The sequence below is a fragment of the Hylobates moloch genome, unplaced genomic scaffold (genome assembly GCF_009828535.3).
Source record: "Hylobates moloch isolate HMO894 unplaced genomic scaffold, HMol_V3 SCAFFOLD_6, whole genome shotgun sequence".
Classification (NCBI taxonomy): domain Eukaryota; kingdom Metazoa; phylum Chordata; class Mammalia; order Primates; family Hylobatidae; genus Hylobates; species Hylobates moloch.
This window is the reverse complement of record NW_026652281.1, coordinates 62,733,396-62,805,484: the sequence shown is the minus strand read 5'-3', so window position 1 is coordinate 62,805,484 and position 72,089 is coordinate 62,733,396. Positions and strand designations below refer to the sequence as shown.

Sequence of the window (72,089 nt, the reverse complement as noted above, 5' to 3'; positions counted from 1 at the left end):
TCTGTTTTCACTCTGTTTCACTCTGTTAAATCTTGCAACTGCACTCTTCTGGTCCATGTTTGTTACGGCTTGAGCTGAGCTTTCGCTTGCCATCCACCACTGCTGTTTACCACTGTCACAGACCCGCCGCTGACTCCCATCCTGCCGCTGAATCCCATCCTGCTGCTGACTCCCATCTCTCTGGATCCAGCAGGGTGTCCGCTGTGCTCCTGATCCAGCAAGACTCCCGTTGCCACTCCCGATCGTGCTAAAGGCTTGCCATTGTTCCTGCAAAGCTAAGTGCCTGGGTTCATCCTAATTGAGCTGAACGCTGGTCACTGGGTTCCACAGTTCTCTTCCATGACCCACGACTTCTAATAGAGCTATAACACTCACCCCATGGCCCAAGATTCCATTCCTTGGAATCTGTGAGGCCAAGAACCCCAGGTCAGAGAAGACGAAGCTTGCCACCATCTTGGAAGCGGCCCACTGCCATTTTGGAAGTGGCCCACCACCATCTTGGGAGCTCTGGGAGCAAGGACCCCCGGTAACACAGGTACCGGCATAGTGACTAGGCTCCTTCTTCCTTCCCCGATGTAAGATTTTTAGGGTGGTACCACTGCAACTGCAGGGGTGGAGGGGTTGTGTGTTGACTCTTGAATTTTATCCATGGAGAAATGTTGGGCTGCCTCTGAGTGGAGTGATCAGGCAGTGGGAGGGTGGTTGTGCTGGAGTCTCAGGTCACACGGCTCTGCCCAGGGAGAAGTGAGGACCAGAACTTGTGTGAAGAACAGTCTGGCCCTTTTCCATTAAGTATTTTGATATGGTTTGGCTGTATCCCCTCCAAATCTCATCTTGAATTGTAACTCACATAATTCCCATGTGTTGAGGGAGGGACTAGGTGGGTGATAATTGAATCATGGGGGTGGTTTCCCTCATGCTGTTCTCATGGTAGTGAATAAGTCTCATGAGATCTGATGGTTTTATGAGGGGTTTCCCTTTTTACTTGATTCTCACTCTCTCTTTGCCTGCTGCCATGTAAGACCTACCTTTCACCTTCTGCCATGATTGTGAGCCCTCATCAACCACATGGAACCATAAGTCCATTAAACCTCTTTTCCTTTATAAATTACCCAGTCTCAGGTATGTCTTCATCAGCAGTGTGAAAATGGCAAGTTGTGAATTTAATGTCAGCAGTGTGAATACAGTAAATTGGTACTGGGAGAGTGGGGCATTGCTGTAAACATAACCAAAAATGTGGAAGTAGTAACAGGCATTTTGGAATATTTTGGAGGGCTCAGAAGAAAGGAAAATGTGGGAAAGTTTGGAACTTCTTAGGGACTTGTTGAATGGCTGTGACCAAAATGATGATAATGATATAGACAATGAAATCCAGGCTGAAGTGGTCTCTGAAGGAGATAAGGAAGTTGTTGGGAACTGGAGTAAAGGTAAATCTTGCTATGTTTTAGCAAAAAGACTGGTGGCATTTTGCCCCTGTCCTAGAGATATGCGGAACTTTGAACTTGAAGGAGATGATTTAGGGTATCTGGTGGAAGAAATTTCTAAGCATCAAAGCATTCAAGAGGTGACCTGGGTGCTATTAAAAGCATTCAGTTTTAAAAGGAAAGCAGGATAAAAATTCAAAAAGTTTGCAGCCTGCAATGAGATAGAAAAGAAAAACCCATTTTCTGAGGAGAAATTGAAGCCTGCTGCAGAAATTTGCATAAGCAACCAGGAACCAAATGTTAATCACCAAGACAATGGGGAAAATGTCTCTAGGGCAGGTCAGAGACCTTTGTGGCAGCCCCTCCCATCCAGGCCCAGAGGCCTAGGAGAAAATGGGCTGGGCCCAGGGCCCCCCTGCTGTGTACAGCCTAGGAACTTGGTGCCCTGAGTCCCAACCACTCAGGTCATGGCTAAAAGAGGCTAAGGTACAGCTTGGGCCATAGCTTCAGAGGGTGCAAGGATGCAAGCCCCAAGCATTGGAATATTCCACATGATGCTGAGCCTGCAGGTGCACAGAAGTCAAGAACTGAGGTTTGGTAACCTCCACCTAAATCTCAGATGATGTATGGAAATGCCTGTATGTCTAGGCAGAGGTGGGCTGCAGGGGCAGGGCCCTCATTGAGAATCTCTTCTAGGGCAGTGAGGAAGGGAAATGTGGGGTTGAAATCCCCACACAGAGTTCCCACTGGGGCATTGCCTAGTGGAACTATGAGAAGAGGGTCACTGTCCTCCAGAACCCAGAATGATAGATTCCACTGACAGCTTGCACCATGCACCTGGAAAAACCACAGACACTCAATACCAGCCTGTGAAAACAGCTGAGAGGGAGGCTGTAACCCTGCAAAGCCACAAAAGCAAAGCTGCCCTAGACCATGGGAACCCACTTCTTGCATCAGCATGACCTGGATAAGAGACATGGAGTCAAATGAGACCAGTTTGGAGTTTTAAGATTTGACTGCCCCACTAAATTTTGGACTTCCATGGGGCCTGTAGCTCCTTTTTTTTTTTTCCAATTCCTCTTATTTGGAATGGCTGTATTTACCCAATACCTGTACCCCAATTGTATCTAGGAAGTAACCTACTTGCTTTCGATTTTACAGGCTCATAGGCAGATGGGACTTGCCTTGTCTCAGATGAGACTTTTGACTGTGGACTTTTGAGTTAATGCTAAAATGAGTTAAGACTTTGGGGGACTGTTGGAAAAGCATGATTGATTTTGAAATGTGAAGACATAAGATTTGGGAAGGGCCAGGGGCAGAATGCCATGCTTTGGCTGTGTCCTCACCCAAATCTCATCTTGAATTTTAGCTCCCATGAGTCTGATGTGTTATGGGAAAGAAGTGGTGGGAGAAAATTTAATCATGGGGGTGGTTCCCCCATATTTTTCTCATGGTAGTGAATAAGTCTCGGGAGGTCTGATGGTTTCACAAGGGGTTTCCCTTTCACTTGCTTCTCATTCTGTCTGTGCCTGCTGCCATGTAAGATGTGGCTTTTGCCTTCTGCCATGATTGTGAGGTCTCCTCAGTCATGTGGAACTGTGAGTCCATTAAACCTCTTTTCCTTTATAAATTACCCAGTCTCGTCTATGTCTTCACCAGCAATGTGAAAATGTTCTAACACATAGTTGCTCCATGCTGGGGATCTGGACCTGCTTCTGGGCCCCACAGACAATCCAGTCTGGAGATAGCAAGGTCAAGGGCTGCAAGACAGCAAAGATAGCAACCTGCCCCTACCACTGCAAGTTCTGTTCCAGGGAGTTGCAGAGCTCACGGGGAGTTTCTAGAGACCCAGGCCTGAAAGACCTGCCCAGTAAGGAGATATGGGATTGGAGGCCCACATAACAAACAGTCTGGCCTCTTAGGGCTGCTGCAGTGTTCTGGGTGTCCACTCTAGTCCCTAGTCACCTCAAATGTTCTAGTACCTGAAGGAATCAACAGTGAAGGCTGTGAAATAGCAAAGATGGCAGCCTACGCCTCCCTCTGGGAGCTCCATCACAAGGAGGTACAGGCCTGTTGCCAGCCCTAATAAACCTGCAGGAAGTGGCTGGAGACCCCAGTAAGAAGATCCCACCCAGTGAGGAGGAACAGGTTTGGAGACCCACATAAAAAAGCAGTTTGGCCATTTTTCCATAGGGTAGCTGTGCTTTGCTGGGGGTCCACTTCCCACTCTCTAAACATTGAAGGCAACACCAGCTAAGGCTGCTAAACAGCAAAGATGGTGGTCCACCCTTCCCTCTGAGAACTCCTTCACAGGGCGGTTTGGAACTGCTGCTGGCCAGAAAACACCAGCAGGGTAGCTGAAAACCCCTGAGGAGTTCCTGCCCAGTGAAGAGGAATGGGATCAGTGACCCATGTAAGAAAGCAGTCTGCTGATTTATTTTTATTTTATTTTATTTTGTTTTATTTATTTATTTATTTATTTAGAGACAGAGTCTCTCTATTGTCCAGGCTGGAGTGCAATGGCATGATCTCGGCTCACTGCAACCTCCACCTCCCAGGTTCAAGTGATTCTCCTGCCTCATCTTCCTGAGTAGCTGGCATTACAGGCACACGCCACCACGTCCAGCTAATTTTGTATTTTTAGTAGAGACAGGGTTTCACCATGTCAGGCTGGTTTCGAATCATGTTGGTCAGACTGGTCTCGAACCATGTTGGTCAGACTGGTCTTGAACTCCTGACTTCGTGATCTGCCCGCCTCAGCCTCCCAAAGTGCTGGGATTACAGGCGTGAGCTACCGCACCCAGCCTTGGCTGCTTCTTTTGTATAGCAGATACGCTGTGCTGGGGGTCCCTTCTTATCCCCTAGTTGCCTCAGATTCTCCAAAGCCCAAAGGCAAGAATGGCTAAGGCTGTGAAACAGCAAAAATCGCAGCCCAACCCTCCCTCTGGGAACTCCATCCCAAGGAGGTTTGAACTGCTCTCAGTGAAAAACACTAGCAGGGGTGACTGTAGACCCTGGTCTGGAGATTCCACACAGTTAAGAGAAATGAGATCTGTGTTCCATTTAAATAAGGATTCTGGCCACTTCTTCACAGAGTTATAAACTGTACAGGGGGACCCCTCCAGTATCTATTTGCCTCGGACTCCCTACAGCCCAAAGGCAAAAACAGCTAAGGCTGTGGAACAGCAAAGATGGTGGTCCACCCCTCCCTCTGAGAGATCTATCTCAGGGAGTTGCAACGCTGCTACTGGTGGCTGTGGGTCTTATCCTGCTTTGGTTTTGGAAGTGGGACCTACAGACCGTTGCTGCTCAGCTTTCTGGATTAAGCCCTTTTCCTGGAGGCATGTATGGGGGTCCAACCTCCCACTTTGCAGGAGTTGCAGTCACTTATACCAGGAAGCTTGGGTAACTAAGGCTCCCTGGGTTCCATGTGTGCTTGAGTGGCTGCTCTGTGGAGACTCCACATAGCTCTGCATGTCAGATTGAAGGCCCTGGCGGAGTGGGTTCATGAGGGGATCTCCTGACCCAAGAGTCGCAAAGATCCTTGGGAGAAGCGTGTTGCTCACTCAGTCATTGCTTTCCTGGGCTCCTCTGGAGCTGTGTCACTCCCAAGTGCGCTGTCATCCTGCCTTGTTTTAGTACTTTCTCTGCAGGTGGAGTTGTTTCCTGGATGAGACTCAGTGCATGCACCTGGATGTTTCAGTTGAAGGTGCTGTATTTACTCACCCCTTCCATTTCTCTCCCTTACAGAGGTGCATGCTAGCAGCTTCTAGTCAGCTATCTAGGCCAAAACCTCAGGATTTTCTTTTACTGTATTTGTTTTCTTGTTCTTTTCTTCTTCTTTTTCTTATTTTTTAAGAGTTGATCTCCATTTTACTTTGCATCTGGTTCTATTTACTTACAAATTAAATGTCTGATTTCATGCTTTGACTGTGACCCTAAAAAGAGACACCTTACTTTTTTTTCAACAATAGATAACTCTTATAGGTTACCACTTAACAGTGGCAGAAATTTAAACAGTTGCCTACAAATATTATATGAAAGTGGAACAAAGCATCATCATAACTATTTTAGTTATGATGGAGGCATACTCTATAAAGAAACAAAAAAAAGAGAATTTTACTGTATTAACAAATGTGTTCAATTTTGCATGAAACTGTTTATCAGCAAAATAATGCGAGTAAAAACAAGCCAGTAGTAATTTCTTTCCAAAGTTTTGGAAACTGTTGGTAGTCATAAATGTTGGTAGGTTTTTTTTTTTTTTTTTTTGGTAGTTTTTTTTAGTTTGTGGTATATAAACTCTTGGTATTTCTATTGTAATTTTTTTCAAGGTAGCTTTTGCTCCCAGATTTGTGCTAACAAGTCTGTGACAATGATGTAGTAACGATGATATACCTCAGAATAGCACTACTTAAATGCCACCTGTAAAAACAGCAGGAAGGCAATATAGTGAGGAACAAAACAGTAGGTAAGATGGTGTTTGTGTAAGTGCTGGCTATGTAGTTGTTAAAGCTAATGAGGAATAAAAGGTAATGCGACTTATCCTTATCTTGTCCAGAGTTTGGAAGCATATTGTAGAGTAAGTCCCAAGAAAAAAGGATGGAAAATTGCCTAGATAGAGTGAAATCAATGGCCAACAGAACAAATGACTTTTATTTCTTGAGTCTACAATAACCAGGTGCCGAGTTAGAAGAAAGGAGTGTGTTGGCCTACAGGTCCTTAGAGATACATGATATCTGATATCATATATGATATAGGAATATTTTATTATTTTTAAATTTTATTTAATGCCTCCTAATGCTGAAAAGAGATCTCCATTAATCTCCAAATTTCTCTTTGAAATTGGGCAGCGAGGAGTGAACCACGATGAGTTTCATCCCCAGGAATTAAAGCGCTAAAGTGAGGATGATATTTCATTTCTTATAATCAGTCAAATAAGGAGGTAGAGTGAGATCAAGTCATGAAAATTTTCATCATTTGTTGATAACATCAGATATTTTTTCCTCCTTCTGCCCCAACAAGATGAATCCTTGTTTAGTCATTGTATTAAGCATAAAGTTACTTAATATTAAAACACAATGGTATAAACGTAAGCCCTGTATGTAAATTTGTAATTACCTATATATCACCTAGTCACTATTAAAGATTAGAAAAAGTTACCTTAAAAGTTAAATATTTTGAAAATTCAGATTTCTGTTGCTAGATCTTTCTTTCTTTTCGTTTTGTAGCTTGATGATTATTAAATTTCATCATGCACTTAAACTGTGGAAATCGTTTGTATACAAAAAAACACGTATGCTATGCATGGCAGATTTAAGGAAATGTCAAAGAAATGTTGCGTGATTTAAAAGTGTTTGATGATAGCCCATATGACACTTTACAGTCTAATTTCATGCAAAACACAGTCTCCGCTATGTGAATATATTGTGTGTGTATATGTATGTATGTGTGTGTGTGTGTGTGTGTGTGTGTATATCAATTGGTTTACTCATGTGGGAACCAGCTAGCAAGCTACAAAATCTGTGTAGCAGGCCATGAGGAAGTCCAGGTTGAAACTTGGGGATGAGCTGACAGTAATATACAGGCAGAATTTCTTTTCTTTCAGGGAAGCTTCATTACTGTTCCTAAATGACTCATCTGATGAAATCAGGTCTTTTCCCAGATTATCTGTTATAATCTCCTTTATCAAGTCAATGTATTATAGATATTAATCATATCTACAAAATATTTTCACAGCTATACCTAAGATTTGTGATTTGTAGAATAAATGAACACTACGGCCTAACCAAATTGATACATAAAAAATGACTAAAGTAACCATTTACTTCAACTACGGAACATATCATATTTTTCCAAGATGCAAATAAATGACATGGATGATTTGTTTTAGGGCACATGTAGTATTAAAACATTTTGTTTTTCTCCAAATTTTGAAATAATAATCATTGATTTTGAGGACCATGTGAGCATGTGTATATTTTTATTCTATATTTTAATTTGTAGCATGGAAAATTTCAAACCTATATGGTTATTCAGAGAATAATACAATGAAGTCCAATGTACTCATAACGGAACTTCAACAATTATTAATAGTTTCAGAATTTAAAATACACACATATATTTCTTTAATCACTAAGATGTACTACTAACTAGATTTGGTTATCAATTTATAAAAGGCATAAGGGGTCTTAGTCTCTCTGAGGGATACTGGACTTACATTTTTCATGTATTGGTTAACCCAAGAGAAAATCCCTGTGAGTAACAAGGTGGCCAGAATAATCTGCAATATTATTTTCTTTTTATTTTAGTTTTTTTCACCTAATGAATGCAGTTGAATTTTATGACACCACCATTTATTGAATAGATGTAAATTTCCTAATGAATAGTATTAAGAAAATACTAGAGAAAGGCAATACTGAGTAGTAAAAATCAAGAATAGCAGGAAAAAAATACATGATAATATTTTAAATGGTGCATTATAAGAGGGTATAAAAATAATTCCTTTAACAATATACAAAAATTATGTTACTGGTCTTTTAGGGATAGGAAACTCAGGTTGGAGAGAATACAAGGTATTTGCTTATTTATCCATTTTAAGTTTTCAAGATACAGCACAATTGATGAACTAGTGAAATGCCACATTGCTTTTACTCAGTGCAGTATTGCTTTAATGTAAAACTCATGCTCAATTGCCATTTTCCCTCTGAAGGTTTAAATGAGCCGATGGATTCTGAAAAATGCACTGAGCAGCTAAAGTCTAATAGAGTTACGGTGTTAATAGCAGTTGAGATCTCTCTATTTTGTACCAGAAATAGGTATGATAGAGTCCATAAGGAGGGGGGAAAGGGCTCTTTAAAATTATTTAGTCACAAAAGTGAATGTCACATGATTATTACCCTTGTCTTAGGGAAACATGCATGATAATGTATTCATTATTGATTATTTCTCTGTAGGACTTCTGCTTTGGCTCATTGCTCATTTTAAATGGCTCAGTAAGTCACAAGTGGTGTCAGTGCTTCCTCACTTAACTTTACATCATTTGTTTACAGCATCTGTTCAACACTACCCTGCATTATGGATGAACTCCTATAGTCTGTAAGGATTTAATGCATAATGCAGGTTTATATTAAATATGTTACACATGTGTCATACCCACAGTGGAATTGTTTGGAGACAATTGTAGATAACAGTGCATTATTTTATTCTGTATCCCAAAGGCTTAGCACAGTGCTTAGAACATAGTATGAATTCTGTGAATGCCTGTTGAATGGTTGTTGTATAGATAAATTAATGAATAATAAAAAAAAAACTCTGCTGATTTTTATGTAAAACTTTGCACAGTGGTATACATTGCATGCACTATTGTCCTCTGCCTGGAATTCTAAATAATTGCTTTTTTTCCCTTATCTAAACCGTCTTCTTCAAGGATTTGCTTTGTCCTCCTGTTCTCTATAACTTTTACTTTATCACTTCATTAAATGTTGTTCTGTCTTTTGTTAATCACTTAGCACTTTACAAAAACTTAGTAGGAGAAAGAAGACATAAACAAGTGATGCATTAAATTTTAATGTATGAACTGAAAAATTAAATCAATATAGTACCAGATAGGCACTGTGTTTTACTTTTAAGGAATATAATATTAATGTTTAGATTCAGGTCCTGTTCATTAAACTAAAATAAATCACTAAGTATTATGAATAGACATCTTTCCCTAAGCACCTTGTGAAGATGAGACACAGCAGTTTCTGGTAATGATGAGAGACATAAAGTTTTTGTGTTTAAAAAAAACCATTTCAAATTTTTCTTTATTTTAAAATATCTCTTATCTGAAATTATGTTTTTCATATAATAAACATATATTTGAAAAATGATAAATATTGAACAGCAGAAAATTAGCTTTTTATCACTCAAGTCAAAGATCTAGCACAGTTTCATATATCAATACTAATTTTGATCAAGAGATTAACATTGGAATATTAGCATTCTGTTCTTTCAAGGACAAAATGAAAGATATAAAGTAGCATACCACTATAATATTGAAATTTCATCTTTTAAAGAAATTGGAGCAATTATTAACTCTCACTCTTCATACAGAGCTGTGGTGCTAAAATCTTGTATTAATTATTCCTAAGAACTTCCTGCTTTTTTGGCAAGTATGAAATATGTTGTTTGAATTAATACAAGAAATTATCAGTGGAAGAGTAAATGATGCAACATTCATTCATTCATTTATCTATTTAATCTATAAATATTTAATGATATGATACTTTCTGGAGAAAAAATTACTCTCATTTCTTATTTCTGAAATAAAGTAAAATATTCAGAATCATAGGTCCCATAGTAATATCTTAGCAGGGGATCATATTCCCACCTGGATGGATTTGTTCATAGGATGTGGGCGTGAGCTGATAATGTAGCCTTTTCTACATACAGTCCATGTAATCTTTAGAAGTAAATAAAGAAAGCTGGGATTAAAAAGTGGCTTCTTAAGATGCAGTTAAGAGTAAGAGAATAAAAGTCTAGAAGACCAACACACTTTTCTCTTGCTTATTCTGATAATGTCTGTCCCTCATAGCATAATCCTCATTGTTATGATTACAGAACCTCTGCCAATTTGCTTTGTTTTCTCAAACTTGGTTTTGGCCAGGATTACAGGAGGTGGAATGCAAATGTGTCCTTTCTAAGGAAAGAAGTGGAAATAGGGAGATTGGAATAAAAATCCCATCCTGCTAAAGATAGAGGAAGCCTTTAAAAATTATTCTCAGAGATCTTCATGATAACTGGCACTTAATTACAATAAATTTATCATGTCCTATTATTAGAAGAATCGACATACTGAAGAAGTTGGAAGTAGGCCACTATAGCCTGTTTTCTTCCTTCACTTATTGATGTAGTTTGGATATGTGCCCTACCCAAATCTCATGTTTTATTTTAATCCCCAGTGTTAGAGATGGGGCCTTATGGAAAGTGACTGCATCAGGAGAGTGGATTTTTCATGAATGGTTTAATACTATCCCCTTGGTGCTGTTATCACAATAGTGAGTGAGCTCTCACAAGATATGGTTGTTTAAAAGTGTGTGGCACCTCCCCACTGACTCTCTTCTGCTCCTCTGTGGCCAAGTGATGTGCCTGCTCCCCCTTCACCTTCTGTCATGATTGCGAGTTTCCTGAGGCCTCCCCAGAAGCTGAGCGGATGCCAGCATCATGCTTCCTGTGCAGCCTGCAGAATTGTGAGTCAGTTAAAACTCTTTTCTTTGTAAATCACCCAGTCTTAGGTATTTCTTTATAGCAATGCAAGAAGAGACAAACACAGTTATAGAAACATTTTCTTTTCTTTTTTTGTAGAAAATAGCTGATCTATACAGAGGAGCAATGAGATCAAGCTATTATTAAAGTTGGTATTTTTTAGACAGTTGGATGATCTGTTTGGGAATAATTGGCTGAATCTGCAGGGTTGCTGTGCTGTTCCCATTTGCATGGTTCTGGGATTCTGATAATAAGGCAGAGATTAGGTCACATATGCAAAGAGTCAGTTTCAACTAACTGGACCCACTGGGCTTGGTATAGAATTAAGCATTCATGACTTTCTGAAAGATCATAGCCCCATCGCAATACACCATTTAAGCAAGGACACTGTTTTCTTTACATAAGCAGAGACAATCAGCAGTGTATTTTTTTATTACTGTGCTTAGCTTCCCAATAAGTGAGATTAATATCAACTTCTGAAACATAAAAGAATATTACCTTACCATTAGGTGATATTGAGAACAAGTAAACAAGCTTTCTTTTTCCCTTTTGGTGAATGTATATGTATTATTTCGTTCTCACACTACCATACAGAAATACCCAAGACTGGGTAATTTATAAAGGAAAGAGGTTTAATTGACTCACAGTTCCCCATGGCTGGGGAGGCCTCAGGAAACTTATAATCATGGCAGAAAGTGAAGGGGAAGCAAGGGCCTTCTTCACATGATGGCAGGAGAGAGAAGAGCAAGCAAGAACAGGGAAAACTGCCTTATGAGACCATCAGATCTCAGGAGAACTCACTTACTATCATGAGAACAGCATAACTGGAGATGAGATTTGGGTAGGCACACAGAGAAAAACCATCTCAGAATATATAAGGAAGTGTGGAGGAAAGGGAAACACTTAAGTCTCTAGTACCAGTGATAAGCTGCTTAGACAAATCCATATAGAAAATTTTGTATTCACTTTCAATAACTAAATGACACAGACCTTGGGGATAAAAGAGAAGCTTGAGAAAGAAGGAGTCCAGATGTTGATTAATAAGGAAGGTGTCAAAAATTTATAACAGATTTCATGTAGAAGTGAGTTTTTACCTTAAGTTTTTAGAGCCAATTACATAATGACTAGCTAGAAATATAAGGAGATGTTAGTTACAGTGAATTTACATCCTATCTCTTAATCAAGGAAATTTAAGCAAAGCAATTAGATAAAATAGGTCAACATTTTCTGCTAAATTGTAGATAAAGTTAAGAATTAAAGGAAAAGAAACAGGTAAAACAACAAGCAATAGAAATAAATCTAGTGTCATATCTAATTAGTGCAAGCAACTAATTGAAAATTGAACCAGTGCTAGAATAAATTAAATTCACAACCCTTATCTGTATGTCAGTAAAACCATATAATGAAAACAGCATTTGGGAAGATTCACAATTAGAACATTTAATGATACATAATATCTAAAATATCTGCAGTTTAAAAAAATACTTCATGATAATCAGCAAGAATTGAAAAAGTGTTTATTTCTAATTATTAAAACCCTCTTAGTTGAGATGATTATGGAAAATAAAGTTAATTCACATGTTAACAGAAATGACTTCTCTAGATAAGACTTCAGATTGACACCAAAACTTAAAAGCTGTATTATAATATTTCATTTCATGGAATAAGTAGAACCATCATTAAATTCTTTCAGCAATTTTATTATTGCTTATAATAGTATTTAAGGTAAAGCCACATTATTATTCCTATTTCATTAGAAACCATGGTGTTTGAAACCTAAAAAAATTAAGATTGTCTGTGAACTGCAAATTCTGGAATGAGTTTAAAATCACTTAAACTGAAAAACACCCAAAAGATCTATCACAGTGCAGTCGGTGAGGAGTGTGTTCTCTTTCTTTTATCCGTTTGAAATAGAAATTGTAAATTAGTAATTTTGAAATAGAAATTGTAGAACCTAACACACATAGAAATTACATGTTTATATAAATGATTATTTAATTCAGGGTCTTTTGAGCAGTCACAAGAATGGCTTCTTTAACAACACATTTTTATTGTTGCTTATTTTATGTATTTTTTTTTTTTTTTTTTTAGAGATAGGGTCTCACTGTCTTGCCCAGACTGGAGTGCAGTGGTTTGATCATTGTTGATTATTCATAGTACAATACAGAGTTGCATGTGCTAAATATTGTTCCAATCTTGCCTTTAGAAACACTAGGTATATATTAAATATAATCAGTCTTTCATATCTGTGGATTCAGCATGTGTGGCTTCAACCAACTGTGAATTGAAAATTTTGGGACAAAAAGTATGATTGTTTCTGTACTGAACATATACAGACTCTTTTTACTTGTTATTATTTCCTAAAAAATAACAATATAACAGCTATTTACATATCATTTACATTGCATTAGGTATTATAAGTAATCTAGAGATAATATAAAATGTAGTGGAGGATGTGCATAGGTTATATGTACGTAGATTATTTTATATAAGGGACTTGAATATCAGTGAATTTTGGTAACTGTGGAGAATTTTGGCACTCTCATGTATCTAGAGGGACTACTGTAATTCATATTTAAAAGTCACGTATGACCACTGTATATTATTATAGCAAATATTTCTTCAGAAATAAGCTATAAACAGGTATTTGCTCTTCTTTGTTGTAGTTATGTTGGAGGACACTTTTGTAATGTGGCATTTGCAATACTCATGGGCATGAAAATGTTTGTTGTGTCTTCCAGTCTGTTCTCAAAGGCAGTAAGAAGACCTTTTCTCTTGTACCAATAGCCAAAGACAAACAAACAAAAAAAGTAAAATAGAGCGGCGGAATCAACAGAAAAAACAAATACAATAGCAAAACAACAAAATTGCTCTCAAATTGGGGGTAATTCACAGAAATACAATAAAACTTTCAAAGTTAAATTTTGTTTAGTGAAAACTTTATCGAATTTTTAGGATGAATGGGACCTATTTGAAAAGACAAGCCCAACTCAATCCATTTATTTTTCAGAAATATGAGTCCAAATTTTATTAACTTTCTTAAGACCTTTTAAATAACAGTTTGATTTTGTATTGTGAAATAACATACTTGAAATATATGATTGTTTCTTGTCCTTGTCCTTAAGAACTAAGAAACCTGCATGTTCTGCACCTGTACCCCAGAACTTAAAGTATAATAAATACATACATACATACATACATACATACATACATACATACATACATACTCGACCTTGCAAAGTGCTAGGATTACAGGCATGAGCCACTGCACTCAGCTGGTGGATTTCCTGAGCAGAGGAGTTCCAGACCAGCCTGGCCAACTGGCAAAATCCCATCTCTACTAAAAATACAAAGATTTAGCAAGGCATGGTGCCAGGTGCTACTTGAGAGGCTAAGGCATAAGAATTGCTTAAATCTGGGAGGTGGAATTTGCAGTGAGCCAAGATCACACCACTGCACTCCATCCAGCCTGGGAGATGGAGTGAGATTTTATCTAAAATAAATAAATAAGTAAATAAAATAAAATAAAAACCCAAAACACTACTGTGTCTATTTGTTCTAACATGTCCAGGGGCAGAGAAACTGATGATGCAAAGGTGCTCATCTCTGTTTCCCCCAACTTGACACTGCAGAAAAGTAAGTGGTGGGCATTGTTCAAACACAAGTAAGTTGACTGAAAAACCTGTAGCTCTCAGAGGCAAAAGATTACAGTTAAAGTATAAAATTACCTATCTGGGGAGGGAATTTTCTTTATAAAATTAAAGCATTCAAAAGTGCCCACATATACTGCACAATTTAGAAAACCACATGCATGCTTACGGGCAAGAGGCACATTCAGAAAAGGACTGAGAGCATCTCTGCCTGGTCTCTAGAGTCAGTGCTAGGAGGAAGTGTACAGTCCCTGAATGAAGTAGAAAATCATTACAGGGGTTTCACAGCAGATCTCAGCAGGCAGAACAGAGAATCAGTAAACTCAAAGACAGCACAACTACAATTAATCAGTCTGAGAAATAAGAAAAGAAATGAAGAAAAATGAACAGATATTAAGGAAAAACGACATTCTCACATATATAGAAGAGAAGTTTCTTACCAACAGACCTAAGAAATGCTAAAGGAATCCCTTACAGTTGAAATAAAAGGACATTAGGTAGAAGTGAAAATCATACAAAGGAATAAGAAAAGGTGAAGGTGACTACATTGGTAAATATAAGAGCAACTATTATTGTTATTTTAATTTGTAACTCCACTTTTTATTTTCTACATGATTTAAAAAGCAAATGAACAAAAATAATTATAAATCTATCCTGTCAAATAGTGTATAAAGAAGTAATTTGTGACATAAGAAAAATAAAGGGGAGAAGCAATTCTATAGGAATAGAAATTTGTATGTCATTGAAGGTAAGTTGGCTTTAGTGAAAACTAGATTGTTATACATTCAGTATGTTAATTATAATTCCTGTGTTAGCCAGTAGGAAAATATCTATCTATTTATTATCTATCTAGCTATCTATCTAGCTATAGATACTTATATACACTTCTACAAATGTATACATATATATATTATCTTCTCATTTCCTTTTTTGTGTATATACTATATACATAACTGTATATAATATATATTTTTGTGTGTATATAAGCACATGTATAATGAAGAATGAATAAACATTATACATATATAATATGTATGGACAATTATATATGCACAAAATGAAAGATGAAGGGACTCAAAAACAATAAACTACAAAAACAACAATATCAACTAAACATGAAAGAAAGATGTAGTGGAAGCACTGAGGAATGAAAAGGTAGAGGGCATTGAAAATAAATAACAAAATGTCTGAAGTAAATCTTTCCTTTTAAGTTATTATTTTAAGTGTAAATAGATCAAACTCTCTAATAAAATTGCTGAGATTATCAAAATGGATTGGGCGCAGTGGCTCACACCTGTAATCCCAGCACTTTGGGAGGCCAAGATGGGTGGATCATGAGGTCAGGAGTTGAAGACCAGCTTGGCCAAGATGGTGAAACCCCATCTCTACTAAAAACCACAAAAATTAGCCAGGCGTGGTGGCAGGTGGCTGTAATCCCAGCTACTTGGGATGCTGAGGCAGGAGAATCGCTGGAACCTGGGCAACAGAGGTTGCAGTGAGCCGAGATCACGCCACTGCACTCCAGCCTGGGTGACAGAATGAGACTCCATCTCAAAAAACAAACAAACAAAGTCATCCAATTTGTATATTCTTTACAGACACTTACTTTTAGATCTAGTGACACAAATAGGCTGAAAGTGAAAGAACGGAAAACCATGTTTCATAATCAAGAAGAGCTGGGGTGGCAAAAATAATAATGTACAACATAGAATTTAAGCCCAAATCCTTTACAAGAAACAAAGGGCCGACTAATTAAAACACCATTATTCATATATACACCAAATCACAGAGCCCCAAAATATATAAAGCAAACAAAATAATAGATGGAGACTTCAATAACTCACTTTTAATAGAGGTTCAACATTTAGACAGAAGGTCAATAAGAAAAGAAAGAACTTGAACAACATTACAAACTACCTAGATCTAACAAACACAAAGAGAATGCTCTACCCGACAATGGCAGAATACACATTCTTCCCAACTGTACATGGAACATTATCTAAGATAGGCTATATGTTAGTCCACAAAATGTGATTTATTAAATTTAAAAATATTGAAATTATACAAAGTATCTTCTCCAAGCACAATTGACTAAAGCTAGAAATTAATATTTGAAAAGAGCAAAACTCACAAATGTGAGTAAATTAAACACAGCACTAAAACAATGGGTTAAAGAAAAAATGTCAAAGGGAATTAGAAAGCACTTCAAGCAAAATAGAAACAAACAAACAGAAAACATACCAAAACTTATTGATAGCAACAGGAGACAGACAAATTCCTAGGCAGACAGGGACAGATCCCCAGTGAAACCCAACCTTAAAGCCAAAGACAGCTTGAAGCCTCAAAACTGATCTGCCAGTTCCCAGTAGAGTCCAGGACCAGAGTGAGAACTTCTTCAATGCCATTTAGCCAATTGAGTGGTGTTCTTTCAGGCCCGCCCCTGGCCCTTTCAGCATGCACTTCCCCATTCTAGGCCTTAAAAACCCCAGACTCAGCCTCACAGATGGCTACTTGCTTCTGGGCTGCTTCTCACACAGAGGACTACCCACTCTCAGGTCCCGTGTGTGCTGAAAGCTTTCCTTCTGTTACTCAATAAAATTCTTCTCCTTCCTAGTTACTCTCTAGTGTCCAACTACCTTATTCCTCTTGGTGGAGGAACAAGAACCCAGAACTTACCAAATGGCAAGTGCCAAAAGAGCAGTAACACACCGCAGTTCACTGAGCTGTGGGCAGCAAGAATGAGGGACAGCTGTAACATTTCTTGGGGGCTCAGACCTCAGAACTTCCCAGGAGACAGCTGTACAGCCCTTTGGAGCTTCGCGGTTACTGGCATCTCTGAGTTTTCCAGTGCCACCACATTCCCCTCGCCCAGATGCCGGTGCCCAAGCTGGTCACAGCATGCCTGATCCAGCCACAGGCTGAGCGAGGGTCCTGCTGCAGGCATGGGAGCCAGGCCAGGGCACAAACTGAGCGCAGCCTACTGGACCAAGCAGTGGAGCGAGCCTAGCAGTCCCGAGTGAGGCCCAGACAGAGGTCATGGTGGCCACAGAGATTTCCAGCTGGCGAAGCAGCACCAAAGAAATCCTGTAATACTGTAACCCTCACTCCTACTCACTGAACAAAGGGGGAGAAAAAAAGATGTTTGAGCACCATTCCCTCCTGCATACCAAACTACAAAAGCCACAAAATTATGAGATGCTTTGAAAGCAGTGTTCGGAAGGAATCGTAAATGCCTGCATTAAAAAAGAAGAAAGATCTCAAATGAATAACCTAACTGTACAACTTAAGGATCTAGTGGGCAAAAGGAACAAAGTAAACCTAAAGGTAGCAGAAGGTAATAAAGTTTAGAGAAAGCTGACAAAATAGAGAACAGAAAAAAAAAAATAGAATCAAGAAAAACAAAAGTTGTTTCCTTGAAAAGATCCACAAAATTTATAAGCCTTTAGCTAAACTGACAAAGAAAATAAAGAAAAAGAATCAAAATCTGAAATAAAGGTGGATATATTACTACTGACCTTACAGGAATAAAAAAGACTGTAAAGGAACACTATGAAATAAAAGTATGCCATAAAATAGATATCCTAGATGAAATAAACAATTTTCTAAGAACACACAAACTATCAAAAGTGACTCAAGAAGAAATACAATATCTGAACAAATCTATAACACGTAAATAGATTAAATCAATTTAAAAAATAGAAAGGAAAGTCCAGGATGGACCAGCAGGCTTAACTGGTGATTTCTAACAAATATCTAAAGAAAAAGTAACCAAAATTTTAAAATAAGTTCCAAAAAGAGGAGGGAACATTTTCTAACTAATTCTTTGAGGCTAGATATCTAAGCTAACAATAGCAAAAGACAATAAAATTACAGATCCATATCTCTTATAAACATAAATTCAAATGTCCTTAACAAAATACTAACAAAATCAAAGAACATATTAAAAAGATTATACAATATGACCAAGTGGGTAATCCCAGGAATGCAAGAGTGTTTCAACCTAATAGAATCAAACTGTGTAATATAGTGCACTAAGAGGACATAAGGGGAAAAATAAATGATCATATCAACTGAAGTGAAAAATTATTTGGCAGAACCTGACATCTTGTAAAAAAAGGCTTAAACAACAAGGAATAGAAGGAGGCTTTCTAAATATGAAGTCCTTTCATTAAAAACCCGCAGCTAACATCTTGCTCACTAGTGAATACTGAAAGCTTTCTTTTTAAGATCAGAAAAAGGACAAAGGGTGCCTACTAGTCAACATTTTACTGAAAGTTCTAGCCAGAGAAATTAGACAATAAAGAGAAATTTAAAAACATCCAAATTGGATAGGAGGATATAAAACCATCTCTCTTTGCAGACGATATGATGCTGTTTGGGATGATTAGTTTTACTCTGTATCAACTTGGCTAGACAATAGTACCTAATTATTTAATCAAACACTAGGTTTTGCTGTAAAGGTATATTTTTAAATAATGGTGTAAAATTTTTATTGCATTTTAATGATCCTCCAAAAGATAATATAAACAAAGTATATGCAATCAAATGTGGTTAATATCTATAACCATTTGATTTAGAGCCTGTGCACCCATATAGTCTGAATAATGAGGATTTAGATGACATCCGTGGAAACCTGAAAAGGTTTTGAGAATTTTGTACCAGCAGAAACACTGCCAACTTGGGCTGACAGGAACCGAAATGGGACAAAATGAAGTTATAATGACTCTGAGGACAGCAACATGGATGCAAAGGCCAGAGGGCAAAACAAGGATTCCAGAAGTCAGAGCTGAAGAATTCTGTGAGGGGCAAGGGCTGATAAAGCCTGTGAGGGGCAAGGGCTGATAAAGCCTGTGAGGGCAAGACAGCAGGGCCGTCATCCAGCAGAACCGAAACAGCAGAGCCACCACCCTGGAAGACTGAGAGAGTAAGGCCACTGTCCTGGGAGGATAAGAGGGCAGAACACTGAGCTACAGGGCATTCCCTTCAAATTTTAGAGGCTAATAGATGTGGCCCTGCTGGGCTGTAAACTTGCTTTAGACTAGTAACACCTTTATTCCTTCCACATTCTCCCCTTCAGAATGGAAATGTCTGTCTTGTGCCTGCTCCACTGTTGTACTTTAGAAGCACATAACTTGTTTTCTAGCTTCACAAGTCTGTCAATAGAGAGGAATTTTGTCCCAGGATGTACCATATTCAGAGTCTCCGCCATACTTGATGTAGATGATTTAAATGATGAAATATGGGGGGTTTCCTAACTTGATATTTAGATATTTGGGTTTTAGAGTTGGCCCTGGAGTGGCTTATACATTTTTGTCATGTTGGGATGGAGTGAATGCATTTTGTATATGGGCTGGATGTGAATTTTGGGGGTCCAAAGGACAGACTCTACTAAAGTGAATAGTGTCTTCCCGCCGAGTTTGTGTTTACTCAGAACATTAGAGTGTGACCTTATTTGGAAATACAGTCTTTGTAGATGTAATTTGTTAACATAAGGCCATCCTGAATTAGCATGGCCTTAATCCAGTGGCCATTATCCTTATAAGAAGAAAGGAATACAGAAGGGAATACAGGCATTCAAAGTTGGAAGCGGGGATTGGAATTATGCTACCAAAAACCAAGACATACCAATAATTTCTAGCAACTACCAGAGGCTAGCAAGAGGCATGGGGAGATCCTTTCCAATGTCTTGAGAAGGCATGGCCTTGTGGAGACTGGTTTTAGGCTTCTAGTCTCAAGAACTCTGATACAATAATTTTGTTGCTTTAAGCCACTCGGTTTGTGGTGCTTTGTTACGACAGCCTTAGGAAAATAATATGCTACGTATAGAAAATCCTAAACTATTCACAAAACTACTAGATTTAGTAAATTAATTCAGCAAAGTTACTGAATATGTGATCAAGAAACCAAAATCAGTTGTGTTTGTATCATCAGCAATGAACTATGTGAAAAAGAAAATAAGAAAACAATATCATCGACAGTAATCAAAAGAATTTTTATTCAAAAGAATAAAATAACTAGGGATAATTATAACCAAAATGATGAAAAACTTGTACAATATAAATTTAAAAATATTGCTGAAAGAAAAATAGAAATATATTCCATGTTTATGAATAGAAGATATAATATTTTTAAGATATCAATAGTATCCAAAATGATTTACAAATTCCATGCAATTTCTATAAAAACTCCTATCACCTTTTTGTAGAAATTGGCATGTTAATCTTCAAAATCTTATGGAATTGCAAAGAGCCTTGAATAGCCAAACAATCTTGGAAAAAAGAATGAAGTTAGAGTACTCCCACTTTTCAATTTCCAAACTTACTACAAAGCTCAGTGATTAAAACAATATGGTAATGGAATGAGATAGGCATACAGACCAATGGAATAGAACTGAGGGTCCTGAAATAAACCTATATGTATATATGGCCATTTGATTTTCAAATACAGTGCCAAACTAGTCAATGCGAAATAGTAGTCTTTTCAACAAACGATGCTGGGACAAATGTATATCACATACAGAAGAATGAAGTTGACTCCTGCCTTAGAGCACATGCAAAAATTTACTCAAAATAGTTTTGTGACCTAAATGTAAAGTTTAAATCATACAACTCTTAGAAGTGAGCATATGGGTAAATCTTCATGATCTTAGATTAGGTACTAGGGCCTTAAGTATAATACCAAAAGAAAAAGCAACAACAATGAAACTACATAAATTGGACTTCATCGAAATTAAAACATTTGCATATCAAAGGATATTGTCATGAAAATAAGGAAATCTTCAGAACGGGCAAACATACTTGCAAGTTATATATCTGATAAATATTTATTATCCAGAATATAAGGAATTTTACACCTCTGTAACAAAAAGACTGATGATTCAGCTAAAAAGTTGCCAAAGGACTGATTAGACATTTCTCCAAAGAAGGCAGACAAGGGGCCAAGAAGCACATGAAAAGATGCTGGACATTATTAGTCATTAAGAAAACACAATTCAAAACCACAGTAAGGTGCCACATCATACCCACCAGGATAGCTGTAACAAAAACACACATCACTGGAGAGAATGCAAAATGGTACAGTCACAGCCATTGGGGAAAACAATTTGGTGGTTCTTCAAAACGATAAACAAAGAATTACCATGTGACTCCAGAATTCTCCCAATTCCACATATCTCCCAAAATTTGAAAAAAGATACTCAAGTACATGTGCATAGCAGCACTATTCACAACAGCCAAAAGATGAAACAGACCAAATATCTACCAGTAGATGAATAAACAAAGGTGAATATTCTTGCAATGAATTATTCAACTATAAAAATGATTAAGATACTTACACATGCTACAATGTGAATGAATCCCCAAAACATTACCTTAAGAGGAAAAAAAAATAGACACAAAAGGCTACGTATTATATAATTTTATCTATATAAAATATCCAAAATATAAATGCATAGCGACAGAACACAGATTGAAGTTGCTATAAACTGGGGGAAATAGGAAGTGAGACGTCGGCGAAATTGCTTAATGGGTAAGGGGCTTTACTTTGGAGTGATGTGTGTGCTTTGAAACTAGACAGGGGCAGTCATCTAAATGTCACTGAATTGTTCCATCTACAATTGTTATTTCATATAATGAATTTTACTTCAACTTTACTAAATACTATTTCCTGTAAATATTTCAGCATACTATCATCAAAAGAATATACTAACCTGATAATATAGTTTGTTCTATCTAGCTTCATCCTCTTTGTTTTTGTTTCACTCATTTATTTTATTAATTATAATCAACACAATTTCTAAGTATTGAGTTTCCTTGTCTCACTAAAGTAATAACTGATGTGATAGACTCCAGCACCAGGAAGGTTGAGCTAATACCATATTGCCCAAGTTATAAGCTTGTTCAACCCACCTTATTTTGTTGTTATTGTTATTTTTGTTCTGTTTTGTTTTATTTTAGGCTTTTAGCAGACTGAAGCCATGGTTTTTAGTTTCTGTCTCTAGTGATAAGCAGAAAGGAGAGATGAGGAAGGGGCTTTACCAGAAACAAAAGCTAAGAAAATATTCTCTCACTGGGACACCCCTCTGGCTTGACCCAAAGCCCCGAGTAAACAAGCTCTTACTATGAAAGATGCTCCAAAGACTTACAGGTCAACTCCCAGGAGTTGAAAGCAAAGCTTAAATATATTTTGGGCAAGTTAATCTTTTTAGTAACACTTCCTGCACAGCCTTAGTGTCTTATGCAGAAGAAACATTCGGTAATGCCATTCATTGCTCTACTCTTTTCTAGTATCTGATTGTTTAGAAAAGTATTGCAAGCTTGGTGAAGTGGCTCTCAACTGTCACCCCAGCACTTTTGCAGGCTGAAGCAAGAGGACTGTTTAAGCCCAGGAAATCGAGGTTGCAATGAGCTATGACCCTGCCACTGCATTCCAGCCTGAGTGACAGAGAGAGACTGTGTCTCCAAAAAAAAAAAAAAAAAAAAAGAAAAAGAAAAGATTTGTAAATTAAGCTATAGAATACTTCATGCAATTTACAAAAAGAAAATTAACATTCAAGACATTAATTATAACACAAATTATTTTTATATAAATGCATATAATTCAAATTATATATAAAGCAATCTATATATTATATACACTTTTAATTATCAACCTAGAACATAATCTAAATTGTTGAGAGCTAGGTAGAAATTTGAATATCATGGGAAAGTTTTTTTTTTATCTTTCTAGACATTTTTCTTACTAATAAATGAGAGCTGGAAAAAATCTAGTTTCATGCTTGTCTGCCTTCCACAGTGCAGTGCTCCTTATAACAGTAGCATTTTGTAGACGGTGGTTCAGCTTAGATTTCGCTGGAGAAGGAATGTTAAAGACCTTGTCTAACTTGTGTATATTGGTGCATTGGAAAATGAAGAAATGTAGTTACAGCTTCACAGTACATTGCTCAATTGTTCAAGGACTGTGGAATTGGAAAAACAAAATTGACTTCCAGAAAATCTTACAAAAATAAGGGTGATTAAAAGCAAACTTGGATATCTCTTTTCAAAATTCAAAAGCTGTGCTATTTGTTACAGATTTCCGGTGTAATACCTGCTATTGCTCGTTTAATGTAGGTAAAAATAGTGTTGCCTTTTAGTCTCATGGAAAAATATATTTAAAAAAGAAAATAATGAGAACTATCCTCATGCAAACAAAGTGCTGGTTTTTAAATTTTCTTTCCAAATAGAAAAAATATTAAAATAGGTTTTATTTGTCAAAGTCTCTTATAATAAAACATAAATAGCCTTGTAACTGCCAGTTTTCATTTCTGTAAGTCAGTTCACAGGTGAGTATATCAGAATGTCTTTATTAGTTCAGAATGGAGATGCTGTTGGTATTGATGCAACCTATTTGATGTGTCATAGAGGAGGAAAAAAACAATAAACTTTGCACGAGTGTTCTGTATCAGCAGTTAAGAGATAAGTCATTTCCTCTAAGGACAATTTTTGTCCTTAAATAAGCAAAAGCATCACATTTTTAAAAATCCATACTGCAGACAAAATATTAAGCACATAACAAATAGTTTGTGTTACTATTTGTCCTAATTTAATAATTATTAAATAAATAAGTGCAATTTGTTTCCTTTCAAGCTACAGATTTCATCAAATGGCTACAAAGTCTAATTTAAACAGAAGTTTTATTTTTTTCTTCTAAATAGTATCTATTTTAAATATAAAATTTTATTTTTATTTATTAATTTCAGGGAAATGTGTAAATTTAGCCACTACTTACCAATGAGTTAAATGTACTTAAAATTTTAAAAGTAATTCTCATTTTTAAAATTTCATTTATTTTTACTTTTTGTATGTAGAAAAGCAATTTATTCCATTTTGAGCACTTATACAGTTAGTCATGGAGAGTACCAGGCTTGCTGGTGAAACAGGTCACACCCAAAATGGAGATGGCATCGAACTAGTAGCCAAGGACTAGCTCCTAACAAAAAGCAGTTTTTTTTTTTGTTTTTTTTTTTTTTTTGAGACGGAGTCTCGCTCTGTCACCCAGGCTGGAGTGCAGTGGCGCGACCTCGGCTCACTGCAAGCCCCGCCTCCCGGGTTCACACCATTCTCCTGCCTCAGTCTCTCCGAGTAGCTGGGACTATAGGCGCCCGCCACCACGCCCGGCTAATTTTTTGTATTTTTAGTAGAGACGGGGTTTCACCATGGTCTCGATCTCCTGACCTCGTGATCCACCTGCCTCGGCCTCCCAAAGTGCTGGGATTACAAGCGTGAGCCACCGCGCCCGGCCTACAAAAAGCAGTTTTTATCAAGGATTAATTTAAAAACAAATACCAGTTATTGATTTTCTCTTCTCAATCTGACAGTCTACCTGTGGTATAACTGTCAGGTAAAATCATATATCCCTACAAATTCGTGTTCCTAAGTTGTTTTTAAAATAAACAAACATCATTTCATAGAAATGAAAAAATATATAAAAACAGTTCAAGAAATACACTAACAAGCAAAAATGTATGGGGAAAGAGAAACGTGTAGTTTTAAATTAACTGAAGAAAACAAGAGGAAAGTGGTCTGCATAAGAAAATGTACGTCCTGGAAAGTCAGGTGTGAAGATTTCAGAGCAGGAATCTATTTGACTTGGATCTCCCTATTTCCTTATTAGAAATGATAGCTTGCAGTTTTTATATTTCATGGCTCAGAGACCTATCTCCTTTGTCTCTATTCCTTACTCCAGCCTTTACTTAATGTCACTCTGAAAAACTTGGAGACACAGCATAAGAAGAAAAATAATCACACATAACATTTTCCTTTCTGTAACTGAAGTAGTTTCTTCGGTTTCCCTTATCCTTTACAGTGTTTCTGATCCTTTAGACCTAGAAAAAGTTTCTGAGTTCCTTTTATTTTCTTCTTGTGATCATGAGAAACAGAATATATTTTAAAATAGTCCCAAGGATCATCTGTACCTTTTAAAGCTAAGTTTCCCTTTCTGTAACTTTATAGAAAGGGAAATTTTATGGGTTTGTAACTAAAAAATTACTGAAGAAAATTAAAATGTAAGTCTGTGGCTTTGGTGCAGCAAGTGTCTCCCAGTTAATATTTAGAACATAGTCATTATTTGGGCTAATAGCATTTTTGGTGGTACCTGTTATACAGGGATAGCATGTTTTTAAACCACTGTTAAATCAATCTCAGGGTTGAGCGAAAAATAAAGAGAAGTCTACAATCACTAGAAGTACAGACATATCTAGGGCCCTTATTCTTCTGAATCTATGTTTCCTTCAAGGTCTTCATCACTATAAATGATCTCTAATATTTGCCACACTACTTGCAGGACATTGTCTTGTAATACAGGACAAATCATCCAAGTTCATTGGGATTCCATGAGAAATCAGGTATCTTGGCGATGAGATGACCATGAGTAAACAACAACTCTGGTTGCGTATTTTCTGAATCTTATGAGGATTATTCCTCTCCAGTTATACTTAAGTCTCAGACATTCAGTCTGTAATCAGTACCACCGGAAGCCAAAAACATCTTATTCTGAGATGACCACTGAACCTGGAATAGCTTATCCTTATGTGATTCAAAGGAATGCAACTTAAGTTTCTCAATTTACATGCCATTTCATTGTAAGGAAAATAAAGAAAAAAATATGATTTAAAAATATTTAGACACTTCAGTGTTTGCCATGATATACACTTTAGAATTCAGCAGGGGTTCGAATTTTAATAGCAACATTGAAATAATTTTCAAACTCTGAGCATAGCCTCAGATATATCGATATACATATTTAGCACATGATTAAAAGGAAGATGAGGAGTTGAATCTTAGGGATCAATCAACTATTGCCAAGTTAAGAAATGATTTTCATTTTTTTTGAAGTAAAAGTGATTGTCTTAAGAAAGTCTACATAGTATCTCTCAGCTCAGAGATTTACTGACTTTGTAGAAAATGAAGAGAGAAAATATGGGGCGTAGAAAGATTATAAACAGTAATGATGTAGTTAATGATGAACTAATATGTATTAAAAGCTTTTGGTTTTGCATGGCATTTAAGCATACACCATCCTCCTGTTTCTCCACAGCAAACTTCTTAAGTTTGTATCTCATCAAAACACATTTGATGAAAAAATGTTTTAAATATTCACATCTTACTGATTTGTACTGAGGATCAGAAATTAAATGACTATGCTAAGGTCATAAGCAGTGTACCAGGATTTAAACTTAAGTACTCATCTCAAAACTTGCCTTTTTTTATTAAACAAAACTGCCTTTATCATGCTTTAGGGTCACCAAATCAATACCATTCCTCAAAAGAGAAAATTGAGACTAGCCTGTAGGTCTCCAACATTCATGCTGGCAAATATTTATTCCAACATTATCCACTTTATTCCAACATATTATTTATCTTGAAAAATAAGCTGATAATGAGTATAAATTGAGAATTTAACCTACAAATGGTACATTCTGTGCATTAGAACTTCGAAAAATAAGTTATATAGAAATGAAAATACTGAAACAGTTTTACTTATCCTTTAAACTTAAAAAAAGTTTCTCAATTTCTTTTAATTTCTTCTTGTAATCATGACAAACAGAATATATTTTTAAATAGTATTAAGGGTCATCTGTACCTTTTTAAGCTAAGTGATGTTATTTTTATCTTTCTATGTGGCAAAGCAAAATTAATCATTCCTAATTTTTGCAAGAAGCTGCCGTGTGCCAGAGAATGTTCTTATTATAATTATCCATAACACTTGAAGAGACATTCAGGATGTTATTCATCAGCCAACTCAGTGTTCTTGGATTCTAACATTCTATTTTAATTTAATATGAATGATGGTTTCTCAGCTTGGTCAGCAAAAGACATTTTGTATAATCAGTTAGCAATTTAGGAAAAGATATGACACTAGGTTATTCCCTCATTTTTACTGACTGCATAAGCACTTTAGATATTTAACTAAGAATTTCTTCACCTGATATAGAACAACTATAAAGTTAACACAGTGGGAATATTTAGCAATCTGTTTAATTGTTACTTGGATCAAAATTAGAAATCTAATATAGAAATACCTTTCTGATATTTCTTTAAAAACACACTCTCATTATTTTTGAGTAATTTAATTTCTCATACAGTTCTGACTTGCAAATTTCTACTTAATTTATTTGTAAAGTAATATACAACAATTTGCCATGTTAGTTGTAATGACTGACAGTCAAATGATCAAACTGATTCTAGGTGAATTTCCTAATATGCCTAGTTACGGTTCTGGGACTTGACTACTGGTCTAAGGTCATCAGATTTGTAGCATGCTGGTCAGTGGAATAGAGAAGCTGAAAAACCATTCAGATATATATTTCTCGTATGAAACTATGTCTAAATAGTTTATCTAATCCTTGTTTATTTTTTAACTCAAAGGATTAAATTTATGTATAAGATTTTCCCCACTTAGATAATATAATGTGAGTTCATTACAATAACAACTGTTACCATGCTGAAGATAATAAACTAAGACCTCAAAGGGACTAGGATTTTGTCTCTCTATGAAGTGATAAAGGGATCATAGTACAGAAGCTTTATTCTAAGCTTCTATTATTGTTGAAAGTGTTTGATATTTTTAATTTTTTGAGGGAATTAGAAAAATACACCTAAATCCTGCAATTTTAAATTTGAAGACACTTGGATTTAACACTTACTGAACTATTAATTTACAAAGAAATGCAATGTCCTATAAGACACTGTAGTGGATACATAACAATGTACCCGTTGCACTTGTCCTGCCGTAATAAATCTAGTGGACAAGATCAGATGGGAACAGTTCCTGAAATTCAAACATTAAGGGGTTAGTTCCACAGAAGTGGATGTGGTAGATTGTCAAATGGACAGAATTACTTCTCCCCTTCTATCCAGGTCCATTTACAATGTGATTTTTTTTTAGCTTCTCTCATTAAGAGGTAAAATTTATTTCTCCACCCCTCAAATGTGCATTGGCCTAGTGATAGCTTTGGCCAATAGAAGGTGGCAGAAGTGAAGTTGTGTTATGCTTTCACTTTCTTTTTAAAACCTAGCAATGCCATCAGGTGAACAAGACTAGGCCAGTTTTCTAAAAATGAGCTACCACATAGAAGAAAATCAAAGCAGCCAATACCAAGCAGACTCTCAGAAGCAGACCCAATTAGTTGATCATCCGCTTACAGTAAATGCAGGGATTACAGGTGGGAGCCACTGCACCTGGCTAATTTTTGTATTTTTTTTAGTTTCACCATGTTGGCCAGGCTGCTCTTGAACTCCTGACTTCAGGTGATCTGCCTGCCTCAGCCTCCCAAAGTGCTGGGATTTCAGGTGTGAGCCACCACACCCGGCCTACAATATATTATATAATAATAATAAATTATTATTATTATTATTAATTAGTCTAAGAATTATCAGTCCAAGAAATATATATAAATATTTATGTGTGTATATATGTATATATATACATATATACGTATGTGTATATATACACATATATATACATATATACGTGTGTATATATATACACATATATATACATATACGTGTGTATATATATACAAGTATATATACATATATACATATGTACATATATGTATATACACACGTATATGTGTATATATATGTATATACACACATACATATGTCTGTGTGTATATGTATATATACACATATATATGTATGTGTATATATGTATATATGTACATATGTGTGTGTATATCTATATAAGAAATATATATATATATTTCTTATGCCAGCACCTTTGTATAAGCCATATATATACATATATATATATATATATAGCCAAATTATACATCACATTCTCCCTGCCCCATCCTAGTACTCTGTAACAGGCACTAATATGAGTAATTAACTAATCTTGCTCCATTTAAACCTCCTGGGAAACCTAAGCCTTGTTTTATACAATTCAAAAGTCTTTCAATTTCAGTCACAATCTGTTATCATTAACAATTATCTTAATTATATGTCTGATTTATATAACATCTAGAAATCAATGATCCCAATTTAAGAAGCTATGTCTCTGCTCTCACAGAAATCTTAAGTAGCAAATCCAACACTTCAGCTAACACTAAAGTTTACCAAGGTCTATCTCTGTCTAAAGACTTTCCAGATGCGTTCCACCATCTCCAAGGCCAGCGCCTTTGTGCAAGCAATCTTCTTTCCTCACGTGAACCAGCTGCTACAATGGCTGCAAAACTGATTTTCCAATTCCCACTTTGATATTACCAACTATTTTCCAGACAGCAGAAAACATAGTTATTTAGAAACAATAGAAATTACATTTCTACCATATTTAGGTACCTTTTGTTGTTTTTAATTATACTTAGAATAAAATTCAGACTTCTAGTCATCAATTAAGAGGTTCTACATCAACACATCCCAGCTATTCTCCATGCCACAGTGAAGTTTCAAGAAAGAGTATTTCACTATTGTTTCTTGAAAATTGAAAATATTCCTGTGTGTTTTTTTTTCTGCTTCAAAATCTTTGCATTTGCTTTCCCTCCACCTAAAATACTTTTTTTTTTTTTTTTCCCCCGAGATAGAGTCTCGCTCTGTCGCCCAGGCTGGAGTGCAGTGGTGCCATCTGGGCTCACTGCAAGCTCCGCCTCCCGGGTTCACACCATTCTCCTGCCTCTCCAGAGTAGCTGGGACTACAGGCGCCTGCCACCATGCCTGGCTAATTTTTTTTGTATTTTTAGTAGAGATGGGGTTTCACCATGTTAGCCAGGATGGTCTCGATCTCCTGCCCTCGAAATCCACCTGCCTCGGCCTCCCAAAGTGCTGGAATTACAGGCATGAGCCACCGCACCCAGCCCTAAAATACCTTTTTTATAATTCTTCGCTTGACTACTCCTTACTGTTCTTTAGCTCATTCCCTGACTCTTCGAGGTGAGTGCTGTGATCCCTTCCTCTATGCAAACCTCTCTTCTCTGGTCCTCTCTATCAAATGATCCTGATTATTTATAATATTCCACTCTTTCATTTGAAAGTGTCTTGTTTGCTAAATAGTACATTCTAAATTCTTTTTTATCCCCTTCTACTAGATTGTAACCTGCATGAGAGGTTCAGGTCATCACTGCATGTCTAGGTTAAATCTAGGTCAGTGACTGTCATACACCTGTCACATATTTGTTATCAAAGATGTATAACTGAATTACTGAGTGACCAAAATAAATAACATTGTTCCAAAACATTTAATTCGGAGCTAATATAAAGCACATTTGGGTCAATTTTCAACATTTTCTAGCTTTCTCTGCGAGCTTCACTTTAAATATAGCTGAAATCAATAAAGGGTTACTAATGTTGAGCAAAGGATTAAAAATTGAAGTAACTTAGTGTAAAACATTTTAAGCTTTGCCAAAGTGATTGTATAGTGAACTGAAGAAACTGACTTTTAAAATAACTTTTAAAATAAAAGTTATTTTTATTTGGGAAATAATTCAGAAACTTTAGTAAAATCATAAAGGCCTTTACTTTAAAGCAAAGAAAAAAATTACTTTTAAACAAAATTAACAATCCCCCATACAAGGATCCTGGTTATTTATTTAATTACACCAAAGCCTTGATAAATACAAGACATAAGAAAATCACTTATTTAAATATCTGAAATGAAGTTTAATTTTTAAACTTGGTTTTATTTCATGGAAGTACACAGAGCAATTCTGTGTAATATATGTTATAATAAATTATATTTGTATAGTTAACTCCACATGTGATTGTTCTTGTTATAAATACTAGGAAAATATTCCATAAAATTTTTATTTTTGAATGTATGACTTTCCTTGTTCATTTGTTTATGACACGTTGTTTTTTGCTGTTGTCATTTATGTTTGTTACGTAGACAGGTTTGAGATTTTTAAATTCAGTAAAATGTTATTTTTAGATGTACAAAAGTATTCAGTAATATAATAACTACTAAAATCAAGATACTGAATATTTTCAAAACCTCAAAAAGTTGCCTAAAGTCCCTCTGTAGGTAATTCTCTCTCCTTATGTGCAGACCCTGTAAATCAGTAATTGTGTCTTTCTTTACAATTTTTCCTTTTACATAATGTCATTTATATAGAATTTTATTTTTAGCCTTTTCAACCTGGTTTTGTTCAAATTTCTTAATATTTTGAGATTCATTTGCATTGTTTCATTTAACAGAAGTGTGTTCCTTCTGCCACTTAGTAGTATCCTATTGCGTGGATACATTGCAGTTTGTGTAATTCAGTCACCAGTTGATGGATATTTGAGTGCTCTCTAGTTTTGGTGATTATGGATAATTCTGCTATATACATTAATGCAGAGGTCCTTTTGAGAACATATGCTGTTTATTTAAGAGTAGAATTGCTAGTAAGAATATGTTTAACTTTGAAAGAAATTCTCAATCCCATTACTGGGTATATACCCAAAAGATTATAAATCATGCTGCTATAAAGACACATGCATATGTATGTTTATTTTGGCGCTATTCACAATAGCAAAGACTTGGAACCAACTCAAATGTCCAACAATGATAGACTGGATTAAGAAAATGTGGCACATATACACCATGGAATACTATGCAACCATAAATAATGATGAGTTCATGTCCTTTATAGGGACATGGATGAAGCTGGAAACCATCATTCTCAGCAAATTATCGCAAGGACAAAAAACCAAACACCGCATGTTCTCACTCATAGGTGGGAATTGAACAATGAGAACACATGGACACAGGAAGGGGAACATCACACACTGGGGCCTGTTGTGGGGTGGGGGTAGGGGGTAGGGATAGCATTAGGAGATACACCTAATGTTAAATGACGAGTTAATGGGTGCAGCACACCAACATGGCACATGTATACATATGTAACTAACCTGCACGTTGTGCACATGTACCCTAAAACTTAAAGTATAATTAAAAAAAAAGAAATTCTCACTGTTTTCCAAAGTGAGAATATTCTTTTTACTTATCACCATCAGTTTATGAGAGTTCCAATTGCTCTGCAACCTTAAAAACATTAATAGGGTTTATGCAGTTGTTGTCTTTACATTAGTAGGTATGTAGTTGGCATTTATTGTGATTTTAATTTGCATTTTTATAAGGACTAATAATGCCGAATAGTTTTTCATAAGTTTTTTTTTTGCCATTATTTCTCACCTTTGGTGAATTGTTCATTTAAATAACTTGCCCAGTTTAAAATTTGGATTATATGTCCTCTTATAATTAAATTGTTAGGGTTCTTTATATGATCCTCATAAAGATCCATTACCAGACATGTGTTTTGAAGTATCTTTGAGGTCTGTGGTTATTGTTTCAATTTCTTAGTCTTTTAAAGAGTTGAACCTTTTAAAGTCCAATTTTATTTCTTTTGTAGTTCATGTCTTTTTATGTACTGTATAAGACATCTTTGTCAAACTCAAGATTGTAAGAATGTTCTGTTTACTTTCAGATGTTTTATTGTCTTAACTCTTACATTTACAGCTATGAACCATATCAAGATAATTTTTTGTATATTGTCAAGTAAAGGTCGAGATTTTCTTTTTTATTGAAATATGAATATCTAGTTGCTCCAACATCCTTTATTTAAAAGATACATCTTTTTCCATTTAATTATCTTGACACATACGTTCAAAATTACATAAAGGTGGGTTGGCTTTTGTAATCTCTATTCTGATCCAATTATCTCTAGGGCTCATGGTTTTCTTCTTTTTTATTGTTTTTGTTTTGATTCACCTTTTTATTTTTAAATTTTATGAATACATAATATTTTCATATATTTATGGAGTATATGTAATATTCTGATACAAGGAAACAATGTGTAGTGATCAAAACAGGATAATTGGGATATCCATCACCTTAAATATGTATCATTTATTTGTGTTAGAAACATTCCAACTATACCCATCTAGTTATTTTGAAATATATAATTAAATTATTTTTATTTATAGTTACTCTATTGTGCTATGAAACATTAGATTTTATTTCTTCTGTCTGACTGTATTTTTGTATGCATTAACCAATGCCTATTTATTCTCCCCTCCTTCCTTATCTTTCCAGCTTCTGGTAGCCATCATTCTACTCTCTACCTCCATGAGATCAATTTTTTTAAGCTCCCACATATGAGTGAGATATGTGATATTTGTATTTCTGTGCCTGGCTTATTTCACTTAGCACAATTTCAGTTCAATACATGTTGTTGCAAATGACAGCATTTCATTCTTTCTTATGGCTGAATAACATTCCATTTTGTACACATACCACATTTTCTTTCTTCATTCCTTGATGGACCTTTAGGCTGATTCTATATCTTGGCTTCTGTGACTCATGTTGCAATAAACATGGGAATCCAGACAGCTCTTCAATATACTGATTTGGTTTTTTTTTTTAATATACACAGCAATAGGGTTGCTGGATCATATGGTACTTTTATTTTTGGTTTCTTTAGGAACCTCTATATTTTCGAGAGGGGCTGTGCTAATTTACATTCCCACTGACTGTGTATGAGCATTCCCCTTTCTTCACATCCCTTGTCAGCATCCATTTTTTTAAATAAAAGTCATTTTAACTGAGGTAAGATGATATCTCATTGTGATTTTGACCCCCACTTCTCTGATGATTAGTGATATTGACAGTTTTCACGTATACCTGTTGGTCATTTGTCGTTTTTTGAGAAATGTCTGTTCAGGTCTTTTGAGAAATGTCTGTTCAGGTCTTTTCTCCATTTTTAAATCAAATTGTTTGTTCTATTAAATTACTGAGATACTAGTAACATATTAATATGTAGCCATACATTCTAGCCATTAATCCCTTGTCAGGTGGGTAGTCTGCAAATATTTTTCTCCCATTCTGTGGGATGTCTTTCAACTTCTTTGAGTATTTCCTTTGCTGCACAGCTTTTTAGCTTAATATGATCCCATTTATTCATTTTTACTTCTGGTGCCTGTGCTTTTGAAGTCTTAATTAAGAACTCTCTGTCCAGATCAATGTCCTGGAGCATTTCCCCAATGTTTTCTTCTAGTAGTTTCAGAATTTCAGATTTTGGATTTAAGTATTTGATCTATTTTGATTTGATTTTTGTATTTGATGATAGACAAGGGTCTATTTTCATTCTTCTACATATGAATATCCAGTTTTCCCAGTACCATATATTGAAAAGACTGCTCTCCCTCAATGTATGTTCTTGGTGCCTTTGTTGAAAATGAGTTAACTGTAAATGTGTGGATTTGTTTCTGGGTTCTCTGTTCGGTTCCATTGGTCTATATGTCTATTTTTTTTGCCAGCAATCTATAGATTCAATGCAATCCCTATCGAAATATGAATGCCATTATTTAAAGTAATAAAATGTATATAGGAGCACAAAAGACCCACAATAGCCAAAGCAATCCCAAGAAAAATGAACAAAGCTGGTGGCATCATATACCTGACTTCAAATTATACTACAAAACTATAGTGACCAAACTAGCATGGCATTGGCATAAAAAATTTATGTAGACCAATGAAATGCAATAGAGAACCCAGAAATGAAATTTATTGGTCTTCTTATGTCAGTAGCACACTGTCTTTATGAGTATTCTTTTACTGTAAACTTTGAAATAAAGTAGTAAGAATTCTCCCAATTTTAAAATTACTTTAGAAAATCTACATCTTTTGCTTTTCCATATATTTTTATTTTAACTAAGTAGTTAATTTTACAAAATATCTGGCTTCAAATTTTGCATGTGAGTGAATTCACTGATTAATTTTTCAATTAGGGAGAAATGATACATGAACAATATCGGGTCTTCTTATTGATTATGGATTATCCCTCCAATTACTTAGGTCTGTAATGATTTTTAATGATTATTTCGTATTTTTCATTATCCAAATACTGCACATATTTTATTAAGTTTTATTAAATTTACCCTTGCTTATTTAATATTTGTTGTTGCTCTTGTGTATGGTTCTGTTTTTAACCTCAATCTATAATTGTTCATTGATAGTATGTAGAAATATAGTCAATTTTATTTACTAATCTTTTGGTTTAATTTGCTTTTTTCTACTCTCTCTAGGAAAAGGCTTAAATTATTAATTTTTTTCAGTTCAAATGCAAACATTTAATATTATATATTTCCTGTTAAGCATTATTTTATTTGCATCCCTCTGGTGCTGCTATGTTGTGTTTTACATTTTCCTCAATTCAAATACTTTCTATTTTCTTCTGCTACTTCTTTAATTCATGGATTATTTGGAAGTGTGTTGTTTAATTTCCAAATATTTAGAGATTTTTCGGGTATCTTCCTGTTATCTATTTCCAGCTTCAATCTGTTAAGGACAAGAACATTTTTTTGTTAAGGTCAAATAACATTCTTTGTAGGATTTTAATTCTTTTAAACTTTTTGAGTTTGGATTTATGGCACATATTGGCTATGTTGCCTGAATAGAATATATACTCCTCTTATATTCTATAAAGCAGTTAAGTTGGCTATCGTATTGTTCAAGTCATCTATATACTTTTTGATTTTTGTTTGTTTGTGTGTTAGATCTATTATGGAGAGCAAGTGTTGAATGTCCTATTATTTTACATCTTTATGTTTTTTCTTTTAGTGCTAATATATTTGGAATTATGTATTTTTCACATTTTTGCCATTATTCTTTCTAACATATACAGAGTAAATCAGGCCATTTATTTTGAACTCCCTAAAAATCTTATTTTGATCTTTATCTGTAGTTTCATGTCTGCATTCTGTTTACATTTGATTATGAGATTTGTTGAGTTCCTTAATTGGTACCTTCCATAGTATCTTTCTTCATTTCTAAAAATTTTGGCTACTTTCCCTGCAGTCACTTGCCTCTCTGTCATTATGTCTCTCTTTCCTCTCAAATTTCAATCTGGCATTCATTCTGTCTTTGGAAATTTTAATATCTTTAGTTGCTATCTTTATGTTTCTTCTATAAATTACTCTGGCTTTCTTACACTATGCTTTTACTTAAAAATATTTTTTGACTATGAGCTTATGTGTCTAATAATATTTTCCAGGTTTGAGGTTCAGTTGTGATTGGGTCCTTCTAGAGGGGTTTTCAATTTGCTTCTGTTAGCCAGCCATCTGAGTAACTGACTCTCCTTAAGTAGTTCAAACTGAGTTCTAGGATTGAAATTGTTTAGGCATCCCAGGCATATGAACTAATTTTGGGTAACCTTTTGAAGGCTAAATTATTCTTTCACATTCTCAGAGAAGTGCTTCGCATTTTATTATTTGACTTAATCTATTGTTAAAAAATGTGCAATTTTCCTTGATGTCTCCTATGTTTGTTTCTAGCTCCTGTTTACCGTGATGGTATAAATCTTTTGGTTTAAGTAAGGATATAATTTTCAAACTCTCCATGCTAAGTAAAATCTGAGTGTTTTTTTTTTAACTTTTATTTTAGGTTTAGGGGCACATGTGCAGGTTTGTTATATAGGTAAATTGCATGTCATGGGGGTTGGTATACAGATTATTTCATCACCTGGATAATGTATGTATGTATATACTACACTATAGGTAGTTTTTTTTTTTTTTTTAATCTTCACCCTCCTCCCATCGCACACTCTCAAGTAGACTCTGGTGTCTGTTTTTCCCTATTTTTGTGTCCATGTGTACTCAATGTTTAACTCCTACATGTAAGTGAGCACATGCGGTATTTGCTTTTCTGTTGCTGCATTAGTTTGCTTAGGATAATGGCCTCCATCTGCTTCTGTGTTGCTGCAAAAGACATAATCTCATTTTGTTTTATATATCCAGTGTATTACCATTGATGGGCATTTAGGTTGACTCCATGTGTTTGCTATTGGAAATAGTGCTGTGATGACTATACATGCACATGTCTCCTTATGGTAGAATGATTTATGTTCCTTTGAGTATATAACCAATTATGGGATTGTTGGGTCAAATGATACTTCTGTTTTTAGGTCTTCGAGAAATCTACAAACTGCTTTCCACAATGACTGAACTAATTTACATTCCCACCAGCAGTGTATAAGCATTCCCTTTTCTCTGCAACCTTCTCAGCATTTGTTATTTACTGAGTTTTTAGTAATAGTCATTCTGACTGGTGTGAGATGGTACCTCATTGTAGTTTTGATTTGAACATTTTTAATGATTTGTAATGAGCATTTTTTTATATGCTTGTTGGCCGCAGGTATGCCTTTTCAAAAGTGTTCAAATCCTTTTCACAAGTTTTAATAGAGTTGTTTTTTTTTTTGTTTTTTTTGCCCTTGTAAATTTGCTTAAGTTACTTACAGATTCTAAATATTAGACCTTTGTCAGATGCATAGTGTGCAAATATTTTCTCCCATTCTGTAGGTTGTCTCTTTATGCCATTGGTAGCTTCTTTTGTGGTGCAGAAGCTCTTTCATTTAATTAGGCCTCAATTTTTGTTTTTGGTGAAATTGTTTTTGGCATTTTCAACATAAAATCTTTGCCAGAGCCTATGTCCAGAATGGTATTTCATAGACTATCTTCCAGGGTTTTCATAGTTTTAGGTTTTACATTTAAGTATTTAATCCATCTGGAGTTGATTTTTGTCTATGGTGTAAGGAAGGGGTACAGTTTCACTCTTCTGCATATGGCTAACCAATTATCTCAGCATCGTTTGTTGAATAGGGAGTTCTTTTCCCATTGCTTGTTTTTGTCGACTTTGTCGAAGATCATGTGGTTGTGGGGTGCAGCATTATTTTGGGATTCCCTAACTTGTTCTACTGGTCTATGTGCATGTTTTTGTACAAGTGCCATGCTATTTTGGTTACTCTAACCTTGTAGTATAGTTTGAGGTCAGCTAGTTTGATGCCTCCAGCTTTGATCATTTTGCTCAGGATTGCTTTGGCTATGTGGGCTCTTTTTTGGTTTTATATGAATTTTAACATGGTTATTTCTAATTCTGTGAAGAATGTCATTGGTAGTTTGGTAGGAATAGCAGCTTTGAATTTGTAAATCCCTTTGGGCAACATGGCCATTTTAACAATATTGATTCTTCCTATTCATGATAATGGAATGATTTTTTATTTGTTTGTGTTGTCTCTGATTTCTTTCAGCATTGTTTTATAATTCTCATCGTAGAGACATTTTGCTTCCCTGGTTATCTGTATTCCTGGGTATTTTGTTATTTTTGTGGCTACTGTGAATGGGATTGTGTTGTTGATTGGGCACTCAGCTTGGACGTTGTTTGTGTATAGAAATGCTACTGATTTTTGTACACTGATTTGTATCCTGAAACTTTACTGAAGTTGTTTATCAGATTTTGGAGCTTTGGGGCAGAGACTATGGGATGTTATAAGTGTGGAATCATATAATCTGCAAACACGGATAGTTTGACCTTCTCTCCTCCTACTTAGATGGCTTAGTATTATGTTAAATAGGAGTGGTGAGAGAGGACATCCTTGCCTTATGCCAGTTTTCAAGGGGAATGCTTCCAGCTTTCCCTTTGGGTTTGTTGTAGATTACTTTTATTATTTTGAGGTATTTTCCTTCAATGCCTAGATTGTTGAGGTTTTGAACATGAAAAAAATGCTGTTTTAAATTTTTTTCTGCATTAATCAGTCATTCAGAAATAGGCTGATTAATTTCCAAGTGATTGTATGGTTTCGATAGATTTTTTTAATTTTATTATTATACTTTAACTTTTAGGGTACATGTGCACAACATGCAGATTTGTTACATATGTATACATGTGCCATGTTGGTGTGCTGCACCCATTAACTCGTCATTTAGCATTAGGTATATCTCCTAATGGTATCCCTCCCCCCTCCCCCCCACCCCACAACAGTCCCCGGTGTGTTATTTTCTTAGTTTTGATTTCTGTTTTTATTGCCTCATGGTCCAAAAGTGTGGTAGGTATGATTTCACCTTTTTTTTTGAATTTTCTGAGTGTTGTTTTATGGCTGATTGTGTAGTCAATTTTAGAGTATTTGCCACCTGCAGATGAAAAGAATGCATATTCTATTGTTGCTGGGTTGAGAGTTCTGTGGATGTCTGTAAGGTCAATTTGGTCAAGTGTCAAGTTCAGGTCCTAAACGCTTCATTAGTTTTATGCCTCAATGATCTATCTAACATGGTCAGTGGGCTGTTAAAGTCTCCCACTATTATTGTGTAATTATTTACGTCTATTTGCAGGTCTCTTAGAATTTGTTTTATGAATCTGGGTGCTCCTGGGTTGCATGCATATATATTTAACAGAGTTAGATTTTCTTGTTGAATTGCACTCTTTACCATTATGTAATTACATTACTTATCGTTTTTGATCATTATTGGTTTAAAGTCTCTTTTGTCTGAAATTATAATTGCAACTCCTGCTATTTTCTGTTTAATGTTTTCTTGGTAGATGTTTCTCCATCTTTTTACTTTGAGCCTATGGGTGTCATTGTATGTGAGATGAGTCTCTTAAAGACAGCATACAGATGCATCTTGCTTCTTTATCCAACTTGCCACTCAGTGTCTTTTATTTAGGGCATTTAGTCCATTTATATTCAAGGTTAATATTAATATATGCAGACTTGATTCCATTATCATGTTGGTATCTGGTTATTATGCAGACATGTTTGTATGGTTGCTTTATAGTGTCAATGGTTTATGGACCTAAATGTGTTTTGTGGGGACTAGTAATGGCTTTTCCTTTCTATATTTATAAAGCCCTCCCTTAAAGAGGGAGGCAGGTCTGGTGGTAACAAATTCCCTTAGCATTTGCTTGTCCTATTTCTCCTTCACTTAGGAAGCTTAGTTTTGCCTGGATATGAAATTTTAGATGAAATTTCTTTTCTCTAAGAATGTTGAATTTAGGCCTCCTACCTTTTCTGCCTTGTAGGGTTTTTCCTGAAAGGTCCACTGTTAGCCCGATGGGGTAATCTTTGTAGGTGATCTGCCCCTTCTCTCTATCTGCCTGTAACATGTTTTATTCTGTCATTTTGACCTTAGACAATCTGACGGCTATGTGTCTCAGATATGGCTGTCTCGTATATTATCTCACAAGGCTTTTCTGCATTTTTTGAATTTGAATGTTGGTCTCTCTAGTGAGGCTGGGGAAATTTTCTTAGATAATATCCTCACATATGTTTTCCAAATTGTTGATTTCTTCTTCTCTTTTTCAGGGGCACCAATGTGTCATAGATTTAGTCTCTTTACATAATCTCATAGTTCTCAGAGGTTTTTGTTCATTCTTTTTTATTGTTTTTTCTTTATTTTTGTCTGAGTTACTTCAGAGAATCGGTCATTGAGTTCTGATAATTTTTCCTCAACTTGGTCGATCCTGCTGATAATACTTGAGATTGTATTGTGAAATTCCTGAAGTGAGTTTTTGAGCTCTATTAGATCAGTTTAATTATTTCTTAAAATGGCCATTTGATCTTTCAGCGGCTGTATCACTTCACTTTATTTCTTAGATTCCTTGGATTGGGTTTTGACTTCCTCCAGAATCTCGATGTTTATTCCTATCTATTTTCTGTATTCTGTTTCTGTCATATCAGCCATTTCAGCCTGGTGAAGAACCATTGCTGGAGAACCAGTGCAGTTGTTTGGATGTAAGAGGATACTCTGGCTTCTTGAGTTGCCAGAGTTCTTGCACTGCTTCTTGTGTGACTGATGTTCCTTCAGTCTTCAAGGTTGCTGTCCTTTGGAAGGGGGTTTTTTGCTTTCATCTTCTTCGATGCCCTTGGGTATTTGACTGTGATATACGGTAGTTTCAGTTGGCTGGCTTCATTTCTGGAAGATTTTAGAAGCCCAAGGCTCAGCTCATCAGTCCTGGGCTGCCTGCTTTAACTCTGGGGGACTAGTGTCAGGCCCCCTCACTCTGTTCTCTGGCCCCTTTGTTCTCCAGAACCTACTGTGCTGGAGGAGCAAAGGTGTTCCTCGTTGCTGGCCACAATACTCCTATGGGTGGTGCTGGCCAAAGTGCTAAGTCAGGATGATGGCAGTGGAATCTGTGCTCACTAGTGAGTGCCAATAGCCACAGCAGTGCAGCCAGGGCCATGCACATTGGTTGGGGCAAGGCACCAGCAGGAATAGGGCTGTGGCATTCCTCTGAGTGCTCACACTGACAGCATCAGCGGCGGTACAGCGAGGGTGGGGGCTGGCAGGGGCAGGATTGCTGGTGTCTGTCCAGGTGTTCACACCGGGATGGTGGCATGGCAGGATACCCATGCGTCAGAGAGGTGTTGGGGGTGCAGTATGGTGCACTTGTGCCAGCAGTACTGGCACAATGGGGTGTGTGCGTGCACAAGCGCTGGTGAGACAGGTGAGGTGAAGTCAGCCTGTGCGCACACACTGGGAAAGCAGTGGGTTGGTGGCCATGAGCATGTGCGTGCCAACAAAGCAGTGGGGACAGGCTATGGTGGCAGGATGGTGCAGGTGGGCTGGTGCATGTCATCAGGGTCTACTCTGCTGGTGCTCTCCAAGGGTCGGTGTGGTCTGCGTCTGCCAGCCAAGAAGATATGATGAGGACCCCTAGGAAGCATCTTGGTGGGAATTCAAGACTGTGCTGCAAGAGGCCAGTAGGAAAAATGGTGCTCAGATCAGACCAACTCCATCTCATGGGCAAGAGAGCCCTGCTCTGCATAGATCTGACAGTCACCCTGAGACTAAAGTCTCCTAGGGATCATGTCCAGCCTTGGGGAACGGAAGTCCCTGGCCCTGCTCCGCTGCAGATGTTCCCGCCTCACACCCTCTGGGCTCCACACAGGCTGGAGTCCTGCCCCTACCACCTCTCTAAGCAGCTCTCCCTGCCAGCTCAAGTATCTGTGGAGGTCATGGCCTCTCCTGCTGTTAAGATTCCAGAGGTTCGTGGTGAGAGCAGGCCATCCCTCCTGTGTTCAACTCATCTCTTCCCCAGAAGCCACTGGGGGCCAGGAACAAGCTCCAGTGTTCGGTAGTCATGTGCAGGGTTCCCTGCTTCTTCCTTCAGCCTAGTATCTGTGTCCTCCCTCCATCCACTTTCAATGCCTTCCCTCCAAAGATCTGCTTGGTGTGACATTCTTCCCTATGTCCTAGTCTCTGGATGGGAGATGTTCTTCCTGGCTGCGTCCAGTCAGCTATCTAGCTCTGAGTTTCATCTCCTAGTTTGTTCTCAACAGAAATCAAAACTTATGTCGAGCAGTTATGCTCAAAGAAAAAGCCTTTTTCCATTTTCTGCTTATATCTGCTTCTGACCTCCATTTAGTTTTCAGCCTCTAAGTAGTCCTCCCCAACATGTCAACTTATTGTTTCACTTAAAATTATAATTTAAGCCATTTTTTTCAATAACTTTAGTTGGTTTCAGCGGTAGCATCTATTAAGGAACCAACTTTGTCTCAGAATGACAGAAACAAAAGTCCACTCTGGCTATTTAATCTGTCATTAGGGCCTCTTAATAGACATTTTACTTCTGTGTAAATCAGGAACCAAAAATGTGATTGTCCTGCTTAGTCATTATACATCAAGTTTATCTGTTTAAACTCTTCTTTGCTTTATTTAGTAGAAAACTACCTTTAAGTTCTTAAAAACCATCTTGGTATGATTAAAATCCTAAACAGAGTAAATAAGACATATTTTATAAATTAATATAGATCTACTAATTCTTATGGCACGTATGTTTTTAAACTAATTAACTAATTAATTGGTAGCATGGGAGATTCTTCTCATGAAGTGGAGTTTATTTGGGTCATGTTAATTTCTATGCTGAAAAAGACAGACATAATTTTTTTCACATTCCTCCTTCTTAAAGTGTACTATAACATATTCCTCTTTTCTTTTAGACTCACAGTAAAAGCTGGCCACCAGTGAACAGTCACATACCTAAGAACATAGACAAGTCATTTGTTAAATGGTTTCCTTAGTTGATTAATTATATCTCTAAAGGCTGTGTTGGCATGCTTAACATAGCCAGGAATTAATTTATTTATAAAATTGAATATAGAAACAGTAATTGGATATAGAAAACAAAACTTTAATTCACCTGGTGATTTAATTTGTTCTTTCATATAGGCAGATAGTTCTAATTTTACATATATGTTTGTTTAATTCTTGTTTAAGATTTCAAGTGTATATATTTTTCTCTTTTTTTCTAAGAAGATATGGTAGAGTGCTTTCCCTCTTGGGATAGTAGTGTTTCAACAGGAACAGATTTTGTTGCTCCCATCAGTAAATATGCCAGGAAAATCAAACTAAATAGGAAATTATCTACAACACAAGAATTTTCTTGTCATTCCATCTCTGCATAAAGAAATAACTCTGGAGGATATAAGGCAGATGAATAGTGTGTCATTAATTTTGATATAATTACAGACTACATTTACCATAAAATCAAAGAGAAAAAGATAAATATTAACATGAATATATTACAGAACTGAGAGAGGACCTCTAATCCAATTATTCTTTAACATTTTTACTCTGACATAAAAGAATTACCTTTCTTCAATACTAGATTTCTCTAAATAATTACATTTATATCATTCCATTAAAAACCTGGAATACTATTTCAATTCTTTGTAATGCCATGAACCTTCCACTCTACCTTCTAGCCTAATGACTCATCACTATTTGAACATATCCTCCAGGTAAAGTTGGATTCAAAAATTTTGAATAAGCCATACTGTTTCTTAGTTTCATCAGTATGAGATAACCTTCGTTTTATTCCAACTTTATATCCATACCAATAATTTAAAGAAAGACTTGAAAGTAATCTCCGTTTTATTATTTCTCTTACTATGCTTTACTTTTTCCATTACAATTCGTAACTCATGGCTTGAAATTTCTTCATATATTTCATTCACTTCTATTAGAATTAGCTATTTGAATATTGTTTCCCACTATGCCAAATGAAGTGCAATATAGTTGAGGGCCACTCCTTGAGTCAATGAATGCTATGCAAATGGATTTCTATTAAAGGGAGCAAATTTAAAAAAAAATTCTATAGTCTAATTTGATGAATACATGCAATGAGGGAGGTGCTCTGGTACACATGAGTAATTTAATGCTACTTTGACATAGTTCCTGACTATAAGAGGTACCCAATGCTGTGATACACACACACACACAAACACACACACACACACTCAGAGCTTACACTAGAGTATAATATACTTAAAAATAGGGAGAGGCACAGTATTTAATGGTTCAAAACATCTCACTGTAGATGATTGACCAGGGTCATGGGGAAAGGTAAAAGTGTGACTGAATGAGAAAAAGAATGCTAATTTCTGTCTGATTGTACAAGCCAGACAAATAAGTTGACTAAGAAAGAGTGCAGGGATAGAGTTAGCCACTTACTTCCTGAAATATAGACATAATTCAATGATGTAGTTCTTCCTTCTACTTTAACTCAGGGTTTCTTGTGGCTAGAAAAATAAATGAATTAAGTCTTATTACAAAAGAAGGACATGTAAATTAAGACTACAAAGATATACATATCTATACCCACCATTAGCAGCAATAAAATGTCTAAGACATTGAGTGTAGGCAAAAGATTTAAAAATGGGTAATTCTTATTCATTAAAAATGATAGTGTAGATTGCTATAAACTCTTTAGAAATAATTTGGAGTTATCTTGAAAAGGTGAGCATTTACAAACTTTTAAAACAGATATTATATTCTTAAGTATATGACTTAGAAAAATTTTCTCTACTCACCAAGAGACACGTACAAAATATCTGACTGCACTTTTCACAAAGGATAAAAAATACACCAACCTGGAAATAAGGCAGTCATTCACTCACTTGAGGTGAGTTAGTGAATTTAATATTTGCACATAATGGAATACTTAAAGCATTGGAAATTAATGAACAACCTACTACAACAGTAACTTGGATGAGTTGTAGAAACATAGTGTTGAGTGAAATAAATAATGCAGAGCGTTACATGATGCCAGTTTTAAAAGCTTTAGACCAAGAAACACACAAAATATATTTTTTAGGAAAGCTAGATGTTTGAAAAAACATATATTTTAAATGCAAGTAAATCATGGATACAAAATTAAGATATATAGATATGTCTATATATAAATCATAGATATAGATACTTTGAGAAAGTAAGACATAGTAATAAAAATTAGGTCTAGGCTGCAAGAACCCTGAAATATTCTTATTCTTTTTATTATTCTGCTTCATATTTACATACTGGTTGAATAATTTATATTAATGTTGCAATTAGTTTAAAAGTGGATATCCAAAATATAAGGAAGTCTCTAAATAGACATTTTACATCTATGTAAATCAAAAACCCACAATAAAAATGAAAAGACTTGTTCAATAAAAAATAATAATAAAATTTTTATGCTAGAATTGTGATGTCTAGAGGCTCCTTGATAACAACAAAGAAAGAACAACTATATTCAATATCCTTTAAATATTAGAAGTACAAATTCTTCCAGATAACACTCACAACAATAACAACAACAAAACTGGGGGATTTATCTCCAGAAAACCTGCTCTAAAGAAATAAAAATTATTAAGGCAAATTTTTATTAAGAAGGAAACACAGACTTATAAGAATAGATGAAAGGAAACAAAGACTGAAGTATGAATTTAAAATAGAAATTTATGGCCAGGTGCCGTTGCTTACACCTGTAATCCCAGCATTTTGGGAGGCCGATGCCAATGGATTACGAGGTCAAGAGATTGAGACCATCCTGGCCAACACAGTGAAACCCCGTCTCTACTAAAAATACAAAATTTAGCAGGGCGTGGTGGCATGCGCCTGTAGTCCCAGCTACTCGGGAGGCTGAGGCAGGACAGTCACTTCAACCTGGGAGGCAGAGGTTGCAGTGAGCCGAGATCATACCACTGCATTCCAGCCTGGCGACGGAGTGAGACTCCATCTCAAAAAATAATAAATAAATAAATAAATAAATAAATAAATAAATAAATAAATATAAATAAATGAAATTTATTAAACATTGACAGTACCAGGCAAATAAAAAACATCTAGGGAATTCTGAATACTAACTAAAATGTATGAATACAATGATGCAAGGTATAAAAATTAAATGGAATTTGTGTATAAGATTTTAGGACTGTGGGGAATGTTTGAAAATAATATTTTTTATCAACTAAGTGAATAATCCATGTTGTAAATCTTGAATCATTATTTAAAGCACAACAAAACATGCATAAATAAATAAGTAAATTGAGGAAAAATGGACTGAGAGTATTTTATTCATCTAAAGGAAGGCAGGATGGGGTAAAACAAATTGAAAACTGATACATCAGCTGGGAAACAAATTATAAAATAACAGATATTGATGAATGGAAGAATATGTACCCCAAAATATGCCATGTGGGTATAAGAATTATTTTGGGCTAAAGGCACTTCCAAAGCAGCAAATGTAAAAATGTCATTCTAATCTCTTTTCAACCTGGAAAGAGGAGATAAAAATTCCCGTGTGTGAGATGCAGTCCCTGTACCAGAAGAAAAGAAATATTCTTGGCTGAACAGTCATGACCAAGAGAATTCTGTACAGACCTGGTTAAAACAATTATTATCTTCTTATATTGATATTTGTAATAAAATGTATTGAGAGATTGGGCTAATATCTCCTCAGGATATGATACTTATGTATTACTATTTTCATTTTATTGAAAATGTCTGGTCTGAGGAAGAACTGGATCTAGCTAGCCATCAGCTGTTTTCTGTGTTACAGAGTTATGCACCAGCTTATCAAAATATACAAATAGCAGTGGATCAAAGGGGAAACAGAATAGTTAAATTAATACAAGACTATGAAAATCTACGTAGTAGCTTTCCTGGGCAAATTAGATTAAAAAAAAAGTCTTCAACATGTCAAAAAGAACCTTTATTTACTTTAAAATCATATCATCTAATTACTCAATTCAGCAGTTTCCATGTACTTTTAAAATATCTACTCCTTTCAATTAAAAAAATTAAGACTAAAGAGATTGTACATACTCTACTATTCTAACGTTATGTACACTGTAAAACATGCAAATATCGATTTAAAAGGGTGAATTAAAATTGGAACAGAAATTACAGTAATTTCTCTCATCATCTCAATGATTAACTTGGTCATCATCTAGGCACCACTACATACTTCTTAGACACCACTGCACTAATCTGTAAATCATTAAAGCTTAAGAAAAAGTCAGGTTTTACATTGTATATCTTGGTCTCCAAATAGTTAAATGATTTTTAACTGTACAAAGTAATGAAGATATAAGAATTGATACTCGATATCATCCATTTCTCTTTACTTCTAGGTATTTTCTCCCCAATACATTGTTCTCAGAATTTCTGAAAGTTCACACCTTTTTACTTTTATAATTGAATACTCTCAATCCAAGAAAATTTTGTACATAATAATATATACAGTTAGAAGATTCAAAGTTATCTTGAGCACTTTTCTCCAAAAGCAGTTAATGTAGCCTGTGCTAGGTTATCACAGAGACCCAAGTCTTCATTGAGTCTACAGTCACTATGATAAAAGAGCAATAAGATTTCTATGTGTGGCATCTAAATAGTGTTATAGAAAACAGCCACAAAATTAATAATAAATCTCACATTTTAAGTTTTAGAAATAAAACAAGAAGACATTTATGCAGCCAACAGACATATGAAAAAATGTTCATCATCACTGGCCATCAAAGAAATGCAAATCAAAACCACAATGAGATACCATCTCACACCTGTTAGAATGGTGATCATTAAAAAGTCAGGAAACAACAGGTGCTGCAGAGGATGTGGAGAAATAGGAACACTTTTACACTGTTGGTGGGACTGTAAACTAATTCAACCATTGTGGAAGACAGTGTGGAGATTCCTCAAGGATCTAGAACCAGAAATATTGTTTGACCCAGCCATCCCATTACTGGGTATATACCCAAAGGATTATAAATCATGCTGCTATAAAGGCACATGCACACGTATGTTTATTGCAGCACTATTCACAGTAGCAAAGACTTGGAACCAACCCAAATGTCCATCAATGATAGACTGGATTAAGAAAATGTGGCACATATACACCATGGAATACTATGCAGCCATAAAAAAGGATGAGTTCTTGTCCTTTGTAGGGACATGGATGAAGCTGGAAACCATCATTCTCAGCAAACTATCACAAGAACAAAAAACCAAACACAGCATGTTCTCACTCATAGGTGGGAATTGAACAATGAGAACACTTGGACACAGGAAGGGGAACATCACACACCAGGGCCTGTTGTGGGGTGGAGGGACAGGGGAGGGAAAGCATTAGGAGATATACCCAATGTAAATGATGAGTTAATGGGTGTGGCACACCAACATGGCACATGTATGCATATGTAACAAACCCGCACATTGTGCATATGTACCCTAGAACTTAAAGTATAATAATAATAATAATAATAAAATAAACCAAGAATAAATATTTGCAGTGAAACAGCACAGGGCCTGTTATTTCATTTCTGATGGCAGTTTGCCTACTGATTCAAATTATGTGACTTTAGGTATTTCAGATTTTTAAAAAAATTAAAGAGGGGTCGAATTATTATACTGGTTTCTTTGAAATTAGGCATGCTACCATGTGCTGTGTGTTTAAATTCCTGTGCTCAATGTTTTGTGCTGAATCAGATGATAAATCAGAATGCACCCCTACTGCCTTTATGAATTTTATGGCAATGAATGATGTTATGAAGAATTTATGAGGGCAAAATCTTCACTAACTAAATAGTTACTGCCTTTTCCACAGGAATAAATCCTGTCTGAGACCAGAAGTATAAAGTTCTTGACACTATAGGATTCATAACTGACAGGCACTGTTCCAGGTTCTTAATCATAGAGGGATGTTTTCCTGTTGTAAATGTAAAAATGAGCCAGAATAAGAAAATTAACAGGGCTCCTCAAGTAATAAATCCAAATATCCTTTGACTGTATATGCACCACTCTGGAAGTAGACTTGGACTTTTTACTTACTGAGTAAACAGTGACATTTGAACTATTTACATACTATCTCTTTTATTTAGAAGTTTGCATATGCATTTAGTTGCAATTGACAAGATAGCTGCATTAAGCCCTGTAAAATTATATAATTGTATTAAAGTATCTGAGGTTTACACACACACACACACAAGCACTTTCATTCATTCAATCAATTTGATCATTTATACTCAGGAGGTGGGTAGTTCTCTTCCTTTGTTATTCAGTCAGATTAGGCAAATTCAGTGACTCATAGGATCATGGAATTTTATGTTCAATTTTTCTTAAAATCTTGTGAGTATACAGTAGTTCAGATAAAGGCCTTGCTATACAAACAGAGTCTATAGTTGCCCACTTTGAACAAGCATGATTTATTCAGCTGAATTAACACAGGCTCAGAGTGATATAACTTTTTAGGTACAGTTACTGAATAAGTCAATTTTAATGTTATTTGGCCACATGCTGAAAAGCTTACCAATAGTATTCTTCCATTCCAACTTCCGAATGTCATAAATATTGATTTAATGCAAACATTGGCTTCATTATTTACACTGTGCAATAATAACCTTGGACATGATTATGTTGAAAGTGTTGAGAATGTGTTTTAAAATATTTTCAAACTTAGTTTTAAAGAGGAAATATATGCACATGCAGTGAAATGTAAATCACCTTTCCACCACATCTCAGCCACTAGAAATGCCCTTTCCACTGATATTAGATTTGGGTGTAATTTGTTTACCAATTTCCATAGATGACCCATTTATATCCTAGGATATGCATAGGCATAATACATTTTTATTCAAATGATAACATAGTTTGTATACAAATGCTAATATAGTATACACAGTATTCTAAATCTCATCTTTTAAATTTACAGTCTTGATTTTATCTTGGAGATTGTTTCCTAACAAAACATATAGTTGGCACATTTTAATGGTTACTGACATTATGTTTAATAATGCTCTATTATTTACTAAAGTCACTTGATATTTTGCCTTTAGATAATTATCAGTGTTTTGAAAGTATTAACAGTGTTACCATTTACATGCTCAGTTCATAAATGTACACTCATTTCTAACAGTAGGTCATAAAGAATGTCACATTCTTAGATAGATATTGGCAATTGTATCCCATACTCTGAATCAGTTCGTAGACTGTCTCCTCAATTGTATGGATGAGTGGCAATTTTCCACACTTTATCCACTACTATCATCAAGTTGTTTCAGTTTTTTTAATTGAGTGCTGAATTACTTCAGATCATGTATCAGTTTTCCATACCACTACAGCTCTAGATGACAGAAATATATAGTGATTTTTAAGTCAGTCCTTCTTATACCAACCAGCTGACTATTGTTTTTTATTTTGGTGCTCAATTTTCTATTTATTTATTTATTCGAAATGGAGTCTTGCTTTGTCACCCAGGTTGGAGTGCAGTGGCGCGATCTTGGCTCACTGCAACTTCAGCCTCCCAGTTTTAATTGATTCTTCAACCTCAACCTTCCAAGTAGCTGGGATTACAGGTGCCCACCACCACACCTGGCTAATTTTTCTATTTTTAGTAGAGACGGGGTTTCACCATGTTGGGCAGCCTGGTCTCAAACTCCTAACCTCAAGTGATCTGCTCACCTAGGCCTCCTAAAGTGCTGGATGAGCCACCGCATCTGGCCAAGTGCTCATTTCATATTATATTTTAGACCTCTTGTACATATCTTTTGTACATTGTGGTGTGAGGGTCCAGTATTTATAAAGGGATAGTTTATTAACTTGGTGCAAAAAAGTAATTGCGATTTTTGCCATTGAAAGTAGTGGCAAAAACTGCAATTACTTTTGCACCAATTTAATATATTTTACATCTTCAAAACTAAATACATTAAAAAAATAGAAGTGAAAGTTCTCTATTTACATTCCAAATTCAATTGGCTGAATATCAAAATCAGAATCAAATATGTAGTTGTTTGAAATGTGTAATAGGTGTTAACACTGATGGCAAGCAGTCTTGGTTACTGCTAATGCTAAGAGAAACTTAACACAGTTAGAGTTAATTTGAACCATTCTCCTCCATTATCAGATTGTTCCAAGCATCTTTACATAAAATATTTTATATTTGGTTTTTGTATTTGCCTAATTTTACAATAAATCCTATCTCAGTGAAACATTTTTAAAGCCATCTGTGGTGAATGCGGAAGATAGAAAAAGGTAATAGAGGAAAAGAGGATGTTGTTATGCATGCAAATAATTTGTTCATTAATAATAATATCAACCATTTAGTGATTGGAAAATAATGTTTAAAGTGGTTTATAAACTAATATGATTGTAGTTTGTTGCTTATTTGCACATAGTTTATATGTTTTAGTTTGGGAATTTGAGTTTTGAATGTACTTATTCTAGTTGGAAAGAACTTGAGAATTTTTAAGAGTATATTATTGTCTTCAAGTCAATGAAGACCCCCATAAATCTTCACATAACATACAAGCAGTTACCACTTTGATAGCCAAACTCAGAGACAAGGGCCAGTGGCTCTACTCCATTGAAATAATTGTTCTCAGATACTCAGACCAAATAATTATGGTCTAAATAAATGTGGCCTGAAGACATCTTGGAAATACAGTATTATCAAGAGTCCCCCAAGTTTTACTACAACTCACATCTGTGGTGTTTGCATTAATATCATATCTAAAATCAATCTCCGTAATTTCAAACAAAATAACTACGTGATTGGTGAAAAATATCCAACAGACACATGTAAAAGTATATACTTTCTTTAATGAAACAGGACACAGCCTTATGAAGAGAGTAATATAATTCAGGAGAATAGAAGAACTTGTCACCAAAGGGTTGTAGAGTTGATGATACCCTTGCATCAGGAGCAGCAACTACCACCCTTAACCATTCTCATGGGAGTTCTGGTCCATCCTGCCATGCTCCTTACTCTCACACCCATTTCACTAGTGCATACATGTGAGTGTGTGTGAGTATGGAGATGCTGCTTATATATCCATCTGGCAAATAACTGGAGCAAACCATTCTCAGTATATTATTATTTACTGTAAGACTCACTAAATTCAATTCATTAAGAAATCTAATTAAGCACCAATAGTCAAATGTATACAGTTTTTAAAAGCAGCAGCGTAAATACTTTTTCATGTATTGGATGAAGAATGCCAGACTAACTGGTTATTGTTTTAATATGATAAGATAGTGTATTTGAATTACTAATAAATATTTTTTATCTTTTTTAACACATGACTCATCATTCCTATTAAGAGGCGTATAATGCACTTTCTGCTCATTGCCTTGAGTAAGATATAGCAAAATAAAATACAGTAGCCAAGTAGTTGCCACTATTCCACTTGATTTTTGAGTTACAAATTTATAAACTTTAAGAAACTGAAATATCTTATGTTAAGATAGAAATATAAACATTTGGGGCCGGGCGCGGTGGCTCACGCTTGTTATCCCAGCACTTTGGGAGGCCGAGGTGGGTGGATCACGAGGTCAGGAGATCGAGACCACGGTGAAACCCCATCTCTACTAAAAATGCAAAAAATTAGCCGGGCGTGGTGGCGGGCGCCTGTAGTCCCAGCTACTCGGAGAGGCTGAGGCAGGAGAATGGCGTGAACCCGGGAGGCGGAGCTTGCAGTGAGCCGAGATTGCGCCACTGCACTCCAGCCTGGGCGACAGAGCAAGACTCTGTCTCAAAAAAAAAAGAAATATAAACATTTGGATTAATGGAGATGATAAAGAGCAATGCTTATGTCTCCTGAGGTTTGAAAAGGTTTCCTGATTTTTTAATGATGGCCATTCTAACTGGTGTGAGATGGTATCTCACTGTGGTTTTGATTTGCATTTCTCTGATGGCCAGTGATGATGAGCATTTCTTCATGTGTTTTCTGGCTGCATAAATGTCTTCTTTTGAGAAGTGTCTGTTCATGTCCTTTGCCCACTTTTTGATGGGGTTGTTTGTTTTTTTCTTGTAAATTTGTTTGAGTTCATTGTAGATTCTGGATATTAGCCCTTTGTCAGATGAGTAGGTTGCAAAAATTTTCTCCCATTCTGTAGGTTGCCTGTTCACTCTGATGGTAGTTTCTTTTGCTGTGCAGAAGCTCTTTAGTTTAATGAGATCCCATTTGTCAATTTTGGCTTTTGTTGCCATTGCTTTTGGTGTTTCAGGAAACAACAGCTGCTGGAGAGGATGTGGAGAAATAGGAACACTTTTACACTGTTGGTGGGACTGTAAACTAGTTCAACCATTGTGGAAGTCAGTGTGGCGATTCCTCAGGGATCTAGAACTAGAAATACCATTTGACCCAGCCATCCCATTACTGGGTATATACCCAAAGGAGTATAAATCATGCTGCTATAAAGACACATGCACACGTATGTTTATTGCGGCACTATTCACAATAGCAAAGACTTGGAACCAACCCAAATGTCCAACAACAATAGACTGGATTAAGAAAATGTGGCACATATACACCATGGAATACTATGCAGCCATAAAAAATGATGAGTTCGTGTCCTTTGTAGGGACATGGATGAAACTGGAAACCATCATTCTCAGTAAACTATCGCAAGGACAAAAAACCAAACACCGCATGTTCTCACTCATAGGTGGGAATTGAACAATGAGAACCCATGGACACAGGAAGGGGAACATCACATTCCGGGTACTGTTGTGGGGTGGGGGGTGGGGGGGCGGGGACAGCATTAGGAGATATACCTAATGCTAAATGACGAGCTAATGGGTGCAGGAAATCAACATGGCACATGGATACATATGTAACAAACCTGCACATTGTGCACATGTACCCTAAAACCTAAAGTATAATAAAAAAAAAAAAAAAAAGAAAAGGTTTCCTGCACTAAGGAAGTGGGCATGTCATAAGAGAAGCAAAGAATACTATTAGTGGGTCTGTATTAGTCAGGGTTCTCTAGAGGGACAGAACTAATGGATATATATATATACACACACACACACACACATATATATCATATTAGAAGGGGAGTTTATATATATTAGAAGGGGAGTTTATTAAATATTAACTCACATGATTACGAGGTCTCACAATAGGCCGTCTGCAAGCTGAGGAGCAAGGATAAACAGTCCGACTCCCAAAACTGAAGAACTTGGAATCCGTTGTTCAAGGGTAGGAAGCATCCAGCATGGCAGAAAGATGAAGGCTGAGAGGCTAGGCCAGTCTCTCTTTTCATGTTTTTTTTCTGCCCAATTTATATTTCAGCTGATTAGATGGTGCCTACCCAGATTAAGGGTGGGTCTGCCTTTCCTGGGCCACTGACTTAAATGTAAACCTCCTTTGGCAACACCCTCACAAACACACCCAGAATCAATACTCTGCATCCTTAAATTCAATCAAGCTGACAGTATTAACCATCACAAGTCCACCCCTTGTCAACCTGAATGCATACACATCTCCTGAGATCATATATAATCTTCAAACAAAGACAATAATAAGGTCATAATTACACCTAACATAATACAACTATCCTTTGTACAAGTGTAATACAATAATCCCTAACTCAAATGCTATTACATAAAGTTAACAATACTTAAAAGCTGATAGGAAGTCAATAAGTCTTATGTCACATGATAAAGGAAAAAGGAAATAAAATGAAGATGTTTTTGTTAATACAAGGGTATACATCAATGTTTTTCACAAAAAAAATGCATACATACATGTTTTTAACAAAAGAAGAAGGAAACACTCATGATAATTACAGTCCTTGTTTCTGCAGCTGGTCATGTGGTTGTAGCTCGTATTGATGACTACCTACCTCTACTACCCATTCTATATTCCCTTTGCCTTCAGCAAGCACATCAGCAGGTCATGTGTTTGTTTTTTTTTCTTTCTTTCTTCCCTTCTTTTTTTTTTTCTGGTGGAGTGACACAAACATTCATTCCTGAAGGGTCTGGGCCATTTGTAGTCCTGCCTGGATTGAGCTGTTGTAGTTTCCCATTGACCTTAATCACAGAGCATGGTAATACTAAGAGATGCCCTAATGGATCTCCGGTATTCCATGCATACTCTTCCTTACCTCCATTGTGGAGTAGTAGACCGATTTCAATTTGATCGTCCGGGTCAATCACCCCAGCCAACCCTGTAACTCTCTTCTTAGCCTATTGACTTAAATGTAGAAGCCCAAAGTGTCTAGGTGGCAATCTTAACTTCCAGTTTAATGGAATGGTTGTTGTGTCTCCTGGTGGCAGCTTTCCTCTCTCTGGAACAAAGACTTCTAGCTAGGCCAGCAGAATGTAATGTCACAGGAACAGGAAACAAAAATTTTGCTATTGGAACAGTAGGGGTGATGGCGAGTGGTGCCACTTCTGCTTCCACCCTCGATTCCTGGACCTGTGAATCCTGGCTGTGGGAGAATCTGTACCATATCATTAGACGCTTATTCAGAGCATACATGGCCTTCTGGAGAGCTTTGCCCCAGCCCTGCAAAGAATTGTCACCTAGTTGGCATGGTAATTGTGACTTCAAAAGACCATTCCATTATTCTGTCAATCCAGCTGCTTCAGGTTGATGGGGAGTAAGGTAAGATCAGTGAATTCCATGAGCTTGAGCCCACTGCTGCACTTCTTTAGCTGTAAAGTGAGTGCCTTGGTCAGAGGCAATGCTATGTGGAATACCATGACAGTGGATAAGGCATTCCATGAGTCCATGGATGGTAGTCTTGGCAGAAGCATTGTGTGCAGAATAGGCAAATCCATTTCCAGAGTAAGTGTCTATTCCAGTGAAGACAAACCTCTACTCTTTCCATGATAGAAGAGGTCCAATATAATCCACCTGGTGGCAGGTGGCTGATCACCCCAAGGAATGGTGCCATACCGAGGGCTCAGTGTTGGTCTCTGCTGCTGGCAAACTGGGCACTCAGCAGTGACCATAGCCAGTTCAGCCTTGGGGAGTGGAAGTCCATGGTGCCTAGCCCATACATATCCTCCATCCCTGCCACCACTGTTACTTTGTTCATGGGCCCATTGGGCGACGGCAGAAGTGGCTGCAGAAAGAGGCTGAGTGGTGTCCACAGAACGGATCATCCTGTCACTTGATTATTAAAATTCTTATCTGCTGAGGTTGCTTGTTGGTGAGCATTCACAGGGGATACAAATATCTTCACAGTTTTTGACCACTCAGAGAAGTCCATCCGCACATCTCTTCACCAAATTTCTTTGTCACCAATTTTCCAGTCATGCTTCTTTCAAGTCCGTGACCATCCAGCAAAAACATTAGCTACAGTCCATGAGTCAGTATATAATCGCACATCTGCCCATTTCTCCTTTCATGCAAAGTGCACAACCAGGTGCACTGCTTGAAGTTCTGCCCACTGGGAAGACTTCCCTTCACTGCTGTCCTTTAAGGATGTCCTAGAAAGGGGTTGTAGTGCTGCATCTGTCCACTTTTGGATAATGCCTGCATATGGTGCAGAGCCATCTGTGAGCCAGGTCTTAATCTTCTCTTCCTCTGTCAACTGATTATAGGGAACTCCCCATGAGGCCATGAATGCAGGCTAGGGGAGAGAAAGCAGGAGTGGAGACCATGTGCATTTGAGCCAGCTCCTCATGTAACTTACTTATGCTTTCAGGACTTGCTTGAGCCTGATAAGGTATATACCACTTCCATTTGATGATGGAATGCTGCTATGCACATCCCAATTTATGGCTAGATGGGTCAGAAAAGCACCCAGTTCAGGATGTGCAGTTCAGGTCACATGGTGACTTGATGACCCATAGTCAAATGTTCAGTTTTCACCAAAGCCCAGTAACAGGCCAAGAGCTGTCTCTTAAGAGGAGAGTAGTTATCTGCAAAAGATGGCAGGACCTTTCTCCAAAATCCTAGAGGCCTCCATTGTGATTCACCTTTGGGGGGCTGCCAAAGGCTACAAACAGCATCCCTATCTGCCACTGACACCTTAATTACCCTTGGATCTGCTGCATCATATGGCCCAAGTGGCAAAGCAACTTGCACAGCAGCCAGGACCTGTTGCAGAGTCTTCTCCTGTTCTGGACCCCACTGAAAATTGGCAGCCTTTCGGGTCGCTTGATAAATGGGCAGGAGTAACACACCCAAATGAGGAATGTGTTGCCTCCAAAATCCAAATAGGCCCACTAGGTGTTGTGCTTCTTTCTTGGTTGTAGGGGGACGGGGGTAAATACAGCAACTTATACTTCACCTTAGAAAGAATTTTTTGACAGGCCCCACACTACTGGACCCCTAGAAATTTTACTGAGGTACAAGGTCCCTGAATTTTACTAGGATTTATTTACCATTTTCTGGCACACAAAGTTCTCACCAATAAGTTCAGTGTGTTTGCTACTTTTCAGTCAATGGATCCAATTAGCATAATGTTACCAATGTAATGGACTAGTGTGATATCTTGCAAAAGCAAAAAGTGATCAAGATCTCTCTGAATAAGATTACTTGACACAAAGTTGAAGGGTTGATATACCCCTGAGATAAGGCAGTAAAGGTATATTGTTGGGCTTGCCAGTTGAAGGCAAATTGCTTCTGGTGCACCTTATGGAGAGGAATGGAGAAAAAGTCATTTGCCAAGTCATTGGCTGACTACCAGGTACCAGGAGAGGTGTTAATTTGCTCAATCAATGAAAGCACATCTGGTATAGCAGCTGCAATTGGAGTCACCACTTGGTTAAGCTTATGATAATCCACTGTCATTCTCTAAGATCCATCTGTCTTCTGCACAGGCCAAATTAGAGAGTTGACTGGGGATGTGGTAGGAATCACCACCCTTTTGTCTTTCAACTCCTTGATGGTGGCACTAATGTTCACAATCCCTCCAGGGATATGATATTGCTTTTGATTTACTGTTTTCCTCAGTAGAGACAGCTCTAATGGCTTCCATTTGGCCTTTCCCACCATAATAGCCAGTTACCAGTTAGGGAGCCAATGTGGGGGTTCTGCCAGCTGCCAAGTATGTCTATGCCAATTATGCATTCTGGCACTGGGGAAATGACCACAAGATGAGACCAGGGAACCACCGGACCCACTAAGTCAAACTGTAGCTAAAACTCCATTAATTACCTCACCTCCATAAGCCCCTACTTTGACTGGAGGACCACAATGACATTTTGGGTTCCCTGGAATCAACGTCAGCTCAGAGCTAGCGTCCAGTAATCCCCGAAATGTCTGATTATTTCCCTTTCCCCAAGGTACAGTTACCCTAGTAAAAGGCCAGATCTCCTTGGGGAAGGATGGGAGAAACATTAACAGCATAAATTGTCAGCTGTATAGTGAGGTCCTTCAGCAAGGGAAACAATCCTCTCCTTCATTCAAGGGGTTCTGGGTCTGTAAACAGGGTCAAATATGGAAATTGCCTGAGGGGCCATGATTCTCTACTTATAATTCAAATTCATTTTTTTGTCCATTTGACTTAGAAGTTTTCTGCTTATATAAATTAAGTAGGAATGCAGTAGGCTTCCTATTAATTTCACTTCTAGGAACAACATGATTAATTAGCCAATGCCAGAGCTCTACATGATTCAGACTATTCTGATTGCTGCTTTGCTTCTGCTGTCCATTATGGTAGCTATGCCCAGCTTGTCTTTGACAGTTGAGTGGCACCATTTGGCCACTGCCACCTCGGGATCCAATTATTCTCATTGTATTTAAATGTTGTAGTTGAGTGACTATGGTTCCCACTGTCAGATCTGACATACATGAAGAGCAATTACCAGGCTCTTCAAAGATGAGGTGCTGCCCTCACAAATCTATTTCACAAGGCATTGGTCAAGGGTATATTTTCTGGACACTCCCAGCTAGGATGAGTAGGTCTAAAGTGGCTAATCCACTCTGCCATCCCAATCGCCCTAAGCCTTTGGATCCCTTCCTCTACAGTAAACCAAAGGAGATCAGGCATTTCCAGCTCACTCACAGTGAGCCATCTTTTAATCCATGTCTCAGGTAACCAAGCAAATAAACTATTAGAACCTCTTTTAACTCCCAAGCTGCAACATTAAATGCAGAGTCCCTACTTAGTGGGCCCAAATCAATAAATTCAGCCTGATGCAACTCTATGTTTCTTCCACCATTATCCCACACCTGTAATATCCATTCTCATGCCTGTTCTCTAGATTTCTGCTTGTATAAATTAGAAAACTCAAGCAGTTCTTTTTGAGTGTAACATACTTCCTCATGGGTCACATTCTCAACCTCACCTCAAGAGGCCCGCCAGGACTTTAGTCTGGTTATAGGTCTAGAAGCAAACGGGGGTGTTGGGGTTGGCACCTGAGGAGAATCAACATTATCTTGCCTGGCAACTGTCTCAGGGGAGGCTATCATTGTTGCCTCAGGCAGGGTTTATCTTCTCAGACAAAGGTGGAAAGGCTGATGGCAACATGGGTCAGGGAGGGAATGTTGCCACTACTGAGGATAGGGAAGCTGTTTCTTCTGGCAAGAAAAGGTTAATCGGTGTTTACAAACTCAGTGTCCTCAGCTCCATTGGTGTTCTCCCACACATCCCCATTCCACGTTTCAGGGTCCCATTCTTTTCCAATCAATGCTCTCACTTTAACAGTAGACACCTATCAAGGCTGTGCATGCACCTTTCATTGCAGGTCAGCCATTTGCATGATAAGAGCTTGTGTCAGTTTTTCCACAATTTCAGCTCTTTCTCTGCAGGAGATAAGACTCTCACTCAGGGCAATCTTAGCAGATTTGAAGCTCAGTATCTGCTTCTGAAGCCAGGAGTTAGAATCCCAGAGTTCATCATTTTCTTTTATCATTTTATCCACTGAACTTAGAGCAACCAACCAACTTCATTATGTTCCTTGGTTCTCCAAATATGGCCAGAGGTATTATGTATAGAGTTACTAAACTCCTTGCCTCTCACAAGCGGCAAATCGGGAGTGTCAAATGCATTTATTTTGCATAACTCTCTAAACAGTTCATGTCAAAGTCTATCAGTGTTCTCCATACTATTAGCAGCAGAGTCCTTAGCATTTTGGGGTCAATCATATTAAGCAGCCAACTCCAGAAACCACAAAACCAATGAAAGAATTTCATTCTTAATATTCTGTTCCTCTAGAACCACTCTTGGTACCAAAATCTGTATCAGTCAGGGTTCGCTAGAGAGATAGAGGTTTATTTATTTATTTATTATTTTTTATTTTTGAGACGGAGTCTTGCTGTCGCCCAGGTTGGAGTGCAGTGGCACGATCTCAGCTCACTGCAGGCTCTGCCCCTGGGGGTTCACGCCATTCTCCTGCCTCAGCCTCCTGAGCAGCTGGGACTATAGGCGCCCGCCACCTCGCCCGGCTAATTTTTTGTACTTTCAGTAGAGACGGGGTTTCACCATGTTAGCCAGGATGGTCTCGATCTCCTGACCTCGTGATCCGCCTGCCTTGGCCTCCCAAAGTGCTGGGATTACAGGTGTGAGCCACCGCACCCAGCGGAGTTTATTAAGTATTAACTCGCACGATCACAAGGTCCTACAATAGGGCATCTGCAAGCTGATGTGGAACGAGAGATAATCTGAGTCCTAGCACTGAAGAACTTGTAGTCCAATGTTTGAGGACAGGAGGTATCCATCATGGGAGAAAGATGTAGGCTGGGAGGCTAGACCAGTTTAGTCTTTTCACGTTGTTTTTCTGCCCGCTTTGTATTCCAGCTGTGCTGGCAGCTGATTAAATTGTGCCCACCCAGATTAAGGATGCGTCTGCCTTTCTAGCCCACTGACTCAAATGTTAATCTCCTTTGGCAACACCCTCACAGACACACCCGGGATCAATACTTTGCATCTTTCAATCCAATCAAGTTGACAATCAGTATTAACCATCACAGCGTCCTTGAGAAAAAGATAGGCAGATAGAATGCTGTGTCTTGTAGCTTTTCTTTCATATATTTGTTTGTTGTAGGGAACTAAAAATTTCCAAAAGTTTTTTTAAACCTGAGAGCAGAGAGGCTAGTACCTTTCTTTCCAGTTTACTTTAGGGAGAAGACAAAATCCTTTGTGTTGGCTAACATTAATTATCACTCAGTGGAGGAGTCTAGGAAAAATTTTTGAGTTTAGTTATGCAAAATTAAATCAAAGAAACATTTCTTGCATATCTGAATTTATGGATTTAAACTGGCAACTGTAAATAAGAAAGGAGTTTGAAACACATAAAAATAGCTAGATTAACAACCTACTTTACATTTTATAAGATAAATAATATTTGCCAAATAAAAACATTCTTCATTTGGATATGCTATGAAAGAAAATGGCTCTTGAAGAATTAGTTTTTCCTGCAGCTACAGTAATCAAGATTATCTGTGTCAGAAGTTAAGACCAGTGATATATATCTTTGTTTGCTCATACATTTACTTGTTTGCCCTGCATCTATGGAGGATGTATTGTAGGAAATGAACTGTGATATGTGTTGTGAAGGTTAAAAATCAGAAACACAGTTTCTCTCTTTAAATAATGTGTCTGTGTATGCATTTGAACAACAACAACAAAAAACAGCCTTTCAACATAATTTAATGAACTCTAACAAGGTGAAATGAGATAAAGAATCACCACATCTACTTTACACCAAAATTCTCATTTACTCATTGTAATTTTAAAGGGAAGCTTTATCTCCCTCAAAAGCAAATAAATGACTAAAATATGCTGTCAGGGAATTCTAACAACCTCAATAATCAAAAAGAATTTTGTTATATTTCTCTGCCATGGTATTAAAATAAAGCAAGATGTGCATATCTTATTAATATATTTTAAAGTACTATAGTTTTTGAAATTTTTCAGTGACCACATAAAATATGCATTCAAAAAATACATTCTCTTGAGTTCAGAAGTTAAAAATTAACGTTGAGGCATTTGGACTTATCATAAGCAACATTTGTATTAAAATATTGCCTGAAACAATTAGCGATATTTATGACATTCATGCTTGTCTTTATTTGTATTTTGTCCTCAATTCTTTAAAGAAGTCTTATAAGAGGGATTACAAACTGTTATTTAAAAGCTAAATAATGACCAATGTAGAGTTACTGTTGGACAATATAAATGTTATAGAGTTGAAGGACATATAAACTTATGATTTATAGATGGCAGGATATTACTGAGTATTTTTCTACCATTTTGTATATAATATGCTTCAAATTGCAGAGCTGTAAGGAACAAGTACAGCATAGGTCGAAGCTATATTACCAGAAATTGAATCACTTCTAACTGAAACATGGTATATAATGTGAATGAAATTTTCATGGTATCACAGTTCATGAACTCTGTACTTGCCTTATGTCTACATGTGGGAAGAAACTATTTTTTTTTTTTTATTTCTAAGACTTTGCCTAAAGGAAAAGCACAAATTTTTAACACCTCATTTCAGCAAAACATCAATGATTGACATCTTGTTCTAAAGGACAGATTTGCCTTCACCTAGATAGACCCCTTAGCACATGATTTCTTCATTTGTTAAATGTAAGTAGTAATCTAAATAACTCCAATCTTATAAATTAGTAAGTATATTCTTAGGATATTAAATAAAGATCTACTTTAAATATACCTTTATATTTATTATTAATTAACCCTAACTTTGTGAAGAAAAAAAAAATTTAGACAAAAGGTTGGATTAGGTGGTTTTGTTTCTCTTTTGTACACTTCAGCCTTTTTGAAGAAACGTATTTACAATTATGGAACATAAAATATGAGCTTTTTATATATTATTAAAGGCTTTAAGTAAAAATCTTTTACATCAATCATTAATAAGAACAAAGGACTGACATATACATGCCTATGTCTTTGAACTGTAATGAAAGCTGTCACAACAGGAAATTGTTTAATTCAGCAATATAAATTCTAAATGTTCCCTTATATATGGAAAGAAAACATGCTTAGTAATGTAAAAAGTTGCATCTTATAACAATGAGTTATTAAGCTGAAATTTCCCCAGAAAATACATTTCTAGAGCATGTTTTAGAATCTTTAAGCCAATAACGTAAAATGGATTTCTAAAATTTATTGACCTTTGTGAACTTTATTTAAATAATAAATTTCATTATAAAAAGTCTTCATAGTTACAGTATGTAATAAAAATTAAAATTATAGCAAATTCAGAGCTTAGTGAACTTAACTTTGGGCCATTTTAATAGCAAGTGCAAAATATGTTCCTTTTTATTTGAAATTTAATGTACAGAAGCAAAACATTTACATCACATTAATTTTATAGTTTTTGGATACAAACAGGAGAATAATTTTTTCATACCTGCTCACTGAAAAATAGCTGTCTGTATTTTGTATTTTAAGTGGCCACACATGGTAGGATCCATACAAGAAATAAGAAATTAGATTGAAATGATTTTAGAATTACGGTTAATAACTACTTTGATTCAGGATATAGAAGATCATTTAGTAACTGAACAATTTGAGAGTATTTCAGCTCAGAAAAGTAACTTCAAGATATACACCTACAATGTCCAACTTATATATCCATATTGAAATATAAGCTCCTAATTTAATCTAATATTCCTACTTCTAGTAATAAAATGAGGGCTCAGGTATTTTTTTAATCACCAATTGTAGGAGACCGTATAGCAAAACACCTTAAAAGTGCTAACTTTTCAGATATTTCTCATAAAATTCCAACCCAATTATACGTATTTATTGATTCTCCAAATAAACCTGATGATACTTTAAAAACCAACTTACAGTTCTGAATTGCATTCTTTTAAGTTAAGATGTTGTTATGGAAAGTTATTAGATGTTACATTTCCTAGAGGAAACACAAATATTTTACATTTAAATAGTATTTCTTTAATGAATAAATAAATAAATTTGAAATATACAACCCAACTCCCAAAACAAAGGCTTCATATTTCTCTATGTGACTTTTCTTTTTATGGCATGGGAGTAAAAATAAATGAGTTTAAAGAAATTTTTTTTTGCCTCTATTTTAAACTCAGGTTTACTTTACACTTTACTGTACATTAACTAAAACAATTGGCCAGGTTATAATTATGACCCCATGTGGTTCAATTTATGTATAATTTGCACTGAAGGAGGCATCATTTAACATCAATAGTAATTTAAAAGAAGTCCAAACTTTACTTATTTTCCTCAAAGAGCATCAATGGGCCTCAACTCAATGCTCCAAGCAACATCTTCCGAATCTCCTTCGCTACTTTGTAAATCTGAAACTGATAAAAGACCAATCCACTCACATACAAGTCTCCATGCTCTGTCTGGTATTTTGACGTACGTATTATTCATTTATGTTAGGTTTGACTCAGGTGCTCTCATTTCTTTTTTTTCACTGTGGTTGGACAAAGATTCTCCTTTTGTGGTCAGTAGAGGACTGGTTTGTAGGAAGGCAGATACACTTACATATTAAGTAATCTTTTGAATTTTTGAAAAGATTACAAATTACAAATTTTACATGTCTATAGAACAATATCTAATTCCACTGACCATTTTAATGTTCTTGGGGCTCCTAAAATTTGAAGTGTGATCCAGATGTCTATGTTTATTCTATAATATTTGCAATCTTGTGCCCTCTTATCTTCTCTCACTACATTCTTTACCACATCAATACCAAAATTGTTCCTACAGAACCTTACAATGTTGCAGAGCCCTTTATGACCACTAGACATTACACAAATGAAGTATAAACCTCAGGAGGATTTGCACATTAATGGAAGATAATGCCTTAATAAAACAAAGCAATATAGAACATTAACATTTCAGACACTAAGGCAAGTTATTATGACTTGCAAGTTATTAGACATTTTTGAGCAAGAAGTTTTTAATCTGGTTGATTTTGTAGAAGTAAACATGGCTTAATTGTGCATAACTATCTGTGAAAAAAAAATGGTGGGCCTTTAATAGAAATGCACAGAAATGCTTTAAAAATACTAGAACCATTTGTAGATTTACTGTGCATTTACAGCTCTACTATGCTTATACAGACTACGAAAATAATGATTTAGCCTCAGTAACTGATGTGATCATTTGTATACAATTCTTTCTTCCAAAACCTCTAGTCTTTAGCAGTTGGCACTAACTGCTACAACTAATTTTTACTCCCTGAATTATTTTCTTTACAGTACTAGAAAATAAAATGCAAGGTTTTTTATTTTCTGTCTCACTTTACAATTTTTTTGTAATGGGAATTAACCTCCTCTCCCTCCCTCTTTTGTTTGTTCAAGTGGCAAATTGTACAGAACAAGGAATGCAAAACTATATGTGCCACCATTGCGTATTTCATCAGAAATACACCAAATAATGATAATTCAGTCTACTATTTTTACTCTCTGTGAACATAACCTCAGAAATCTTCCCAACCCAGTGGCATATGAACCATCTAAAACCCAACTGGAAGTGACATAAAAATTGAACCTCTCTCATCCCAGTTGCCTGGTAACATTTCACAAATTATTTAACACTTCTATTCTTGATTTCCCAATAAACATAACAGAAAATAGTGCATTGTTCAAATAGTTTCAGTGAGGTAGGAAGACCTATTAATCCCTTCTGCTTTAAAATAATTTCTAGCTACTTCCTGAGAACAGACAAGGGTTGACAAAAATAATTGCAATTGTTATCTTTAAAAGATTTTCATTTAAAGTGACATAGTCATTTGAATTTTTTGGACACATTCCCTCATATCTAAAGACATTGAATGATAATTAAAATATTAAAGGGAAAATCAACCATCGAAAATCAACATAGAAAGCATAGGTAAGGAAAATCCCAAGCTCCACAGGTCACAAAAGGAAAACTGCAAAGGAACAGTTTGAACGTGGGTGAAACAGTTTATCCTAGCTTCAGGTCCCGAAGTAAACAGTGATAGACATGAATTTGTTGTCTGAAGTGTAATGTGTAAGTGAAACTAGCATTTCTGCCTGTCATCAGGGGTTAGGTGGCATCTCCTTCATTTTTAAAAGTAGGCTAAAGATGTATTATTATCCTTCCTTTGACTCTGACTTTGCGTCAAGGATGTGTGCAAAGACCAACCATTTATTTATTTCTCTTCTGATTTCTGGCCAAGTAACAGACTCAGCAAAATCATCAGCAACTTCATAGGCACCCCACCCTACTGGTACAAAATGTGGTTGTAATCTGGATACATAGGTAGAAGAAAGCACAAAGCAGAAGAAGTTACACCTGAAAATAAAAAGATATATTCAAATAGTAAAAATAAATTTAAAATTATAAAATAAAAACAGAGAAAACATAATCAGAGAAAATAAAGCAGGTAAAAAACAATACTAGAAATTCTGTAAATGTTAAAATGTAGTGTGGCCTTTTGTCTTTTCAAAGACAGTTGCAACACTAATGCTTATCTCACATATTCTATTCCCATCAAGAGTTGGGGTATATTTTTCCAACCCCTATATTTGGGGATGAGCCTATGACTACCTTGATCAATAGAATATGGGAGAAGAGGCTTATGTCAGACATTGTATTAGCTCTGGGCAGCTTCTACATCCTGCTCTCTGGAATTCTGGAGCTCTAAGAAGTCCAGTCTAATCTGAGAAGTGGGGGCATGAGAAGAAATACTTAGACACTAGATATGTAAGTGAAGAAGCCATCATGAACATCCAGCCAAGATAGTTATTAAATAACCTCAAAGCTCCATCTGCAAGCTGACTGCAAATGTGTGAGAAACATGAAGTAAGTATTGTCTAAGTCCAATCAAAGCACAGAACCATGAGTAAAGTAACAAGATTTTGAGGTGGTTTGCTATGCTGCCATAGATAGCAAGATCGTATAGTAACTAAAATGAAAAAAAGACAACATATGAAGTAAGTAGAAACTGATCATAAAGTGAGAACTTAATGAATTGGAATATAAGACTAAGAAATTAACAGAGTTTAGTAACATAAAGAAGCTGTTAAGAAAAAAGGGAAATATAATAGAAAAGTTTAAAATTGTACCTTACGGAAGCTTCAGATATGGAAAATTGAAGCAATGACAAAGAAGAGATAAATAAACGTAAGACAGTGAAACAACTTTCTAGAATTAAAGGCATAGTCCTCAAAATCAAGGATAATTTTTAATAATAAGTGATATGTGAAAAAAACATAGCTAGATGCATTTTTTATTATACTTTAAGTTCTAGAGTACATGTGCATGCATATAGAAACATGAAAGTACAAACATGCAGGTTAGTTACATATGTATACATGTGCCATGTTGGTGTGCTGCACCCTTTAACTCGTCATTTACATTGGTATTTCTCCTAATGCTATCCCTCCCCGCTCCCTCCAGCCCACACTAGATGCATTGTTAAGGCTGAATTGTATACTCCATAACCCATAGGTAGAAGCTCTAACCCCTAGTACCACAGAAAGTAACTATATTTGAATATAGAGGCTTTAAAGATATTATTAAGTTAGAAGTCATTAAGACTGGCCCTAGTCCAATTTGATCGTTGTCTTTATAAGAAGAGAAAATTTAGACACACACAGACACACCAATAATGAGGAAAGATCATGTAAGGACACAATGAGAAGGCGGCCATCTGCATGCCAAGGGGAGAGGCTTCAGAAGAAACCAAATTGTTCAATATATTGATATTAGACTTCAATTTAAATGAGTAAGCAGCTTATTAAAAATTTTCAGCCGGGTGTGGTGGCTCACGCCTGTAATCCCAGCACTTTGGGAGGCCGAGGTGGGAGGATCACCCGAGGTCGGGAGTTCGAGACCAGCCTCAACATGGAGAAACCCCATCTCTACTAAAAATACAAAAAAATTAGCTGGGCGTTGTGGTGCATGCCTGTAATCCCAGCTACTCGGGAGGCTGAGGAAGGAGAATTGCTTGAACCTGGGAGGCGGAGGTTGCGGCGAGCTGAGATCGCGCCATTGCACTCCAGCCTGGGCAACAAAAGTGAAACTCCGTCTCAAAAAGAAAAAAAAAATTCAAATATACACAGCAATAACAAAAATAGCTACAAGAGAAAACTGGTAAAATTGTAATCATTGTTGGAAATTTAGGAGACTAACAACAACAGTTTAAGCTGACAAACATTAGAAAAATATAAAAATCCTGAATAACAAAGTTAAATACATTAATATGGATGTAGATGGTTATAAGTAAAATATAGACAAGTAGATACTGAGATAGCTGTAACACTCAAGAAACAAAACTTATAAAGTTATGCTGAAGAATATGTGGAATATTTTCAAAAGTCTACTATTTGTAATATGACTCAACAAATTATGTTTTGGTGCAATTTAGAACAGTTTCTGGACACAGAAAAAAATAGAAATTAAAATTGAGTTAAAAAATAAATTAGAAGTCAAAAACAAAATAAGAGAGTAATACAAGACCACTATACTTGGAACATTTAAAAAATGAACTAATAATACATGAGTCTAGGAGAAATCATGACAAGAATATTATGTTTTGTATTTGAACCAGAATAAAAAATTATATATTGAATATTATGGGTTACAACTGAATCATTACTTGGAGATTAATTGGTAATCTAAAGCACATGTATTTGAGAAAGGATTGGAAAGAAATGCTAAGCCAGAAACTAGAAAAATATCTTAAAATAGAAATTAAGAAATAACAGATAAATAAAAATTATAAAATATGAATGAAGCAAAATAGGACATGGTCAGAATTAAAAATACCTCTTTGGAATATTAATGATAATATTAATCACAATTAAAAAAGTAATATTTGGTGGTGATTGACCTTTCACTATGTGACAGGTGCTTTTCTAAGTGCTTCCTATTTATTACCTTATGCAGTCCTGGGAAGCTGGTACTTTAAATACAATCTCATTTTTTTTCAGGTAAGGAAACAATCATGAGTAGGTTTTATAATTTGACCAGTCTATATAGTAAGTGTTGGAAACATAATTTTATTCATATAAAATTCCCCCAGAAAAACTGATGAACAAAAAAAGCAAAATAGTACAGATTTAAAATATCTTGATTAAATATAAGGGAAAAATAAGTGATTATAGATTTTTTAACTCCTAAAAGAAGAGTCTATGTAATTTTTAAGCATCCCTATGTAATCTTAGATAAATTTTATTGTTATCTCAAAAGCATTTGTGTTCAAAATTTACCTTTAAAATTTTAGAATTTCAATATCTAATATCTATTAGGAAATTAGAAATATAATTAAATAATTTTTCTGCTTCTCTAATTATATGTCAAATCTAAATTAATTTATATATAAATTTAGCCAAATACTCAAACGACAAATATTGTCAACTTTTTTGAAGAGAAAATTCATGTTGTTTAATTTATTTTATAAAAATAGAATAATCGTGATAATGAAGGCAATAAAGAAGTATATATTAAAATCAGGGACTGAAATCTTTATTAAACCAAGTGTGAAAACCTCAGTAAAAGTTAGCTAATTTAATTGAGTGATTATATTTAAAAATTAGATCATGTTCAAACAGGTTTATTTCATGAATGCGAAGATGGTTCTTTCCTGAAATTATATTTATGAAAAAATATCTCACTCGATGGCAAGATTAAAGTAGTGATTACCATAAATAAATACATAAAACCATATGAAATATAACACATGCTAATGAAAGCCACAAAAGCAATAGTGCTAAATTACTCAAAGCAATCCTATTAAACTGAAAGACCAAGATTGGCATGTCCACAAAGCTCTCTTTGATTCATTTATCAATTTTGTATGGAGAGATTTAGCAAGATAACAGGTCTATAAAATAAGTCAGAGATACAATATTGGAAAAGAAGAGGCGATACTAATTGTCTTCCTAAAATTTAAAAAAGAAACAAATTAATGAAAAAATGTTTAGAGAGTTAGTGGATATACTACCAACCAACGAAAATAGCAGTGTTCCTTTAAAATAGTAACAGTTCTAAAATAAAAATTGAAATAGAAAAGACTTAACTTACAGTAGCCATAATGTCTATGGGTAACTACGAATGAATCTTAAACAGCAACAAAATAAAAATTCTTCCCAGAGCAGCTTGATTAAACCACAGTTGGGAAAAAGATAATTGTGAAGCAAAAGCCTAAGAAATGATTTGCATAAATCATAAGAATTTTAAAATTCTAAGTGAAAAGACAAAAGACAATAGAAATTGGGTCAAAATATTCATTGAAAACTGAAAGAAAAAGAAAGCTGAAGAGCAAATAAATATATTTAAAAATGCTCTGTCACATAAGTTAGTGGAAACAAAAGCGCAGTAGAGAATAGCATATCAGACTCATTAGTTAAGAAAAAATAAAATACAAAGGCTGACATTACTATGTTATGATACCTTCAAAAGATCAGTAAGATATATTTGAACACAGGTGGGATGGGGTTATGAATTGTTTTAAGCACTTCGAAGATCACTTTGGCAATAGGTAGTAAGTATAAATGTGCTAATGCCATAAAACTCATGGAATCTGCTTCTGTATATATAGCCTAGAGGTACAAGCTACTTCAGAGTCACTGATCAAAACGGAATGTATTTGGCATCTTAGAAGAATTTCTCACATTCATCTATAATCTCAGGAAATCCTGTATTTCAATTTACCCCAGGAAATTTCAGCTGAAATCATTGGGTTATATAGTGGAACACAAAAGCATGCATCACAGTCACAAACAGTCACTTTCCAATAGATAGAGGAAGTGCTGTGGTAAAACTTTTTGGATTTTTATCTTGATCAAAAAAGAAAATACTATATTTTTAAAGAATTAAAAGAATAAAACTGTGAAGAAAATAAATATCTTTCAGAAAAGAAGTTATCATTGGATTGAGTGCAAATGGGACTAACTACAATGTGTGTAATTTAAACTCAATAAATAACATTTTATACTTGCATAAATGTGTATAGTCTCATAAAGTACACATTTCATACTGAATCAGTAATTAAATAAATAACTCATATCTTAAAAAATGCCTAATATCTTCAATTTATAAGCATGAGTTTGTTCCCAAGCACATCTCAACTTGTAACTATTCCCTTTCTAACGCTATGTCAGTATCTCTATTTTTCGTTTTCACTTTGTGGCTGGCCTGGTATAAATCTGCTCATGTTTAGTTATATATTACATAGTAGTTATCACTATTTAGTTACACTTTCTGTGTACTCTTCAGTTTCTCTGTAAAATGGTATGGTTATTTCGGTCAGACTCTCGGGGCAAGGCTGCACAAACGAGACAACAAAGGTCTTGGCTTTGGCAGAAGTCTCCCAATATCTGATTAAACTATTCAGTCAACTCAAGTTTACTGTAGAAAGAAAATATATTGATTCATAAAAGTTCTAGTACCTCACATTAGTATGATTTCCAGATGTTTTAATTACATATCGCAATGCATCTCTTAACAATGAATGCACTAAACTGAACAGAAAAGTTACAGCCAGCTGGTTCTCTGTCAGGTTAAATAAGTTACGTTCCTTGTTTCCAGCTATTTACTTTTATAGCTCTCAGGCCTCAATAACTCCAAGATTAGGAAGGATAGTCAATATTATACTGCACGGTACACCTCATGGATTTATGCAAATTATGTCATTCTATTAACTTACTTTTTGGTGACTAATACATTGATTTTAATAGCAATATCTTCTGAATATTCTTGTTGTTTAGAAACAACTGATGTCACATAATAGCAAACATGTTTAGTTGCAAAATCACATTTTAATGCTTTTATGTTTCTTCAGTATTCTTGCTTTTCTTTTCACTTCCTTTTTGTTTTCTATTATTTCTTACTAAGGCAGGAAGATTCCCCACTTCCCTCAAAATATTACTATCTTTATATTACACACATGCTAATTATCCTGCCCAATAATTTTCTTCCTTTTCTGTGATTAAAAATGTTCATAAAAATACAGCATATACACGTAATTCCGTGTTACAAATTTCAGGTATCTCTATAAACAAACAGTCCTGAAAATCAAAGGAGTAGAGGATGCCTTGATTAACTTTAAAATAATG

General features: G+C 35.9%; 1 long non-coding RNA gene across 1 annotated transcript; it reads right to left on the bottom strand.

Annotated features, from left to right (window-relative positions):
• Positions 1-42,950: 42,950 nt before the first annotated feature.
• On the bottom strand, positions 42,951-55,562 carry LOC131383645 (uncharacterized). Its single transcript, XR_009213813.1, has 3 exons — positions 55,252-55,562; positions 44,560-44,627; positions 42,951-43,086 (listed from the first exon to the last, which is right to left on the bottom strand). It is a non-coding gene; the product is annotated as an uncharacterized LOC131383645 (long non-coding RNA).
• Positions 55,563-72,089: the final 16,527 nt, after the last annotated feature.